This window comes from Benincasa hispida, chromosome 7, assembly GCF_027475165.1.
Source record: "Benincasa hispida cultivar pf3 chromosome 7, pf3_genome.v1.1, whole genome shotgun sequence".
Taxonomy (NCBI): Eukaryota; Viridiplantae; Streptophyta; class Magnoliopsida; order Cucurbitales; family Cucurbitaceae; genus Benincasa; species Benincasa hispida.
The window spans coordinates 23,063,920-23,136,008 of record NC_143484.1 but is presented as its reverse complement, the minus strand read 5'-3'; the positions used below and the strand labels follow the sequence as shown (position 1 = coordinate 23,136,008).

Sequence of the window (72,089 nt, the reverse complement as noted above, 5' to 3'; positions counted from 1 at the left end):
ATGAAATAACCTTGCATTTTTACTATAATAGACAACTCATTATCGTATATTTAAAATAATCAACTATTATGTCAAATAACTAATTAACTACGAGGCTTTAGGGTATATATCCCAAAAGAATTCTGGCCTGAATCCTGGGTCTGAGGCATTACACTTTTTCAAAACCCACACAAGTAAGAAAAGTTTCTCAAAAAGTAAAAAAATTGTTCCCCTTGTAAGCGAAGGCAAGAATCGGGAAAGAGATTCGAAGGACAAAACAAGATATATTTGATATATGTTTGAATTTATAGAAATAAACTAAGTTATATTTCATAAATGTGTGATGTATCGTCTTAAATATCATAAAATATATGATTTATATTTACATTTTTCACAATATTTATAAACAAGCCAAAAAGTAAACTATGGTAAATGCGATGTGTATTTATATTTTTCAATACATTACCAGTATATTCGACATATACTTGAGATCTCAATAAAGTGGTGATGAGTATGAAAGAAAATAAATGAAATATCCTAAAACTAAGAAAACATTAATTTGAAATATCTTATATTAAATGAATATCAATCGAAATTAATAAATAATAAAAATGAAGTAAAAAAATCGAAGATGATGTTAATAAATAAAGAATTAAATATTTCAAAAACTTGAAAATTAATGGTAATAAGGTTAAATTAGTCAAAAATTAAAGCTAAAAACTCTTAACAAAATAATCCAAGATCAAGGACACAGAGAATTTTCCATATAAAAAATCTTTAAATTAAACTTCTGAATTGCTCATATTGTCAATGAAGTGATCATACAATACATTTGGAACAACACATCTTAAAATGGTACTCCATAATATCCAATAAAGGAAAAATTAAAGAGAGACTGAAAAGTAGGACTTAGGTTACATTTTCGTTTATTTATTATTAAATAAGTGTCTTTTATATGAAGAATTTAGTTTCTATATTCATGTAACTTGAATGCGAAAATCCCTTGAACGTCTATTTAATTGGTAATTGAATTGGCAAGATCCAGTACAAGAAAAGTTACTGGTGCAAGCAATTTTTGCCGGTAAAAAATGATTTATAGCAACGTATTGAAAAAGCTGTCGCAATAAATCTTTATTACCAACATATTTTAAAACCACGTCACAATGCCACTGGATATTAAAAAATTTTAGCAACATACCGACTTGTCAGTGAATGTATAAAAAAGATTTATTTTTATAAAATACTTTTAGGGGCTGTTTGGATTGAGGTTTTCACAATGTCCAGGAATTAATGATGTCTGGAAATTATATGTCTGATAATAAAAAAATTGAGATTGTACCTATCAAGCATTTGTTGAAATGTCTTGAATCTGTTTGTTGGCACTTCGAACAACCAAGTACGCTTAAATTATTACACGATTTAAGTCTGGAAATTATATGTCTGATAATAAAAAACTGAAATCTCGCTTCTCTATCTCTATGTTCCTTTTTTTTTTGTGTTCTTTAATTGTCGATTTCGTAATAATACGATCGCTGAGCTCCCCTATACGATCGCTAGGTAATAAAATGCTATACGATCCCCTACCCAATGTTATACGATCGCCTACCAAATGTTATACGATTGCTTATCAAATGCTACACGATCGCTGAGCTCAATTACACGATCGCTGAGCTCTGCTACACGATCGCTTAATTCTACCCAATGCTAGAATTCTTTTCTATCAAAAGAATTCTAGTTTGTTCTAATGTATTGGATTATATTAAGTGTTGAAAAATATGTGACTAATTTTAAATAGTGTTTTTCTTTTTTTAGGGACTAAAAACAAAATATTCTAGGTATGAAGCAAGTTATAAAAAGACTAAAGAATCAAAGGCTCAGTTTGCTTGCTTGAGCTCAAGTTGGGTGTGATCAAGCCGATGAATTTATTAGAAAAAAGCTAGGTGTGGTGAAACTGACGATGGGACTTCATGAAATATTTAAGCTCAAATGGACAATTATTTAGGGTCAACAAGTAATTTTAAGGTTTTAGAATCTTGTACTTATTATAGTTTCCAATTTTGTTTATATTTGTAAGTTGAATATAGCTTGTGGAGGAACAAATAATTAGTTATTATTATGCTTGTTGAAAGTTGTGTATACAAATTTCTTATTACTTTTATTATATCCATATAAATATTTGTTAGTTAACCTTTTTCAATGTCGATCAGTACCCTTATAATTTTGGTTTTTGGCTAACATTATAGCCTAGTTTTGTACTAGTGATAACAGGTTTATATATTAAATTAAATATTATTTTTTAATTAATGAAATACTTTTACCGACACTTATATATGTTGCAAAAGATACTTCAATCACCATTGATTCACTTTTAGCAACAATCTTATATTTTACTAAAACTTAACTTTTATTGACGAATTTTGAACGCCACTGTATAATACAATTAGCGACAAAACATATGTTGCTAAAAGTAAACTTTTAGTAACGCGTTAGTGTAAGTAAAAGTCATATTTTAGCAGTGTGCAGTGAGTATGTCACTAAAACTTTTGACTATGCGGCTACTACGACATTCACAGCGATGCCCACTATCCGTTGCTAATATTCTTAGTGGCATTTTCTTGCTTTTAGTAACGCGTTTTACTTGTAACTGAAAGCTATTTTTCTTGTAGTGATCGATAATAGATCATTCGACATCCTAGAATATCTTAATTAATCTCTGTGTTTGAATTCTTCTGATTGATCACTAGATTTATTTTCATGTCTTAAGATTAATATATATTCATCATATTTTGCTCCTTAAATAAAATTGGAACGATTTCTGCAATAGCTAAAAGAATTGATCACCCGATTTTCAGAGAGGACAATACTCACTCTTAAACAATTTTAAATTCTACTTTAATTTGACGTGTGCACTTGCACGTATCATGACCATCAAACACGAGGACAAGCTCATTAGGCTTTTGACAAGTGTCAATTGCAAGACTTATTTTTGGTGATAACTCCCGAAAGGAGCTATCCTTATGTATCTAATCTCCTTCGTTTACGAAAGTTGATTAGCTTAAATGTTTATATTTGTAGGATCTCTAAAATATCATGCATTTTGGAATCTTATGTGCTCTTCAAGGTTAATTTTGGAGCAATATTTAAGAGTCATATCAAGCATCCAAGCTTCGAGGGACAAGAAATGAAGAAAATCCCCCAATGAAGGCCAGGTGTCGCAACGCCAAAGGCAGAGAGCAACCTCATTAGGGAGGTGTTGTGGTGCCATATTGCCTATCAAGCATCAACACACACGTAAGGGTGCGCGCTTGCGCCTGTGGGAGTAGGCACATCCAGAATAAGTCACATATTAATCCAAAAGTTTGAGTTGATGGGTCTGAAGGAAAATTTAATATTTTATATCATGTAATAAACAAATTTATATAATATTAAATTTGTTAATACTAAATAACTTAACATTAAATTCAATAAACAAATTGAACTATTGACATCTGAAATGGTAATCGATACTTTATCCATAAAAAGCTACGTTTCAGAGTAATGCAAAAATTGACAAAAGCTTATAATACTTGAAGATAGTTAAACACATGTTACACAACTATATAATCAAACTTTTTTTTCTTTCAATGCTTATCAATATAAGACGCACTACATTCGTTGGAAGTATGTCTAGCTTAAAGTACATACCTTTGACACAATAACTTATAGGGGTTGTTTGAGGACCCAATATGAGATGGTAAAATATGGATTGCTATATCATCTCAGTGTTTGGGGACCCATTATCCTATCTCACCGATTTGAATTGTTTGTGGACTCATTTTCCTTCGTTGTTTCGTATCTCACCGTTTCATTTTCCTCCGTATATCGTATGTCACGTTTCATTTTCCTTCCACTTCATACTTGTACATACTCGATCATACTTGATCATTCATACTCGATCATACTCGATCATAGAAGAATTGAACTTGATGCTTTTTATTCCTCGATAAAGATATATTTATACATCATAATGTAAAAAGACCATAAAAAGGATAACATAAACATCAATAACAGAATGGTATAATTAATATCTAACTAATCAGTTTTATATCTAATACCAACCATGTTTAAATTTTCTAAACATGCAACCTTTTGGTGAGACTGTTGTGTTTCTTGTTTCGTTTTTAATATTGTGTCTTGTTCTCTGTCTTTCTCTTCAAACTTTCAATTTCATTTTTAATCCTGCCATATTTTGATTTTTAGCCATGTTTGATTTTCCAGCCATGTTTAATTTCAATTTTTGTTTTCAATTTCATGCCTTGTTTTGATTTTCCATCCATATTTAATTTCAATTTTTTCCAAACATGCAACTTATTGTTTCGTTTTTAATATTATTCTGTGTTATTCTAATCGTAATACCCCGATGAATCTTAAATTTTGTTAGTCCTATTTATTAATTTCTTTTGCACGTTTTCAATATTATACATTATTTGTTACTTCATTTATTAAACTGTCCACCAATTTTAGTAATGATTGTTTTGATTGTTTGCTAATTTTATCAATTATTGTTCTAATTGTTTGATGATTTTATTCCACTTGCGTATTTTCACTTCCCATTCAACCACTTCATTATTGACTCAATCAATTAATTAATTGGATTTGAGTTTATTTACCAATGATAGATGCAAATTTTTCTAAGCAAGTTGTAAAATGGTCATATATAAGCCAATCAAATTATGTAAAGTCTTTTGAGATGAATTTAATGAATTTTATATCCGGACTATTTTTTTTTATCAGTGGAATGAATTTAAGGAATTTCATATCCAGTCTAAATTAACACTATTTTGTAAAACCATTTGGCTTTCTTTAATGAAAAGTTTGGAATGAATAATATAAAATTGAACAGTATATCATATCTTGAAATTGGAAATAATAGAAAAAAATGAAATCAATGTTTTATTCCAAATAGGATGGATACAATAATTAGATTATAAGATTTACAAAAAATATATAGTATTGATACATGCAAATTATTATAGAGTACGTACAAAAACTAAATCAGATAGAACTGACATATGAACTTTGCACACAAAAAACACAGACATATGAACTCAAACATAACAATTTTGCACATCCATACATAGACATCAGAATTAGTTTTTGTATATAGTATTGAACTCAAACATCACAATTTTGCACATCCATACATAGACATTGGAAATAATAGAAAAAAATGAAATCAATGTTTTATTCCAAATAGGATGGATACAATAATTAGATTATAAGGTTGAACTCAAAAAATATATAGTATTGATACATGCAAATTATTATAGAGTACGTACAAAAACTAAATCAGATAGAACTGACATATGAACTTTGCACACAAAAAACACAGACATATGAACTCAAACATATCATCTCAGCGCCCCAAACAACTCCATAGGATTTTTCATATATTGATTGAAAAATTTTGACAACCTGAATTCTCCTCAACCATATATATCGATCGAAAAAATAAACATTACACTCTTATTTACTAATCATAATTTTATTAATAATGGATTCATATTCGAAGTATACTTTAGGAAACATGATTATTACTTGGAATAACCACACAAAGGGAACAGATGCCGTACAAGCATTTATTCAAACATATATAGTTGTCACATAGTATATATTAAGATTCAATAAACTTGATAATCAGGAAGACCCTTCTAGAGAATTGGAGAAATCTTGATTTGAAGGTTCTTAATTGCCTCCCATGAGGTATGCATCAATGTCTTTGGACATGGCAGCAACAAACTCTAACATAGAATATGAATGTGGAATGTTTTCATGAAGCTTCTCATAAATCAAAGTCCAATGAACCACACTTCCTTTGCCCTTTGGAGTAGCTTGCATTATAAACTTGAAATTTTTATAATCCTTCATAAGGTCTCCTTCAATCATTTTGAGAACTATCAAATTCTTCTCCTCATCCACAGCTTCAATTACCTGCTTCGCTACTTTAGCTTTTCCTTCTGTAGTTTACCAATACATTCATAAGTTACAAGTTTAGTACAACTTTCAAATTTTTATCAAATAAGTCCTTAAATTCAAAATATTTCTAATAGCAAAGTCTCTAAACTTCCACGTTTGACTTTTTTAACGTATGAGGCTTTTTTGAGATGCAAATATAAAAGTTTAGGAACCGAATTTGTAATTTAGCACGTGTTTATTAAGATGGATTGGAAAAAAAAAAAAGTTAAATGGAAAATACAAACCATGAAAGTAGTTCCAATAGATAACAGAACCAACTTTTCCCCATTCACCCTCATGCAGCTCACAACCTTGTACTTTGTCTCCAGAAGCATTGGAGACATGGTGTGGTTTTGTATGGAACATTTCATGAAATTTAGAAGCAGGGGCTTTGATTTCAAAATCAGCCTCTAACTTTCCATAGAGACCAGACATTTTTTATGGTTTTAAATTTATGTTGTTCTTCTAAAACTGAAAAAGAATGTTTTGCAAAAGCATACAATCATTGGTCCTTTATATATGTATGTGACATCATAGCAAGAGAATAATCCATGTATATGTTATTCAATGTATGTATGTGACATCATAGCAAGAGAATAATCCATGTATATGTTATTCAATATATGTATGTGACATCATAGCAAAGAATGTTTTCCATAGAGATTTGTTTTTACTTTCAGATGAGTCATTGTATGTATGTGACATCATAGAAAGAGAATAATCCATGTATATGTTATTCAATTAAACTCTAAGAATTTAAATGCTATTTTTAAGAAGGATAAAGATCCTGGAAAAAAAAAGTTGTGAGAAGACGATTACCGTTTTTAAAAATACGAAAAATAAATAGCTAAATGGTTTAAATTTTGATTGGGGGAAATTTTTTTTTTTTTCCAATTTTGACGGAATTTCGAAATTTCGAGAATATTCCCATTTAGCCATTTTAAGATTTTGAGAAAATTTTGATTTTTTTTCAATTAACTATGACTGTGTTCAAAATTTTCAATTTTATGGTTATAATTACCCATAATTTTATAGCTTCACATGCTAATATAATTTTCGACAAACAATTATGTCTTTTTTATGTATTATTTTCTTTTAATTTCCATCTATTTTTTAATTTTTAGCTTTACTTTCGACCAAAAAAAACTTTCATTTCTAAAGAAATTATATTTGAAAAAATCACAAAAAATAACATATATTTATTTTTAACCTCATTCAAACTTTTTTCATTAAATTTTCACATCATTTCACCTAAAAATTGAATTGATGTGATTTTTTTATTTAATTAACCATCCAAAATATTCATCATTTTCACATCATTTCACCTCAAAAATTCCTAAACTTTATATTACTTCTTGTAATTATTTAACATTTTTTTTTTTAATTTCTACTCTTGCATCAACATTTATACAGAAATTTACAACAGACATGTAAATGCTGTCTTATTTTATAGAAATTATGATTAAAAATGGTAACTTATAATCTAATTAAGTCACAACCAAAGTTTTATTAACTAATTATAACAATTTTCATCCACAAGTGTTTCCAAAACTTCCATCAATATTTCCAAAGAATCAGGACCTCGATATTTCCATTGACATCAATATTTGGGACCTTCATTATAAAATAAGAGCATTATTTAAAAAAAATTCTTTTTTGGTCTAGCTTTTATTTAGTCTCTATATAAATCTAAAATGTACACTTTTAGTTCTTAAATTTTGAGTTTGATTTCGGTTTTAGTCCCTATGTTTCAAAATATTAGTAATTTGATCTTCGAGATTTCAGTTTTATTTCAATTTGATATCTTGGTGCTAGGGACAATGAACTTCCAGATATCTCTACGACAGTATGATATTGTCCCTTCTAGAGATAACTCTCGTGGCTTTGTTTTTTGTTCACCCAAAAGGCCTTATATAATTGGAGATAGTTGTTCTCCCTTATAAACCAATGATCATCATGTGGGACTTTTAAAGCATTTCAAGATACTCTTTTTAACCTCGATTTTTCTTTAAATACTCACTTTCAATTTTTAGTTCTACTACATATTAATCAATTTTAAAGCATTGAAAGAACAATAATAAATTAAGGTTTATAAACTTTTTATCACTATTAAAAATTAATTTTAAAACATCATTTGATACTTATATTAAATTAATTAATATACATTAACAAAAAAGACTACTGAAGTGAGTATTTGATAAAAATAAATTGAGGTTAAAAGTATAGAAATAGATACCTATATATGAACCCTAATAGAAACAAAAATCAAACCTCAAGGGTAAAATTGTAATATTTTGAAACCTATGACCTAAATTGAAATCAAACTCAAAATTTAAGGATTAAAAGTGTAACATATTAAAACTTCGAAACCAAATAAAAAATAAATCCAAAATCTAAGGACTAAATAGACAATATTTAAAACTATAGGGACCAAAATAAATGTCAATATTCAAATTATTGATTATTTTTTCTATTATAATGAGGAGAAATTCCCTCTCAATGCTGCAATGTTTTGTTGAAGGAGATTAACATGCTATATGTTTTCATCATATTATTGTCATTTTCTCTCTCTCTCTCTCTCTTTTTTTTTTTTTTTTGCTACTTCAATAATAGTGAGATGAAATAACAAACTATTGATTTTATATGATAATTGTTATTGCCTCAATTATTTTATTTTATTATTACATTTTTAATTATTTTTTATTTTTGAGAAGTTGGTCATAACAATAAATATTAAAAAATAATATTGAGATTAGTTGTAAATATTCATGATGATTTTATACTTGTGATTTATTGATGACCTAGCTAGGTCCATGGCTACTATGTTTTTTAAATGAAAATTTTGTCCTTCCTATTCTTTTCATTTTATTTTAAATAAAGTTAAAGAAAAAAGTGATGCAACAATAGATTTGAACACATCTTAAATGGTAAACTCAAACTATATATAAAATACAAAAGATCGAGAGAGATTGAAAAATAAGACGGATAAGTTAGATTTTCTTTTAAATATTATAAAAGAAATGTCTTTTATTTAGAAAAAAAAAAAACCACGTTTTACCTTACATTAGAAACCATAAAAGAAAAATAGGTAAAAAAATCATGGTCCCTATTCTTTGGATTTCTAATAAACTTTCCCCATACATTTATTTCATATTTGAACTATATTCGCTTTGGAGGTTTATTATGAAGAAAAATAAAAATGCATACATAATTAGGTTAGATCATTTTTCAATAAAGGAAAAATTATTTATTAATAAACAAAATCCTTTCGTATGAAATAATGGAAAATTATTTGAAATAGTAAAACCGTTTTAAATATTTACAAAATATAGCAAAATTTTAGGGCTATCAATGATAGACGCTGATAGACACTGATAGACTTTTATCAGCATTGATAGTCCTAAAATTTTGTTATATCTTGTAAATATTTTGGTTACTTTTTCTATATTTAAAAACAGCCCTAAAATAATTGTGAATAATTTATATCGAATTGTTCACACAAGAATTTTTTTGCATAAATGTATTTTGTGGAGTTGAGCTTAGGTTTATGAATTTGCTATTTGATTATTGCTTGATTGTTATTTGTTTGCAAATGACATTGTTTGATATGAGATGACCTTACATTTTTTGTCAATTACTAAGTAATTTCTAATATCATTTCATTACTTTACATTTATTTATCAATTACTACGTAGTTTTCTATTACAATCTGATTACCTTCAATTTTTTTTGTCAATTACTAATGAACCTCTTTGTTGCAATCTGATTATCATTTGATTATCATACATTTTTTTGTCTATTACTAAGTAGTTTCTAATTATCTTCTATTGGATACAAATTATTTTTTTTATTGTCATTTGATTTCTATTTGATACTAAATACTTTGTGATTACTTTCTTATACTTATTGCTAATTTATTTTTTATTTTTACTTCAATGAAACAACAAAAATAGGAAGAAGTTATTGATTGGGAAAAAGTTAAACAAAAATAGGGAAAAAGTTCAACAAACCAAAAAACAACAAAAACAGGGAAAAAGTTGTTCAACAAACCAAAAAACAACAAAACTAGGGAAAAAGTTCAACAAACCAGAAAACAAAAAACAAAAGAAAAGAAAACAAGAAGGAACAAGAAAAGCATTGAATTAAGTAGCATATTATCATATTGATTGGTTGTTGATTCACTCATATTTTAGTTCATGTATTTAGTGATTGATGTGTGATACATTCATCACTTCAAAAATAAGTTATTGATTACATGTTGATTATTCTTAGATTGTCTGTTGATTCATTGATGTTTTATTTTATGTATTTAGTGATTGATGTCACATAAACTCATTTCTTAAATCTACTACTATATCGATATACTTTAACAAGACATTTAACAGAAATCATATAGCAATCAAATGACAGTCATAAAGTATTTAGTATCACAAAAGCAATCAAATGACAATAAGATAGAAATCACTAACTACTTTGTATCAAATAGCAATCGGATGACAATCAGATAACAATCACAAAATAAGCTACACTCATCAATCTTCAACCAAAATATGAATTAAAGAAAATCTTAAGACAAACCCCTACTGATGAATGAATCTACACTCCTCAATCTCTTCAAGTCCCGACTCGCAATCTAGAACTTATGAAATTGAACAAAATAAACTAAATCGCAAAACAAAATCAAAGATCCTTCAAAATCGAAGAACCTTAGAAGAGAATCAAAGAAATTGAACACAACATTGAAATAAATGCTATATATAAGGTCATATTTTTTTAACTATGAAATGCAACTTGGAGAGGAGACTGAGAATGCCTAAAATACAGAGGATTCATAATTTCATTGATTATCTATTCAATTTCACAAAATAACAAACAATCAATAAAAGACTCATCAAGAAAGCAGAAGATATAAAAAGTAGTAGAACAAAGATTGTTGAGAGATGGACTAGTGAAGGGAAAAGACGTTGGTGATGAAGGAATGCAGGAGGTAAGGACTCAGAAGGTAAAAAGTGGCAGAAAAAAGCTAGTTTCTCATCCATTTTCACCGATGAAAATCATTGAAATCTCAAACTAATTTCACAAAAACCGATTTATTGCTCCTCGATCCTGATTAAATTTTCTCAATCCAAAACTAGGGTTCTTTCTTCACTCCGATTTGATCCATTGGTATCCTTCCCATCCATCAAGAATCGAAAAATTCTGTTGAAATTGATCCAAATCTATGATTAATTAAACAAAACTTCATGTTTTAACATGAAAAAATAAGAGAAAAATGTAACGACCCGGTTCCTTAGGACTTAAACTAGGTCGTTACTATAGATATACATGCATACAATTCAAATTGATATCCTTTCGTGATTTAAAACAAATAGTTAGCATAAAATAAGTACTTTATTAAAACTAAATAACTGAAATCCATTTAACAGGGTACCCTTAAACCATAATATAACTAGAAATTTTTTTAAAAGCAAAAACACTCAAAACTTCAAGTTTAAACCAAGATTAAAAATTTTAAAAACATAAAATGATGAAAACTCTACCACGGATTCCGCATGTCACTCACCGGCATGTTCTTACCCTTACCTTAAAAATAAACGTAAGAAAAAATGTGTATACAATACTTAGTAAGTAACCCCACTACTGGGGTCAGGTTAAGCATTGTCCTCTAGATGTCACTCTCTATTGGGACGTGCATAAACATTTACTTTCCATTGGATGACTAACTAGTGGTTAATTGAATCCACTCTACTATAGATTAGATGTACCACAATCCTCAGTTGAATCCCGAAGGATACACAAACCTCTGGTGAAGTCCCGAAAGAGATCACCACCTCTGGTGAACCCCAAAGGAAACACGAACCTCTGGTGAATCTCGAAGGAAACAAAAACCTCTTGTGAAATCATGAAGGAGATCACCACCTCTAGTGAATCCCAAAGAAAATAGAAAACTTTTGTGAATTCCAAAGGAAACAAAAACCTTTGGTGAAGTCCCGAAGGAGATCACCACGTCTGGTGTGTATCTAATTGTGGGTAGGGGCAACTATCACTATCATAAACGTAATGTGCATCATAAAATATAATCCCACAAATATGCAAATACATATCATCATACTCAATGTTCATCTAGGAAATCATATAAACACAATAATTTAGTTCATGCTTGCACCCAGATCATGCTTCAAATATAATCAAGATCAACTTATTTATCCTCATGCATCTCTATGCAAACAGTTTCAGAATCCTCATAATTATTCTTAAATTTGTCACCTGACACCAGTGTGGTCCCAATAATAAGATTACTTACTTCAAAATTTGGTCACAAAAAAATAGTCTACGAAAATAATATTCTTAAAACTTTTGTAAGACTTGAATCAACCCTATAACATAAACCATAATTTAACTTAATAACCATGGCCTAGAATAATGAATCCAAAATTTAATTAATCCTTTGCGGTCTAAACCTAATTAATCAAATTGGTCCAAATATTCCCAAATTTAAATTATCGAAAATGTGCCTTGGTCCAAAATTATTTCCAAAACCCAATTTTGTTGGCCAACCAACCTTTAACAATTTTCGACATAAAATTGGTTTCTTCCTCGATGAGCAATGTCCCAAAAACTTTCAAATATTGAATCTATAGTTCAAACATAATGGATAAATAAAAATCCAAGCCAAAGCTTAATGGATACTCAAGAACTATAACAAACACCCGCAAAAAATACCAAGATTCTCACCCAAAACAAGATTCCGGCAAGACAATAGCAGTTCACCGACAGTTGGACGGTGGCCGTGAAGAAGAAAATGACGTGGTGGCTTCAGATGGCAACAGACATGGCGAGGCAGCGTTTAGAACCAATTCCATATGCACAATCTTTTTTTGATTTAAAAACACAAATCCTTTAAAAATTAAACTCTCAAATCCTTTTGGGAAAATAAATTTAATTATCTTTTCCAAACAAAAAAAATTTAAATATCCAAATTTTAATTCAATTTTTCAAACTAAATTAAAATTAAAATAAATAGTCATAAATTCGAAATTTTCCTTTAACCAAATTTAAATTCCAAAATTCTTCTATGAGAAAATATTAAAATTGAATTATCCTTTCTCAATAGGTAAAATAAGGGAATGAGTTTTGTCTAGTGGTGTGTGTATATTTTTTATAATTAAATTTGAATAGTATAAAGGTTGAGAACCTTAATGTTTTGAAATGCTATGTCTTCTTCAAATAGTATGTATCTTTTTCAGTGGAACTTTCTTATTTTTCTTGTTCATCGTTGTATTTGTATTATTTTATATCTTGACCAAATTTCCTATCATTAGAAGGTTGGCTCTGTTATGATTTTGTCAGGAACTTGGAATCTTGTTATATTTCTTTGGGTTAAAAAACGTACAAGAATGGATTTTTTTATTTTTTTTGGAACTTTTACCCATTGAGTATATGAAATTTGGTAGAAATTGAAGTAAGTAGATTAGCGATGTATCAATGCATGTTTAGAAGATTAAAGCAGGCTTCACTACTAAAATGCTTTGTGCTTTGTAGGTATTGATACATTTCAAATAATGGAGACAATGGATCTTGCTACATTTATTGAACCTTTGAAATTGAGCCAATGTAAGTTATTGAGTTCCTGAGACTTACTTAGACAAGAACTTTTGCTATTCTATTTTGCAATTCATTTTTGGACTAACTAACTGAAAACCACACATCTCAAGTTGTTTGATTTTTTATAATGTTTTTGGGGGAGTGGGCGGTTGCTTTCATTATCTATTCATTGCCATTTGACATCCAACTCTCTCTGTTTTCAATTGCAGAAAGGAAATAATTTGAGTAGTTGTTCTATCTATTAAGACCTTAAGATCCTTTTTCATCTATGATCAAAGTACTTGAATGGTTCAAATTTTCTAATATTATAATGTATTAGTCTCATTTTTGTTTAGCATATTATTAGTTTTTGTTTTCTTGACTACTTTGTTGATCTTCCTACCAAGGCTCTCTTAGTGGCTCATATTGCTTGAGTTGTTAAAGATGTGTTCATTGACATGTACATCAAAATAGGTTGAACAAGTGTGGGGTTATTAGGCATCATTTGATGGCAGAATTTCTAGACTGATCCCTTCCTAGATAGGTTATTGTTTAATACTTCTTAATTTTATGAAATGTGATACTGAAGTTTCACATTCAAAATTTACCTCTAACGGAAGCTTAAAAAATTGGTTGGAGATGATGATTGCAAAATCATATCTTTACCTCTTTGATTATCTTAGGAAAGCTAAAAAAAGTTTACATGTATACTTTTGTTTTGTAATTATATTTGTAGGCATGGAATAAATTCTAAAGCAACCTCAAGCAAGATGGTCACATTTACACCAACCGAACGATATTCACTTATTCCCCTAACTCATTTATGCATGTAGACGCCAAGTTATTTATTTTACCCATAAAATTAAAATCAAGCATTACTACATCTTTTGGTTTTAGTAATCCAAATAGAAAGAGCCCAAATGTATAAGTAGTGTTTAAATAAGAGTACTAGATAGACTCTTGCTCATTAAGATATTTAGGTTGGAATGTGTTTGTAAATTCTCTACAATTTTTGAATAATTGGATTCATATGTTTAGTTCATGTACAACTTATGAAAGGTTGACTTGTTATCCTACATTTCATGGCTTGTGTTTTGTGGAAAGATTATTATGAACATTTTAACATCTCTCGCTGACTTGGCCTAGGCCTAAGTGAAAGTGAAGTGGTGGGCCTACCCATCCCAACCAGGGGTATGTTAGGATTTGCGAAGAGCAGCACCTTACGATGTTCATGACCAATTGGATCCTAATGTACCAGTAGATACCAAAGGAGATCGCTATGATCATTACTGTATCTTTATCGAAGAGATGCGACAAAGTGTCAACTTATTATTATAATGCAGAATATATAGAATAGTAATTCCAGTTAGAAACTCCTAATAATTATATAGTGGCACTTTGATTAAAAAAACAAAAAATAAAAATAAAAGTGGACCTAATCCGTTGAATTACACTTTTTTTGGAGTTTTAGGTGTTCAAAAAGATGTGTTAGGTTTATAAGTCTAAGATGTTCAACTATGTAATTTGTTATTTTGATTTGGTGAGTGGATTTCTAAATGGCTTGTACTATTAATTCAATAGATTTTTTTTAATGTCGTCTATTTAATGTGTCTATGTTTTTTTGTTTAATTAATGTCCATCAAAAGGTACAAATAACCATTCAAAAGAAATGTCCATTGAGACATCAAAAATCATAGGAATTACAAGTGAATAAAGAATGCTTGCAAAATATTTTATTGACTTGTAAAAATAAACATGAAAGATACATTACTTTATTTTGTATCATTTGTGTACTTTATTCTAGGAAATGATTACATTGTTTTCTTTTCTTTTTCTGTAATGTTAATAGATATATAAAATTTCAATTATGAATGAAAGTCATGGTATTAATGTGTTATAAAAGTCATGGTATTTTATAGTCATGAGCAAAACTATAAATAAATTTATATATTGAAAAAGAAATGCTATCAAAAGATTATTATAGTAATTATAGCTATTAGAAAAGACTAAATAACCTTACTACATAAGATTAAAGCTATAAATACTATATTATACCATTAGAAAAATGCTATTATAAGTTAAAGATAGCATATTATTTTAGCTATATAAACATGCTACAGTTTTAATAAAAGACACTATTAAATGTTTTTATAGTAAAGTAAATAAGCTATACCTTCATACTTTATTATAACATCCAATATAGCTGTACAAAAACGTTATAAAATGTCCTAGACTTTTAATAATATGGACTATCAGGACTTTCGAAAAAGGCTATAAAAGGCCTTTTATAGTCTTTTTCTTTAGCTATCATATCTATTATTTTTGTAGTGGTTGGCAATCGATGGTGGTTGGAGTTGGCCGTCGGAGTTGGTGGCTGGAATTGACAATAAGGACATCAATGGTGATGGTGATCGAGTGCACTGATAGTAGACATGAGTATAAAAGGTCGGCAACATAAAATTGGTCCTCAATTGAGTTCATAACTCAACCTCACAACAACTTATACTGTCACCCCAAACTCCCCAAGTTTTCTCTGAAACTTTAGTTCTAGAACACCAAAATGGAGAAGCACTCAACTATTTATAGAGTTTCTATGTGGCTTTTGTTGACCGACGTTTGAATGGTCGTTTGAATGGTCCTTTGGCCTAATGAATTGGATATAGATTTGGTTAATATTTATGACAAATTATTGATGAAAAATTATAAGGAATGGCGAAAATTGGGGGCGTATTTAGGAAGATGATCAGTTCTTTTTTTCATAAAAAATGTAAGTTATGTCCCAGCAAAGATTGCATATTTCTCAAGTTTACTCCCATATATATGGGGGGGCTTGCAGATCTAGGAAAGGAAAACCCCAACAGAAATTGAAAATTTTCAGAAATATTCTTAAGTGAAACCACAAAAACATTCCAGCATTCAACCCAGATAAATTTTAATATGCATGATAGTTGAGTGATGTTTGAATAGTTTGCTGATAAACCTGGAATTTTTAATATCCTTGTTGATTGATGCTCTATAGCATGACGATGTACATTTTAACATACTTATTAACTGTTGTTTGTTAATTAGTCGATGTACTTGAAATTTTAATATGTATTGTTGATGTACTCACAACTTTTCTACTAACTAGTTAGATAATTATGTTAATGATATACTACTGATACATTAATAATATACTTAATATGGCTTATTGTATTGTATAGCAAAATGGGCTATACAAATTAGGCAGGTGTCTTTGTCTTTTTATGTTTGTAGAAATGGTAAAAAATAAAAAATCATCACAGTCCATTAACTTGAATGTTGATTGTTGTTAGATATACTATTGATACACTAATATCTTACCTCAAGTATTTATTGATTGATATTTGATACACCTATGACTTATATGTGATATACTATCCATATATTTGGAATATCATGCTTATAAAATGAAACATATATTTCTTACTTCAAAATAAGTTAGTGATTAAATGTTGATTGATGTTAGATATATTACTGATATATTTTTGTCTTACTTCAAGTATCTACAAATTGGTCTCTAATACACACATGCTTTGTATCTAACATACTAGTAATATACTTGAAATCATGTTTATAAAATGAAATACACATGGTTTACTTCAAACTTAATTACTTATTTAATGTTGATTATTATTAGATCTGCTAATAGACTCATGTATTACTTCAAATATTTATGGATTGATGTTTGATACACTTATGTCTTGTATCTAATATATTGTTGATACATTTGGAATGTTTAATATTCTTGTTTGATTTGTACTTATATACTATTGATATACTTGAAAGTTATTTGATATTTAATTGTATATATATTGATATGTGATATATTATTGATTTTTTTTTTTTAAATTGTTTGATATGTAGTGATATGTTTCAAAAGTGTTGATATATGATATGTAAATAGAATTTGAAAAAAAAAATGAATAAATGAATGAGGATAAAATTGCAAAATATGAACCTAATGATGATCGAGAGAGAGGAAAAAAAAATGGATGATGATTGAAAGAATAAAGAAATTGAAAGGTTGAAAATGAGATGTGATGGATGTAAGATAAGATGAGATTTAATGAAGTATTTAGAGGCAAAAAATGGTGCTCGTGAAAAAAAAAAATAAAAATAGGAAAGTTGTCAGTATTAACAAAAAGAAAAGAATAACATTGAAAATATTAAGAAGCACGAATCTACCTTTTATTGCTATATTCGTAAGGTTAAACATCTAGTATTGTTAGCATGGCTTAGTTGCCATGAAATCGTATTTAACATATTTATTTATTTGTAGTTATTTATGATTATGACTCTAGGATTTAAAGTAGTGCATTATATAAACTCTTTAATAATATTATCTCTCTGTCCATAAACGTAGTTAACATACCGTTAATAAATTATATATATATATATTGATTCTTTTTACATTTTTTTTTATATTCTTTAATTGCGGATCAAGTGACAACTACTAAAATTTCAATAACACATTCCTTTTTGCTACCCCCATTACAATTCTTCTCATATATTTCTTCTATATACATTTCTTTTGAAAGGCGTGCATCAACCCTTTTTCTTAATTTTTTCCATTTTTTTTCTTTTGCTGAATTTGAGAAAAAAAAATCCATTTGGATATTATTTGTTGAATGGGTTCGAAACTGAAAATCATATAATTGTAATTAATTCAAACATTTATTTGGTTGTTTCATTATTAAGATCATCTATATATATATATATGAAAGATATTGTAATTTTAAAGTGTGGGTGGGAGAATTGAACCTCAAACACGAGGTTGATAATATGAACTCTATGCCAATTGAGCTACGCTCTTGTTGGCAAAGGATAAACCGTTGAGGAAAAAACAAGATCTTATACTTTTGCCAACAAGAGCGTAGCTCAACTAGCATAGTGCTTGTACTATCGACTTCGAGGTTTGAGGTTCTCCCACCCCACACTTTAATTACAATACCTTTAAAAAAAAAAAGATCATATACTTTTAACTAATAACATATCTTTTGTCAATTTTGTAGGTTTTTTTTGGCTAGCAGTCTTCACCCTTATATATTCACTACAAGAAATTTGGTTTTTTCCGACAAAAAAGAAAACGTCCAAAAACCATTAGCATGATCGTCAGGATAGCCTCATCGGAAAAAGCTTCTGCCGATGAAAAAAACCTTGTCATTGGGAAACAAAGATTTTGCGACGAAACAAGGATGAAAGTTTTTTTTCGATGCTAAACGAAACCGTAGACATAAAGTATTTCTCATGATGCTTGGAAAGGTTCATAACCAACGGGAAAAGGTCTTTTTGTCGACAATTCTTTTTAGCGTCGGCAGAAGTTGACTTCTCCTGACGCCAAATAGATGTTTTTACCATCACGAAAGATCACTTTTTCTAACGGTACCTTATTTTAGGGTCGCGAAAGTAGATTTTCTACCAACAGTCACCTATTCTAGCGTCAGGAAAAAAGTTAAGAAATTCATAGATTTACCGACGGCTACATATTTTTTGGCATCACGAATATATATTTTACCTTATTTATTAAATACTAAATGTTTTGTTTTACAAATATTAAACATGTTTGAATTTTACAAATCTCAAATAATCTAACAAATGATCAAATTAATTAGTTCTATAAAACATTAAATAATATTCACAAAACATGTCTAAGTATTATAAATTTCGTAGAATAAATAACCACTAGTAATATTCATATATATTATATAATATCCACAAATTATTAACCCCCGAAACAACATTACATAATATCCACAAAATATAAAACCACAAAGTACCTATACAATACAAATCTAGAACCCAACTTACCTCGCCCCGAGATGCATATTCAACATAAATCTCGTGGTACCTATAAAATATAAATTTAAATAGTTTCAATGCTCAATATACTATATACCAATCTCAAAATTAATATAAAACTTAAAATGCAACTTAAGAACATTAACAAATTGAAATAACCAACTCAACTTAAGAACATTGATAAATTGAAATAACGAACATTTATTTACACATTTTATTCTCAAACTCAATATACCATATATCGATCTCAAACTCAATATAGAACTTCAGACTTGACTTAAACATAAACATAACTATACATTAACAACTTAAACTTAAACATAATATGCCATATATCAATCTCAAACTGGTCTCTTTTATTGTTAAGATTTGAAGAGATAATTAATTAGTTCATGCATAAAAATCACTATAGAACAAACTAATTGAAACTATGATAAATAAAAATCGATACAACAAAATAAGCATATTGTTTTATTGCCGATGAAAATGGCCTACTTCACAACCTTTGGATTTTAAACTCAATCCATTTAGAAATCCCCCTTTCAAATCATACGCAAAGAAAGTTGGGGCTTCTATCTAATGACAACAAAAGCAGCACACAATCGTATCACAATCCAAAAACTACGGTCTTTATTTTCCATAATCTACATAATTAATCAAATCTTAAGCTTATTTCTTCTCAGGAAGGCAAATGCTACATTATAAGACAACAAGAAAAAGTTGAAAAATATTAAAAGCTCGCCAGGGAGAAATTAATCTCCAAGTTCTTTAACAAAACTCTACATGTACCCCTACACCAACTTTAAATCCAACATAATAATATTAACAAATTCAAATAAACTCTATGCAATCTTCCCACCTCTCCTCCCAAATCCACACTTATATATGTTGCAAAAGATACTTGCAATCACCATTGATCCACTTTTAGCAACAATCTTATATGTTGCTAAAACTTAACTTTTAGAGATGAATTTTGAACGTCACTGTATAATACAACTAGCGACAAAACATATGTTGCTAAAAGTAAACTTTTAGTAATATGTTAGCATCAATAAAAATCAGATTTTAGCGGCGTGCAGTGAGTATGTCACTAAAACTTTTGACTATGCGGCTACTGTGACATTCACAGTGATGCCCCTCTACACGTTGCTAATATTTTTAGTGACATTTTTTTGCTTTTAGTAACGCGTTTTACTTGTCATTGAAAACTATTTTTCTTGTAGTGATCGATAATAGATCATTCGACACCCTAGAATATCTTAATTAATCTCTTTGTTTGAATTCTTCTGATTGATCACTAGATTTATTTTCTTATCTTAAGATTAATATATATTCATCACGTTTCACTCCTTAACTAAAATTGGAACGATTTCTACAATAACTAAAAGAATTGATCACCCGATTTTCATAGAAGACAATACTCAGACTGAAATAATTTTAAACTTTACTTTAATTTGACGTCTGCACTTGCACGTATCATGACCATCAAACACAAGGACAAGTTCATTAGGCTTTTGACAGTGTCAATTGCGAGGCTTCTTTTTGGTGATAACTCCATAAAGGAGCTATCCTTATACCTCTAATCTCCTACGTTTACGAAAGTTAATTAGCTTAAATGTTTATATTTGTAGGATCTCTAACATATCATGCATTTTGGAATCTTATGTGCCCTTCAAGGTTAATTTTGGAGCAATATTTAGGAGTCATACCAGCATCCAAGCTTCAAGGGGGCAAAAAATGAAGAAAATCTCCCCAATGAAGGCAGCTGTCGCAACACAAAAGGCAGAAAGCAACATCATCAGGGAGGTGTTGTGGTGCCATAATGCCCTCAAGCATCAACACACAAGTAAAGGTGCGTGCTTGCGCCTGAGGGAGTAGGCACGTCCAGAATAACTCACATATTGATCCAAAAATTTGAGTTGATGGATCTAAAGGAAAATTTAATATTTTATATCATTTAATAAACAAATTGATATAATATTAAATTTGTTAATGCTAAATAATTTAACATTAAATTCAATAAAAAAATTAAACTATTGACATCTGAAATAGTAATCAATACTTTATCCACAAAAAGCTATGTTTGAGAGTAATACACAAATTGACAAAAGCTTATAATACATGAAGATAGTTAAACACATGTTACACAACTATATAACCAAACTTTTTTTCTTTCAATGCTTATCAATATAAGATGCACTACATCTGTTGGAAGTATGTCTAGATTAAAGTATGTACCCTTTGACACAATAACTTATAGGGGTTGTTTGGGGGTCCAATATGAGATGATATAACATAGGTTGGTATATCATCTCAGTGTTTGGGGACCCATTATCCTAACCGATTTGAATTGTTTGTGAACCCATTTTCCTTATGTGTTTTGTATCTCAACGTTTCATTTTCCTCTGCATTTCGTATGTCACGTTTCATTTTTCTTCTATTTCATACTTGAACATACTCAATCATACTCGATCATACTCGATCATATTGTTCATACTCGATCATAGAAGAATTGAACTCGATGCTTTTTATTCCTCGATGAAAATATATTTATATATCATAACGTAAAAAGACCATAAAAAGGCATAACAGAAACATCAATAACATATAACTAATATCTAACTAATCAGTTTTATATCTAATACCAACCATGTTTAAATTTTCTAAACATGCAACCTATTGATGATACTGTTCTGTTTCTTGTTTCGTTTTTAATATTGTGTCTTGTTATGTGTCTTTCTCTTCAAATTTTCAATTTCCTTTTTAATCCTGCCATGTTTTGATTTTTCAACCATATTTGATTTTCCAGCCATGTTTAATTTCAAATTTTGTTTTCAATTCCATGCCTTGTTTTGATTTTCCATCCATGTTTAATTTCAAATTTCCAAACATGCAACCTATTGTTTCGTTTTTAATATTGTTCTGTGTTATTCTAATCCTAATGCCTCAGTGAATCTTAAATTGTGTTAGTCCTATTTATTAATTTTTTTTGCACGCTTTCAATATTATGCATTATTTGTTACTTCATTTATTAAACTGTCCACCAACTTTATTAATTACTATTCTGGTTGTTTGCTAATTTTATCAATGACTGTTCTAATTGTTTGATGATTTTATTCCACTTGCATATTTTCACTTTCCATTCAACCACTTCATTAATGACTCAACCAATTAATTAATTGGATTTGAGTTTATTTACCAATGATGGATGCAAATTTTTCTAAGTAAGGTCATGTATAAGCCAATCAAGTTATGTAAAATCTTTTGAGATGAATTTAATGAATTTCATATCAAGTCATTTTTTTTTATCAGTAGAATGAATTTAAGGAATTTCATATCCGGTCTAGATTAACACTATTTTGTAAAACTATTTGCCTTTCTTTAATGAAAAGTTTGGAATAAATAATATAATATTGAACTGTATACCATATCTTGAGATTGGAAATAATAGAAAAAATGCAATGAATGTTTTATTCCAAATAGGATAGATACAATAATTAGATTATAAGATTTACAAAAAATATATAGTATTGATATATGCAAATTATTATAGAGTAGGTACAAAAACTAAATCAGATAGACTGATATATGAACTTTACACACCTAAACACAGATATATGAACTCAGACATAACAACTTTACACACCCAAACACAGATATCAGAACTCCTCAGACATCAGAACTCCAAATATCCTATATCATCTCAGCGCCCCAAACAACCCCATAGGATTTTTCATATATTGATTGAAAAATTTTGACAACCTGAATTCTCCTCAACCATATATATCGATCGAAAAAATAAACATTACACTCTTATTTACTAATCATAATTTTATTAATAATGGATTCATATTCGAAGTATACTTTAGGAAACATGATTATTACTTGGAATAACCACACAAAGGGAACAGATGCCGTACAAGCATTTATTCAAACATATATAGTTGTCACATAGTATATATTAAGATTCAATAAACTTGATAATCAGGAAGACCCTTCTAGAGAATTGGAGAAATCTTGATTTGAAGGTTCTTAATTGCCTCCCATGAGGTATGCATCAATGTCTTTGGACATGGCAGCAACAAACTCTAACATAGAATATGAATGTGGAATGTTTTCATGAAGCTTCTCATAAATCAAAGTCCAATGAACCACACTTCCTTTGCCCTTTGGAGTAGCTTGCATTATAAACTTGAAATTTTTATAATCCTTCATAAGGTCTCCTTCAATCATTTTGAGAACTATCAAATTCTTCTCCTCATCCACAGCTTCAATTACCTGCTTCGCTACTTTAGCTTTTCCTTCTGTAGTTTACCAATACATTCATAAGTTACAAGTTTAGTACAACTTTCAAATTTTTATCAAATAAGTCCTTAAATTCAAAATATTTCTAATAGCAAAGTCTCTAAACTTCCACGTTTGACTTTTTTAACGTATGAGGCTTTTTTGAGATGCAAATATAAAAGTTTAGGAACCGAATTTGTAATTTAGCACGTGTTTATTAAGATGGATTGGAAAAAAAAAAAAGTTAAATGGAAAATACAAACCATGAAAGTAGTTCCAATAGATAACAGAACCAACTTTTCCCCATTCACCCTCATGCAGCTCACAACCTTGTACTTTGTCTCCAGAAGCATTGGAGACATGGTGTGGTTTTGTATGGAACATTTCATGAAATTTAGAAGCAGGGGCTTTGATTTCAAAATCAGCCTCTAACTTTCCATAGAGACCAGACATTTTTTATGGTTTTAAATTTATGTTGTTCTTCTAAAACTGAAAAAGAATGTTTTGCAAAAGCATACAATCTTTGGTCCTTTATATATGTATGTGACATCATAGCAAGAGAATAATCCATGTATATGTTATTCAATATATGTATGTGACATCATAGCAAAGAATGTTTTCCATAGAGATTTGTTTTTACTTTCAGATGAGTCATTGTATGTATGTGACATCATAGAAAGAGAATAATCCATGTATATGTTATTCAATTAAACTCTAAGAATTTAAATGCTTTTTTTAAGAAGGATAAAGATCCTGGAGAAAAAAAGTTGTGAGAAGACGATTACCGTTTTTAAAAATACGAAAAATAAATAGCTAAATGGTTATGGTAATGGTTTAAAATTTCGAGCCCGGCCTCAACATTTTGATTGGGAGAATTTTTGTTTTTTTCCAATTTCGAGAACATTCTCATTCACCCATTTTGACGAAATTTTGAGATAATTTTTGAAAAAGTTTTGATTTTTTTTTTAATTAACTACGACTGTGTTCAAAATTTTCAATTTTATGGTTATGATTGCCCATAATTTTATAGTTCACATGCTAATATAATATTCGACAAACGATTATGTCTTTTTTATGATTTATTTTTTTTTTATTTCCATCTGTTTTTAAATTTTTAGCTTTATTTTTTACCAAAAAAAAAAAATTTCATTTCTAAAGAAATTATATTTGAAAAAATCACAAAAAATAACATATATTTATTTTTAACTCATTTAAACTTTTTTCATTAAATTTTCACATCATTTCACCTCAAAATTGAATTGATGTGATTTTTTTCTTTAATTAACCATCCAAAATATTTATCATTTTCACATCATTTCACCTCAAAAATTCCTGAACTTTATATTATTTCTTGTAATTATTTTCCATTTTTTTTTTAATTTCTACTCTTGGATCAACATTTATACGGAAATTTACAACAAACATCTAAATACTGTCTTACTTTATAGAAATTATGATTAAAAATGGAAAATTATAATCTAATTAAGTCACAACCAAAGTTTTATTAACTAATTATAACAATTTTCATCCATAAGTGTTTCCAAAACTTCCATCAATATTTCCAAAAAATCAGGACCTCGATATTTCCATTGACATCAATATTTGGGACCTTAGTTATAGTATAAAATAAGAGCATTATTTAAAAAAAAAAAAAAAAATCTTTTTTTGGTCTAGCTTTTATTTAGTCTCTATATAAATCTAAAATGTACACTTTTAATTCTTAAATTTTGAGTTTGATTTCAGTTTTAGTCCCTATGTTTCAAAATATTACTAATTTTATCTTCGAAATTTCAATTTTATTTCAATTTGATATATTGGTGCTAGGGACAATGAACTTTCAGATATCTCTACGACAGTATGATATTGTCCCTTCTAGAGATAACTCTCGTGGCTTTGTTTTTGGTTTCACCCAAAAGGCCTTATATAATTGGAGATAGTTGTTCTCCCTTATAAACCAATGATAGGGGTTTGTCTTTTTAACCTCGATTTTTCTTTAAATACTCACTTTCAGTCTTTAGTTCTACTGCTTTTTAATTAATTTTAAAGAATTGAAAGAACAATAATAAATTAAGGTTTATAAACTTTTTATCACTATTAAAAATTAATTTTAAAACATCATTTGATACTTATATTAAATTAATTAATATACATTAACAAAAAAGACTACTGAAGTGAGTATTTGATAAAAATAAATTGAGGTTAAAAGTATAGAAATAGATACCTATATATGAACCCTAATAGAAACAAAAATCAAACCTCAAGGGTAAAATTGTAATATTTTGAAACCTATGACCTAAATTGAAATCAAACTCAAAATTTAAGGATTAAAAGTGTAACATATTAAAACTTCGAAACCAAATAAAAAATAAATCCAAAATCTAAGGACTAAATAGACAATATTTAAAACTATAGGGACCAAAATAAATGTCAATATTCAAATTATTGATTATTTTTTCTATTATAATGAGGAGAAATTCCCTCTCAATGCTGCAATGTTTTGTTGAAGGAGATTAACATGCTATATGTTTTCATCATATTATTGTCATTTTCTCTCTCTCTCTCTCTCTTTTTTTTTTTTTTTGCTACTTCAATAATAGTGAGATGAAATAACAAACTATTGATTTTATATGATAATTGTTATTGCCTCAATTATTTTATTTTATTATTACATTTTTAATTATTTTTTATTTTTGAGAAGTTGGTCATAACAATAAATATTAAAAAATAATATTGAGATTAGTTGTAAATATTCATGATGATTTTATACTTGTGATTTATTGATGACCTAGCTAGGTCCATGGCTACTATGTTTTTTAAATGAAAATTTTGTCCTTCCTATTCTTTTCATTTTATTTTAAATAAAGTTAAAGAAAAAAGTGATGCAACAATAGATTTGAACACATCTTAAATGGTAAACTCAAACTATATATAAAATACAAAAGATCGAGAGAGATTGAAAAATAAGACGGATAAGTTAGATTTTCTTTTAAATATTATAAAAGAAATGTCTTTTATTTAGAAAAAAAAAAAACCACGTTTTACCTTACATTAGAAACCATAAAAGAAAAATAGGTAAAAAAATCATGGTCCCTATTCTTTGGATTTCTAATAAACTTTCCCCATACATTTATTTCATATTTGAACTATATTCGCTTTGGAGGTTTATTATGAAGAAAAATAAAAATGCATACATAATTAGGTTAGATCATTTTTCAATAAAGTAAAAATTATTTATCAATAAACAAAATCCTTTCATATGAAATAATGGAAAATTATTTCAAATGGTAAAATTGTTTTAAATATTTACAATATATAACAAAATTTTAGAACTATCAATAATAGACGCTAATAGACACTGATAGACTTCTATCAGTGATATTGATAGACACTGATAGAAGTCTATCAGTGTCTATCAGCGTCTATCATTGATAGTTCTAAAATTTTGCTATATCTTGTAAATATTTTGGTTAATTTTCTATATTTAAAAATAGCCCTAAAATAATTGTGAATAATTTATATCTAATTGTTCACACAAGATTTTTTTTTGCATAAATGTATTTTGTTGAGTTGAGCTTAGGTTTATGAATTTGCTATTTGATTGTTGCTTGATTGTTATTTGTTTGCAAATTACATTGATTGATATGAGATGACCTTACATTTTTTGTCAATTACTAAGTAATTTCTAATATCATTTCATTACTTTACATTTATTTATCAATTACTACGTAGTTTTCTATTACAATCTGATTACCTTCAATTTTTTTGTCAATTACTAATGAATCTTTTTGTTGCAATCTGATTATCATTTGATTATCATACATTTTTTTGTCTATTACTAAGTAGTTTATAATTATCTTCTATTAGATACAAATTATTTTTTTATTGTCATTTGATTTCTATTTGATACTAAATACTTTGCGATTACTTTCTTATACTTATTGCTAATTTTTTTTTTTTATTATTTTTACTTCAATGAAACAACAAAAATAGGAAGAAGTTATTGATTGGGAAAAAGTTAAACCAAAATAGGGAAAAAGTTCAACAAACCAAAAAACAACAAAAACAGGGAAAAAGTTCAACAAACCAAAAAACAACAAAACTAGGGAAAAAGTTCAACAAACCAGAAAACCAAAAACAAAAGAAAAGAAAACAAGAAGGAACAAGAAAAGCATTGAATTAAGTAGCATATTATCATATTGATTGGTTGTTGATTCACTCATATTTTAGTTCATGTATTTAGTGATTGATGTGTGATACATTCATCATTTCAAAAATAAGCTATTGATTATATGTGGATTATTCTTAGATTGTCTGTTGATTCATTGATGTTTTATTTTATGTATTTAGTGATTGATGTCACATAAACTCATTTCTTAAATCTACTACTATGTCGATATACTTTAACAAGACATTTAATAGAAATCATATAGCAATCAAATGACAGTCATAAAGTATTTAGTATCACAAAAGCAATCAAATGACAATAAGATAGAAATCACAAACTACTTTATATCAAATAGCAATCAGATGATAATCAGATAACAATCACAAAATAAGCTACACTCATCAATCTTCAACCAAAATATGAATTAGAGAAAACCTTAAGACAAACCCCTACTGATGAATGAATCTACACTCCTTAATCTCTTCAAGTCCCGACAAAATCCCCTTAATTTCATCCCTCGCAATCTAGAACTTATGAAATTGAAAAAAATAAACTAAATCGCCAAACAAAATCAAAGATCCTTCAAAATCGAAGAACCTTAGAAGAGAATCAAAGAAATTGAACACAACATTGAAATAAATGCTATATATAAGGTCATATTTTTTTTAACTATGAAATGCAACTTGGAGAGGGGACCGAGAATGCCTAAAATACAGAGGATTCAAAATTTTGTTGATTATCTATTCAATTTCACAAAATAACAAACAATAAATCAAAGACTCCTCAAGAACGCATTTTCACCGATGAAAATCATTCAAATCTTACACTAATTTCACAAAAACCGATTTATTTCTCCTCGATCCTGATTAAATTTTCTCAATCCAAAACTAGGGTTCTTTTTTCAATCCGATTTGATCCATTGGTATCCTTCCTATCCATCAAGAATCGAAATTTCTGTTGCAATTGATCCAAATCTATAATTAATTGAACAAAACTTGATGATTTAACATAAAAAATCAAGAGGAAAATGTAACGACCCGGTTCCTTACGACTTAAACTAGGTCGTTACTATAGATATGCATGCATACAATTCAAATTGACATCTTTTTATGATTTAAAACCAAATAGTTAGCATAAAATAAGTTTACTAAAACTAAATAACTGAAATCCATTTAACAGGGTACCCTTAAACCATAATATAACTAGAAATTTTTTTAAAAGCAAAAACACTCAAAACTTCAAGTTCAAACCAAGATTAAAAATTTTAAAAACATAAAATGCTGAAAACTCTACCACAGATTCCGCTTGTCACTCATCGGCATGTTCTTACCCTTACCTTAAAAATAAACATAAGAAAGAATGTGTATACAATTCATAGTAAGTAACTCCACTACTGGGGTTAGGCTAAGCATCTATGTCCTCTAGATGTCACTCTCTAGTGGGACGTGAATAAACATCTACTTTCCATTGGATGACTAACTAGTGGTTAATTGAACCCACTCTATCGTAGATTAGATGTACCACAGACCTCAACAAACCTCTGGTGAAGTCCCAAAGGAGATCACCACCTATAGTGAATCTCGAAGGAAACAAAAACCACTGGTGAAATCATGAAGGAGATCACCACCTCTGGTGTATCCCGAAGAATACAGAAAACTCTGGTGAATCCTAAAGGAAACAAAAATCTTTGGTGAAGTTCTAAGAAGATCACCACGTCTGGTGGGTATCTAATTGTGGGTAGGGACAACTATCACTATCATAAACGTAATGTGCATCATAAAATATAGTCCCACAAATATGCCAATATATATCATCATACTCAATGTTCATCTAGGAAATCATATAAACAGAATAATTTAGTTCATGCTTGCACCCAGATCATGCTTCAAACATAATCAAGATTAACATATTTATCCTCATGCATCTCTATACAAACAGTCTCAGAATCCTCATAATTATTCTTAAATTTGTCACCCGGTACCAGTGTGGTCCCAATAGTAAGATTACTTACCTCAAAATCTGGTCACAGAAAAAATAGTCTACGAAAATAATATAAACTTTTGTAAGACTTGAATCAACCCTATAACATAAACCACAATTTAATTTAACAACCATGGCCTAGAATAATGAATCCAAAATTTAATTAATCCTTTGCGATCTAAATCCAATTAACCAAATTGGTCCAAATATTTCCAAATTTAACTTATCGAAAACGTGCCTTCGTCCAAAATTATTTCCAAAACCCAATTTTGTTGGCCAACCAATCTGTAACAATTTCGACATAAAATTGGTTTCTTCCTCGATGAGCAAGGTTCCAAAAACTTTCAAATATTGAATCTATAGTCCATACATAATGGATAAATTAAAACCCAAGCCAAAGCTTAATGGATACTCAAGAACCATAACAAATACCTGCAAAAAATACCAAGAATCTCACCCAAAACAAGATTCCGGCAAGACAATAGCAGCTTACCGGCGGTTGGACGGCGGGCATGAAGAAGAAAATGACGTGGTGTCTTTGGATGGCAACAGACGGGACGAGGCGGCGTTTGGAAGAAGTCGCGGCGATGCCTGCTAATCCTCCAGTTCCATATCCACAATCTTTTTTTGGATTCAAAAACACAAATCCTTTAAAAATTAAGCTCTCAAATCCTTTTGGGAAAATAAAATTAATTATCTTTTCCAAACAAAAAAAAAATCTAAATATCCAAATGTTAATTCAACTTTCAAAATTAAATTAAAATTGAAATAAATAGTCATAAATCCGAAATTTTCCTTTAATCAAATTTAAATTCAAAATCCTTCTACGAAAATATTAAAATTGAATTATCCTTTCTCAATAATCCAATTCAACCTTAAAAAATCCAAACTAATTATCAACTATTACAAATAACCAAAATTAAATTATATAAAAGATTTGGGATGTTACAAAAAAAATCGAAGAAACTGCTAATTTTGTTCGTTTATGGCCTGACTTACCTTTTTTTCTAATGGTGAAGAAAAGATAACTTTGCCTCTTAGATCCATGAAAAATAATTAAAGACTGTACTTTTCTATCATAGTGTTCAACTTTGTAGATCAATATAATTGGGAAAGTGAAGGTGAAAGCGAAGATGGAGGAAGTGAGGTCAAAGGAAGGCTGTTAGAGTCGGGATATGAGGAAAAAACTCTTGTGAGGACTTTTGGAGAAAAAAACGCTAAAATTTGTATAAGGATAATTTTGAAATAAATAATATACGAAATTTCATATCTCAAATATTTTTCATATTTGCAAAATCACAAATATGGAAACCAAACATCCAAAATACTATCTTTAAATTGTCATCCATTGCAATTTTCCTTGATTCTCTCTTTAATGTCTACATTTCACTTGGAGCAAGATGTGTGAATGCATTACTGAAGTTGAAGTCTTAGAATAATGTTTTTTATCTTCAAAGAATTCAAGTATTCGAGGATCGTTAAATCTTTAGAGCATAATGAGTCTTCTAATGGTAGGTGTGTTCTCTGTAAGGGGCTATTTGAAACATTGAGTTGAGTCCATACGTTTATATGTCTGTGCAATTCATTTGTCTGTGCATGAGGTGTTTGAGGTATTAAGTTGAGTTTATATTGTAGGGGTTTTTAGTGTAGTTTTTCTAACATAAATAATCTTTTTTTATGGTGATTATTTTTGTTAGCAAACTTTTGTATTAAATTATTTTATTTTTTTTAATTAACTATGGATCTCCCTTTGTTTTATTGTTTTTTTAAAGTACACATGTATTGTTGGGACTTTTGGAAGATGAGGTTCAGGGTTTACTTTCGGATCATGCATTTCAATTTTATTTTTTTAATTTAAGCAATCATTTTACAAAATTTCTACATGTAATGTTTCTTGGACAAAATTATATTTAATTTGTTGGAATAAAATAAATTGGATTTGTATTGTAAGTGAAATATCCTCAAAATGTAATTGTAGTATAATGGTCCTATTACTAGTAACAAACACCACATTTTCCGACCAAGTTATATGATACAAAAAGAATTATACATGATATGGGGCCAACAAATGACCAAGTTCACTTACACAAAATAATCACATAAATATCCATCTAATTTTTCTATCTGATAGATATGTTTTGCACTTTATTCTACCTCCAAAACTCTAGTTCATGCTTATCTTTTTGTCTTCATACAAGCTTCTATTTCGATTAACCTGTAAAAAAAAATGTTTTTGAAAAAGTCATTTAAACACTTTTGATAAATATTATTTGAAATAAAAATACTCATGTGCTTGGCAACTCTTTCTGAAAAGTGTTTTTATATACAAGTTTGTTTGGTTTATTATATGAAAAAAGTGATTTTATTAATATCAAATTACTATAAATAAACAACTATAAAATACTATGAACTAATAAAAAAAAAACCGGGATTTCACTATTTTTATGGAACTTATGTAATTTTGTATCAACAAATGTGTTCTTATTGACTTCTCTTGTGCATCTACTTAAATATAAATATTTGTTGACATTTTATAACCATAAATATATGTATTTTGAAATGAATAGTTATCTTTAAGCTCTAAATTAAAGTTTTATTGACAACCTTATATCACGAGCGTCAAAAAAAAAACTCATGAATCAATAAAGCTTAAATTTGTAGTAGTGATAATTTAATATAATGATCATCAGAATTGGTGGAGGTCGTGTTCATAATAATAAATATCTCATTTAATAGTATATTAGGATAGCCTTTTATATTTAGGGCTATAAATATCAGGAGAAAAAATCGAGAGATTTGGCGCTTTGTCAATTACTCAAAATTTCCCCAAAATTTTCACTCTCTCCATTTTCACGCAGACCAGTCATCTCCCTTCCTTAAAAGTAGCCCATCGTCATTTTCACGCACTAATTTTTCACTTGGCCCATCTTCTCTATAAATTACCTCTCTTTCATTTCGAGACCATCGTCGCAGTCACAGTCCTTTGCGTAAACACCCATCGGCATACCTATCCCTCTCTCGTTGAAAGTACCCAATAACTCATTGCCATATTCTTCATGCAGAAACCTTCTCCCATCTTCTCCTTCTCTCTAATTTGGGAGTTCGCATCTCTTTTTCATCTCCAAAGCATTCTAAGAGATATAGCTTCATCCAGTTTCTAAAGCTTCGCTCTGACCCAACAGCGTCGATGCTTCAAAAGCTTGTAAAAAAATCGCCATTCTAAAAGATACATCTTTCATCTCCTTTTTCTTCAATTTTCCTCCATTTTTTTGTTTCACCAGTTTCTTGAACTTCATTCAAACCCTAGCTTTAGCAATTTTGTGTTCCCTGTTTCTGATTTTTGTTTAATTTCTTATTGATTTTTATGGATTTGGAATTAAAAATCTCAGTATTTGAAAACCAATGATAAATTGACCCACCATTATCAAGGTTTTGGAAGGGGTGAGTTCTTCTTCTTATTCTTCTTCTTATTCTCATCATAGCAAATTTTGTTTACTTTTGATGCCCTCATGAGTATTATCTTCTTCTGCTTCTCTTTATATTATTCAATTCTATTTTTCTCTTAAATATAAATTATAATTATAGAATGAATGACTAAGTTATAATTATAGAATATCATTAAGGAATGGAGTGGGTAGGATAGCAACCTATTAATAAGCTTGAGTTGATTGGTTGATTGATGATAAATTCAAGACGTGTGTGTTGGGCCAGAAATATTGGGTATGCAAATGAAAGGAAATATCCTGGACACAATCAATGTATCAATTTATTATCCTTCTATTATCAGCTTCCATTTTATCTTTTGTGTATAAATTTCCAAACTTCATTAGTTCTAGTGGTGTTTTTTTTTTTTTTTTTTTTTTAATTAAATTTGAATAGTATAAAGGTTGAGAAACTTAATGTTTTGAAATGCTATGTCTTCTTCAAATAGTATGTGTCTTCTACATTGGAACTTTCTTATTTTTCTTGTTCATCATTGTATTTGCATTATTTTATATCTTTCCCAAATTTCCTATCATTAGAAGGTTGGCTCTGTTATGATTTTGTCAGAAACATGGAATCTTGGTATGTTTTTTGGGTTAAGAAACTTACAAGAATGGATTTTTTCTTTTGGAACTTTTACTCATTGAGTATATGAAATTTGGTAGAAATTGAAGCAAGTAGATCAGCGATGTATCAATGCATGTTTAGAAGATTAAAGCAGGCTTTACTACTAAAATACTTTGTGCTTTGTAGGTATTGATACATTTCAAATAATGGAGACAATGGATCTTGCTACATTTATTGAACCTTTGAAATTGAGCCAATGTAAGTTATTGAGTTCCTGAAACTTACTTAGACAAGAACTTTTGCTATTCTATTTTGCAATTCATTTTAAGATTAACTAACTGAAAACCAGACATCTCAAGTTGTTTGATTTTTTATAATGTTTTTGGGGGAGTGGGGGGTTACTTTCATTATCTATTCATTGCCATTTGACATCCAACTCTTTCTGTTTTTAATTGCAGATAGGAAATAATTTGAGTAGTTGTTCTATCTATTAAGATCTTAAGATCTTTTTCATCTATGATCAAAGTACTTGAATGGTTCAAATTTTCTAATATTATAATATATTAGTCTCATTTTTGTTTAGCACATTATTAGTTTTTGTTTTCTTGACTACTTTGTTGATCTTCCTACCAAGGCTCTCTTAGTGGCTCATATTGCTTGAGTTGTTAAAGATGTGTTCATTGACATGTACATCAAAATAGGTTGAACAAGTGTGGGGTTATTAGGCATCATTTGATGACAGAATCTCCTAATAATTATATAGTGTCACTTTGATTAAAAAAAAAAAAAAAAAAGAAAAAGAAGAAGAAGAAGAAGAAGAAGCAAAAGTGGGTTAGCACCCGTTCAATTACATTTTTTTTTTTTTTGGAGTTTTAGGTGTTAAAAAAGATGTGTTTGGTTTATAAGTCTAAGATGTTCAACTATGTAATTTGTTGTTTTGGTTTGGTGTAGTGGATTTCTAAATGGCTTGTGCTATTAATTCAATAGTTTTTTTTTTATGTCTGTTTATTTAATATGTGTCTATGGTTTTTTTGTTTAATTAGTGTCCATCAAAAGGTACAAATCAACCCTTAAAAGAAATGTCCATTGGGAGATAAAAAAATCTTAGAAATTACAAATGATCAAAGAAGGCTTGCAAAATATTTTATTGACTTGTAAAAATAAACATGAAAGATACATGACTTTATTTTGTATCATTTGTGTACTTTATTCTAGGAAATTATTACATTGTTTTCTTTTCTTTTTTTGTAATGTTAATAGATTTATAAAATTTCAATTATGAATGAATGTTATAGTATTTAATGTGTTATAAAAGTCATGGTATTTTATAGTCACGAGCAAATGTCACACCCCGCCCCTAGACCACCTTTTCAGCCTAGGAGAGGGATGCGACTGCAGCAGTTATCAACCCTTGAGCTGACACTTACTGCCTAATGATTCTTGCGGAATAACTCTGATACCATATTATAACTTATACACAGTGGAATGATTAAGTCAAGGAGATAACTATAACAGATTAAGTAGGCCCATCTTTTATTACGACAATGATATAATGTTTATACAACTTAAGGACTTAACAACAAAGTTTACAACGACAACCGTAAAAACCCTCTGGAAGTGTAATTGGGGCACATGACAGACCTTGACCTTAGTAGCACCCTAGAATTCCTCATCTTCCACTACCTGGGGGAGATTAAGAAAACATTTTGAAGAGTGTGAGCTACTAAGCCCAGTGAGTGGTTCTTTTTAAGATGAAAATCATTTTGAAAATCATCATTTTTGGGAAATCAATCACATAATAATAATCACAGTGTACCCATACATGATCATGGATTTATTCATGCAATGATTAACCTTTATTCCAAAATGCTACACGTGGCATGCATAACATATCATCAATCAATACAATCACCTATGGAAACCTTCCTATGACCCCAATTCCCACCAATGTGCATATCGACCATTTTATTTATCCCGCTAGTCATGCTTAGGTACTTGATCATATTTCTCGTCGGTCATCACCGACTATTATTTCCTGCCAACCGAAGCCGACCATTATTTCCCACCAAGAACCTTTTGTTAAGCATGCTAACCACATCCCGGGCATAATCGTAGTTTCCATAGTCACACAAAAACAATATCATGGCAATCATCCTATCACCAAAAGTATGTATTTTGTATCTACAGATGCATATATTCCAATATCAGAGTATAAAGCTAAGTGAATACTCATAATATGCATTTACTATCAAAGCCACCTAACACTCACGACATATGTTAACTATCAAAACTATAACACTCACGATATATCGAACCTATAACGCTATAACACTCACACTACGTGTTAATTATCAAAGCTATAACACTCACACTATGTGTTAATTATCAAAGCTATAACACTCACACTATGTGTTAATGATCAAAGCTATAACACTCACCTTAATTGTTTAGGAGCCCTTTTAATAGTTCTCTTCTATACCTCGGGCTCCCTTTTTACCCCTAGAATCCAGATCCAATTTACAGCTTAGATTACTCATAGTTCTAAACCTTATTTTGAGATACTTCCTTCTATAAAACTATTCTAAAATGTCTCAAGAAGCTTACCATAAAATCTTAGCTTATAACTTTTCATGGTTTAGCCGAAATCATCCAAACATCAAGACTGGCCCGGCTTACCCGATAGCTCGATCCCTCTGTCTTTTTCTCATTCTCCAGCCAAATTCCTTAGAGCTTCTTCTCCAGCAGCCTCACCATGAACACTAGACTCTCTTATCTTCAGATGGCTTTGAAATACATCAAACACTCGAGTAGATTGGGAGATCTCCTCGTCTCAAGTTGATGCATTCTCCTCCACCCTCACTGTCCAATGCACTCTATTCTCCTCCTCTTTTTATGAATTTTATGATTTGTGATTTGAAAATGAAATCCCAACGGCTCTATTTATAGGCGTCCAAACCTCCTATGGTGTTGAACCACCTACTTGGCTGCATGGCCAAATAGTTAATCCTCCCTTTATCAACGTAGGCTGACTTCACCTTGGTTCAATGTGTTCTTCCCAAACGCATCCAACACAATTTCTTAGAGTTTAAGAATTCCTCTTAATTGGACACCTAAATTTTAATTGACGTTTGCTCTTACGTCTTCAAGCTTTGTTTGTATTCAATTTAGGGTTTTCAATGCATAATCTATAAGATCGTGGCCAAGTTCAACACATAAATTCCCGGTCGTTCGATGCACAGGCGGTTTTCTTCGATCGCGTGGGCGTGACGTTCAAATAAGGCATTCAGGCTGCTCTTGCTCTCTCCCCCTTTTTCGCTGGTCTCGCTCTTTCCACTCTTCTCTCTCCCACTTTCTCACTCACAATCTCGCTCTCTCCAACTATCTCGCTCAAACTCTCGTTTTCTCCACTCTCGCTAAGGATCTCGCTCTCTCCAGCCTTCTCGCTAGCTTGGATCTCGGAAGTGTCGCTCTCTCCCATTCTCTCGCTCAGCCAGTCTCGCTCTTTCCCATTCTTTCGCTTAACCAGTCTTGCTCTCTCCCATTCTCTCGCTCAAATCTCGCTCTCTCCATTCTCTCCAACTTCCTCCAATCTCGTTAGCTACTGTGAATATGGTTTATCTCCGTGCAACTTCCACACGAATTTTCCCAAATAATTTTCTATATTTTCCTCAGTTCTTCCATCCTTTCTTTACTATTCAGGATTTAAGTCTTCAAGGTTTTCTCTTCTTTTTATCTTTTTAGGGTCTTCTCTACTCGTACTCCAGAATCAAGTATGGTTATCGTAACTATTATACCTAACCGTTATAGTTTACATTCATTCTTACTAATTGTTGATTCACAGAAGGTGACAATTATTACAGTTATTATGACAATTGTAAAATTATTAGATTATTTACATAACATAGGATTTAACTTTCTCCTAATTAACCCTTTAATCACTTACTTAAATAGGAAAATGGAGATCCAGGTTTCACAGCAAAGCTATAACAAAATCTATATAGTGAAAAAATACTGCTATCAAAAGATTATTATAGTAATTATAGCTATTAGAAAAGCTATCAAAAGATTATTATAGTAATTATAGCTATTAGAAAAGACTAAATAACCTTACTATAGCATAAGATTAAAGCTATAAATACTATATTATACCATTAGAAAGGTGCTATTATAAGTTAAAGATAGCATATTATTTTAGCTATATAAACATGCTATAATTTTAATAAAAGACACTATTAAATATTTTTATGGCAAAGTAAATAAGCTATACATTCATACTTTATTAAAGCATTCAATATTGCTCTACAAAAATGCTATAAAAAGTCCCAGACTTTTAATAACATGGGTTGTCAGAACTTTCGAAAAAGGCTATAAAAGGTCTTTTATAGTCTTTCTCATTAGCTATCATATCTATTATTTTTGTAGTGATTGGCTATCGATGGTGGTCGGAGTCGGCAGTCGAAGTTGGTGGCTGGAATTGACAATAGGGACATCAATGGTGATGATGATCGAGTGCACTGGTAGAAGACATGAGTATAAAATATTGGCGACAATTGGTCCTCAAATACACAGTTGAGTTCATATCTCAACCTCATGACAACTCATACTCTCACCCAAATATCCTAAGTTTTGTCTGAAACTTTAGTTCCAAAATACCAAAATGGAGAAGCACTCAACTATTTATAGAGTTTCTATGTGGTTGTTGTTGACTGGCATTTGAATGGTCCTTGGGCATAATGAATTGGATATAGGTTTGGTTAATATTTATGCCAAATTATTGAAAAAAAATTATAAGAGATGGCTAAAATTGGGGCGTATTTAGGAAGATGATCAGTTCTTTTTTTCATAAAAAAATTTAAGTTGTGTCCCAGCAAAGATTGCAAATTTCTCAAGTTTACTCCGATATATATGGGGGGCTTGCAGATATAGGAAAGAAAAAGCCCAATAGAAATTCAAAATTTTCAAAAATATTCTTAAGTGAAACCACAAAAATATGACAGCATGCAACCCAGATAAACTTTAATATGCATGATTGAGTGATGTTTGAATAGTTTGCTAATATACCTGGAATTTCTAATATCCTTGTTGATTGATGCTCGATAGCATGACGATGTACTTGAAATTTTAACATACTTGTCAACTGTTGTTTGTTAATTAGTTGATGTACTTGAAATTTTAATATGTATTGTTGATGTACTCAACTTTTCTACCACCTAGTTTGTTGGGCTTGCTCCTGCAAAATAAAAAAACAATAAGCCCAAATGATGAAATGAAGAGAGGCCCTTTACTGCTGATCCTAACCGAGAGCCCTGTTCTTTGCCCCAAATCTTTTGGTTGGTAGAGAACTTGGTTGAGAAGAGCCCACGATTTTCCAGCTGATGCCTTACACGTGGTCGATCCCACTGCTCTTTGTCTGATGGAAAAATGAAAAAGAACTTCTGTTTCTAATGGGTGATTACTGCAAAACAATTTTTCTTTCTCTCTCTAGCTTTCTGATTCTCTCGTTCTTAGCCTTCTGAGTTCTTTTACTTTCTTCTAACCCTAATGGTTTTTTTGTTTGATCTGTGCGACTACTTTGAGTATACGATGGAGGAGACTTGCAATCGGGTAGACGATGGAAGAAGAAAAAGGTAAACGATCATGCAATCATGTAGACGATTGCTAAAAGAAAAGGTAGACGATTGGTCGATCTTTTAGACGATATGAAGAAAATGGTAAACGATCGAGCTATCTTGAGCTATCTTGTAGATGATGAGAAGAGAAGAAGAAAAAATGCTCAGCGATGTACGTGATTCGGCTATTGAAGCCTACGTCCACGAGAAGGAGAGAGTTTTATTAAAAAGCTAAGTCACAAACTCTTTCTTTATAGATCTTTCAAGTTTTCTTGAAGCTATGTAGTTGTTGTATCTAAAAATTTGTAAATGGTGAGTATTTATACTATTTTCTGATACAAGTAGTTACAATAACTAACTGTAAAGATTATATAAATGTGAAACAACTTCTTGAATGTTGATGTATGAGCTTAGATTCTTCAAATCTCTACCTTAAGCTCAACATGCAACCCCTTCTCCTTCTGGATTTAACATGTCTTCACCCTTTTCAGGAAGCAGAAATTCGATCTGACCAAGACAATTAGCAAACTTGAGTTTACTCATAGGTTTGGTAAGCATGTCGGCTGCATTCTCGGTGGTATGAACTTTTAGCACCTCGACTTCTCCTTTATCTATTCTGTCTCTTAACAAGTGATACTTGATGTCTATATGTTTGATCCTTGAATGATACTAAGGATTTTTGGAAAGGTGAATGACACTTTGGTTATAACAGTAGATTTTAACTACTGTTTGATTAATACCAAAGTCCTTCATCAATCCTTTTAACCACAGTGCTTCCTTTATTGCTTATGAAAGTGCCATGTACTCTGCTTATGTGGTTGACAATGCTGTGATTGACTGTAAATTAGCTTTCCAAAACAACAAGTTAGGACCAAAAAAGAGTAGATAACCTATTAGAGATCTTCTTTTGTCTTGATCACCTGCAAAATCTGAATCAACATATCCATATAGCTCTAAATTTGATTCATTAGTACTTTGATATGTTAATTTCGGCTGTTTAGACCAAATAAGATATCTTAAAATCCATTTTCTTACTTCCCAGTGTCTTTTTCCAGGGTTAGACATGTATCTACTGACTAAACTAGTGTTGCATGATAAGTCTAGTCTAGTAGATATCATTAAGTACATTAGACTCCCTACTGCTTAATTGTATAGAATTGATTGCATATGAGTCAAATGTTCTATGTCTATCTCTTTTGGTGAGTTCTCCAAGGAAAGTTTAAAATGAGTAGCAATAGGAATGGTGACTGGTTTTGCATTAGTCATATTGAATCTGTTTATTACCTTTTCACAGTAGCTTAGTTGACTTATGGTTAGGGTTGAGGATCTTTTGTCCCTCTGAATTTCTATCCCAAGGATCTTTCTAAACTGACCCAAGTCTTTCATGTCAAATTCTCTCTTTAGGATATTTTTTACATGAGTTAAGTCCTTCTTAGACTTTCCTGCTAGTAACATATCATCAACATAGAGTAATAGGTAGACTTTGTCCTTACAGGTAGTAGAGTTAATATAAGAACAAATATCATAGGAACTTCTTTGAAAACCTATACTCTCTATATAGTCATTAAACCTTCTATACTGCATCTAGGGGATTGTTTTAGACCATATATTGACTTGTTTGAGAAAATATAGGTCGTCCTTACCTTTTTTCCCAAACCCTTTAGGTTGAACCATATAGATAACCTCATCTAAGTTTCCATGTAGGAAGGCAGTTTTAACATCTAGTTGATCTAGTTCTAGGTCATACTGAGCAACTATAGATAAAAGAAGCCTAATAGAGGTTTGTTTCACTACTGGTGAAAAGATTTCAGTGTAGTCTATTCCTTCTCTCTGAGTAAATCCTTTAACCACTAACCTTGCCTTGTACCTAGGCTTTTCCTCTTTAGTAGAACCTTCCTTTAGTTTATATATCCATTTAGAAGCTATAGGTTTAGAAAATTTAGGAAGAGAAGCTAGGGTCCAGGTATTATTGACAGTGAGTGACTCCATCTCTTCACACATAACTTGAATCCAAGACCTAGCATTAGGGCAGTTCACTGCCTCTTCAAAAGTAGTTGGTTCTTGGTCATTAGGAGCTATTGTGGCATTTAGAACTAGGTTCATATAGTTATTTTCAGTATACATAGATAGAGGAACTATCACTCTTCTTTGTTTATCCCTAGCCAAGGAATACTGACTTAGGTCAGGTACAGCTTCAGTATTCCCTGTGGTCTCATTTGAGGCATCCTCGTCTTGTTCTAAATCTATAGGAGGGTTTTGGTCAGTGGGAGAGACCTTAGGTGACTCCACCTCAATCCTAGTCGTATTAGGGCTGTTAGGAACTTCATAGGATGTTCTTTCCTTTTGCATAAACATTTCTTTTTCTCTGAAAGTGACATCTCTACTTATAATAAATCTCTTTTCAATAGGGTTCCACATTTTAAATCCTTTTACTCCCTCAGAAAACCCTATAAGCATACACTTTACTGCCAGAGATTTTAATTTTCCTTGATTTTGATGAATATAACCAATACATCCAAATACCCTTAGGTTATCTAGGTTAGGTGGATGTGTGGTCCATTTTTGTTCAGGAGTCAAAAAATTTAGGGAAGAATGTGGACACCTATTTAAGGTGTATACTGTGTAGCTTGCAGCCTCTGCCCAGTAATTTTCACTTAGAATTGCATCTGATAGGAGACATCTAACTCTTTCCATGACTATCCTATTTAGTCTTTCAGCAACTCCATTTTGTTGAAGAGTGAATCTAACTGTTCTATGCCTAGTAATTCCTATTTCTTTACAAAATTTATTGAACTCTTCACTACAAAATTTCAGTCCATTATCAGTTCTAAGGTATTTAATTTCTTTAGAAGTTTGTTTCTCTATCATGAGTTTTCATTCTTTAAACCTATCAAACACTTGATCTTTAGTTTTAAGGAAGCAGATCCAACTTTTCCTAGAGAAATCATCAATAAAAGAAGTAAATACTTTGAGCCACTTAGGCTAGGTGTAGGAGTTGGATCCCATAGGTCAGAGTGTATGTAGTCTAGGATAGCTTTTGTGGTATATTGTGCTTTAGTAAAACTTTGCCTTGTGGCTTTCCCTAAAACATAGTGTTCACAAAAGGTTAGATCTTTTGAAAGACTTTTAGGGAGAATTCCTTGATTACATAGGACTTTTAGGCCTTTAGCACTTATGTGAGATAACCTTTTTGTGCCATAGATCAGCCCCTGTGATCTCATTTGTGGTGGCTACATAAGCTCCTGTCATCATCTCAACTCCTTTAACCACAAATAAGTCATTTATTTTTTCCCCAACTAGTATTACTTTAGAGTCCTTTAGCACTTCAAGAGTTCCTCCTTTACCCCTGTATTCACACTCTATAGCATCCAACGTACCTAAAGAGATTAGATTTCTCTTAAGTAGTGGAACATATCTCACATTCTTAAGAAGTTTGATGGTTCCATCTTTAAGTTTCATGGAAACAGAGCCAATGCCTTCAATTTTACAGGCTTGGTTGTTTCTTATATAAACCATTTCTCCTTCTATTTCAAAGGTGTTAAACCAAGGTTTCATTGAGGTCGTATGGTAAGTGCATCCGAAGACTAAAACCCAATCATGTTTTCCTAGAGGGTTTACATGATTAGATTTGTCTAAAGTTGAGGTTAAGTCATCTGAGTAGGTGAATGAATGCTCTACAAAAGATGCCTCGGGCTGTTTGCCTTTTGAATCCTTCTCTTTCTCTTGGTTCTTTCTCTTTAGAATAAAATAGTCTTTTATTAGATGTCCTTTCTTCTTACAGTACTTACATTTTATTTTCTGTTTTGATTTATTTTCTTCTGGGTTATGAGGTTTTCTGTCTTTAGAGTGATTTTGTTTGAAGTTTCCTTTTACAAACAGACCTTCACCACTAGGTTTATCCTTTTTATTAACTTGTAGCTCAAGCTCTCTAGTTCTAAGTCTGAGATTATGGTGTCTGTGCTTATACTATCCCTTCCATACTTTAGAGCATTATTAATTTCTTTATACGGTTCAGGCAAAGAGTTTAGAAGAATATAGGCCTCGTTTTCATCACCAAGTTTTTCTCCTAGTGTTTTAAATTCATTAACTATCTTTTTGAACTCATTTAAGTTGTCAGCTAGTATTTTAGATGAATCCATTTTAAATGTGAAGAAATTCTTCCTAAGATACAGTTTGCTAAGAAGGTCTTTAGTCGCATACAACTCTCTTAGCATAGCCCATATTCTAAATGCAGTTTCTTGATCTAAAACTTGTCTAAGAACACTATCACTTAGATTAAGAACTAACGTACCGTAGGCTGCCAGCTCCCAGTCCTCCTTTTCTTGGGCTGTCACTGTGGCAGGGAGAGTTGATGGATCAAGGATGGCTTTATGGGCTTTCTGCTGGCCGAGTATCACCTTGATCTTGGCCTTCCACAGTCTGTAGTCTTCTTTGCCATCGAATTTCTCCACCTCGAACCTTGTTACTGACATTTTGGATGAAAACTTGTGTCTTGATTCTCCAAGAACTGAGATCTTGAATGTCTGTTGCTCTAATATCACTTTGTTGGGCCTGCTCCTACAAAATAAAGAAACAATAAGCCCAAATGATGAAATAAAGTGAGGCCCTTTATTGCTGATCCAAACCCAAAGCCCTGTTCTTTGCCCCAAATCTTTTGGTTGGTAGAGGACTTGGTTGAGAAGAGCCCACGATTTTCCAGCTGATGCCTTACACGTGGTCGATCCCACTACTCTTTGTCTGATGAAAGAATGAAAAAGAACTTCTTTTTCTGATGGGTGATTAATGCAAATCAAATTTTCTTTCTCTTTCTAGCTTTCTTATTCTCTCGTTCTTCGCCTTCTGAGTTCTTTTACTTTCTTCTAACCCTAATGGTTTTCTTTTTTGATCTGTGCGACTGCTTTGAGTATACGATGGAGCAGACTTACAATCGGGTAGACGATGGCAGAAGAAAAAGGTAAACGATCATTCAATCGTGTAGATGATTGCTGAAAGAAAAGATAGACGATCGGTCGATCTTCTAGACGATATGAAGAAAATGGTAAACGATCGAGCTATCTTGAGCTATCTTGTAGACGATGAGAAGAGAAGAAGAAAAAATACTTAGCGATGTACGTGGTTCGGCTATTGAAGCCTACGTCCATGGGAATGAGAGAGTTTTATTAAGAAGCTAAGTCACAGACTCTTTCTTTACAGATCTTTCAAGTTTTCTTGAAGCTATGTAATTGTTGTATCTAAAAATTTGTAAATGGTGAGTATTTATACTATTTTCTGGTACAAGTAGTTACAATAACTAACTGTAAAGATTAAAGAAATGTGAAACAGCTTCTTGAATGTTGATGTATGAGCTTATATTCTTCATAGTTAGATAATCGTTTTAATGATATACTCTTGATATATTAATAATATACTTGAAATGGAATATTGTATTGTATAGCAAAATGAACTATACAAATTAGGCCCGTGTCTTCATCTTTTTATGTTTGCAAAAAAATGATAAAAAATAAAAAATCACCACGGTTCATTAACTTGAATGTTGATTGTTGTTAGATATATTACTGATACACTTTTAATATTGATTATTATTAGATATACTATCTATACACTAATATCTTACCTCAAGTATTTATTGAGTGATGTTTGATACACCCATACCTTATATGTGATATACTATCGATATATTTGGAATATGATGCTTATAAAATGAAACACATGTCTTACTTCAAAATAAATTAGTGATTAAATATTGATTGATGTTAGATATATTACTGATACATTTTTGTCTCACTTCAAGTTTCTACAGATTGGTGTCTAATACACACATGCTTTGTATCTAACATACTGTTGATATATTTGGAACCATGCTTATAAGATGAAATACCACACATGGTTTACTGCAAACTAAATTACTTTTTTAATGTTGATTATTGTTAGATCTACAACTAATAGACTCATGTGTTACTTCAAATATTTATTGATTGATGTTTGATACACTCATTTCTTATATCTAATATATCGTTGATACACTAGGAATTTTAATATTCTTTTTTGATATGTATTTATATACTACTAATATACTAGAAAGTTATTTGATATTTTATTGTATATTATTGATATAATTGAACATTGATTTATATGTGATATATTATTGATTTTTTTTTTCAAAATTGGTTGCTATGTAGTGATATGTTTCAAAAAAGATGATATATGACATGTAGTGATATGTTTCAAAAAAAAAAAATATATATAATGATGGATGTCTAATATATTATTAATATATAAAAATTAAAAAAGAATCGGATAAAATCAAATAGAATTTGAAAAAAAAAATTGAATAAATGCATGAGGTTAAAATTGCAAAATATGAACATAATGATGATGGAGAAAGAGGGGAAAAAAAAAACGGATGATGATCGAAAGAATAAAGAAATTGAAAGGTTGAAAATGAGATGTAAGATATGATGAGATTAAACATGTAGTACTCTTGGAATGTAAGAAAGAAAGAACATGAATCTACCTTGAATGTCTTGAATTTATTTGTTGCCTTGAATTCTTATTTAATATATTGATTTATTTATAGTTATTTACGATGATGATCTTAGGATTTAAAGTGGTGTACTATATAAACTCTCTAATCCTTAGAAGTGTCTTTTTGTTTTTTTGTTTTTTTTCAAAAAACATTATCTTTAATAATAATGTTCTCCCTTTATCTGTGGACCCTTTGCTTAGAAGTGGATTCGAACCACTGACACAAGGATTTTCAGTCCCTTGCTCTAACCAGCTGAGCTACCTGAACCACTTTCCTAAAGTCTGTTTTCTTCAAAGAATACGCCCCACCTTACCACTTGACTAGTAAGGGAAAAGCCCTTTACTCAAATAAATAGTTAGGGCTTTCTTTTTTCGCTTGTTCGTCAAGCTTTCGAGCAGCTCTTTCAACTGCCGCCTAATCTCCCAACATGCTCAAAAACCGAGAGCCGCCCAGGGACTGGACAACCGGAGGGAGCTTGCTTCTCGAAAGAGGATAGGCCGGTCAAACAAAAACAAGGCGCAACGGCGTAAAATCATAATTATTGATACGGGCCTTTTCCACATAATCCACATAAAAAGGGAATCTTTTGTTACCAATTCCACAGGTAAAAGGTTTGGTATGTAAGTAAAAAGGCCTGATTTTCCTGGAATCCTACCAAGATTTTCTAATAAACCAAGGGAAGTTATTTATATATATAGTCTGAAAAGATGGATTCAAAAGAGACCCGGATCAATTACTTGAAATTACGGAAATGGTGACTCCAATAACGACCGGTTTGCGGTGTTCGGTCCGTCCTTATCTTTAATAATAATGTTCTCCCTCTATCTGTGGATACAACTAACACACCATTAGTAAACCACATATATCTGTATGTTAATTTTTTTACATTTTTTTTTTGTATTCTTTGATTGTGGATTACATAACAAGTACTAAAATTTCAATTACACTCATTCTTTTTTGCTAACCCCATTACAATTCTTTCCATATATTTCTTCTATATACATTTCTTTTGAAATGCGTGCATCAACCCTTTTCTTTTCTTCTTCTTCTTTCTTTTTTTTTTTTTTGGCCAAATTTTTTTTAAAAAATCCATTTGGATATTCAGTTGGATAATATTTGTTGAATGGTTCGAAACTGAAAATGATATATTTGTGATTAATTCAAGCATTTATTTGGTTGTTTCATTAGTAAGTAAGATCATATACTTTTAACTAATAACATATCTTTTGTCAATTTTGTAGGTTTCTTTTGGCTATCAGTCCTCACCATTATGGGTTGACTACATGAAATTTGGTTTTTTCGGAAAAAAAAACAAAAAAAACAATCCGGAGAAGTCCAAAAACTGTCGACATGATCTTCGTGATAGCCTCGTCGAAAAAACCTTATGCCGACGAAAAAAAACTTGTCGTCGAGAAACAAAGATTGCGCGACAAAACAAGGATAATAGATTTTTGTTGATGCTAAACGAAATTGTCGGCGTAAAGTATTTTTCTTGATGCTTGGAATGGTTTTTGAGCTTCGTGAAAAGGTCTTTCCACCGACGATTCTTTTTAGCGTCAGCAGAAGTTGACTTCTCTCTATGCCAAATAGATGTTTTTACGAAAGATTACTTTTCCTAACAGTACCCTATTTTAGGGTTGTGTAAGTAAGTTTTCTAGCAACGATTACCTATTCTAGCGTTGGGAAGAAGTTAAGAAATTCATAGATTTACCGATGGCTACATATTTTTGGCGTCAGAAATATATTTTTTACCTTATTTATTAAATACTAAATGTTTCCTTTTAGAAATATCAAACATGTTTGAATTTTATAAATCTCAAATAATCTAAAAAATGATCAAACTAATCAGTTCTATAAAATATTAAATAATATTCACAAAATATGTTTGAGGCTTACAAATTTTGTCAAAGAAACAACCACTAGTAAACATAATATCCACAAATTATTAACCCCCAAAACAACATTACATAATATCTACAAAACATAAAACCACAAAGTACCTGTACAATATAAATCTACAACATAATTTATCTCGTCTAGAGATGCATTTTCAACATAAATCTCGAGGTACCTATAAAATACAAATTTAAATAGTTTCAATGCTCACCATATCATATACTAATCTCAAAATTAATATAAAACATAAAACTCAACTTAAGAACATTAACAAATTGAAATAATCAACCTATATTTACACATTTTAATCTCAAACTCCATATACCATATATCAATCTCAAACTCAATATAGAACTTCAAACTCAACTTAATCTTAAAGAACTTAAACTTAATCATAATCTACCATATATCAATCTCAAATTGGATAATAGTTTCTCTTTTCTTGTTAAGATTTGTAGGGATAATTAATTTGTTCATGCATAAAAATTATTATAGAACAAATTAATTCATACTGTGATAAATAAAAACTGATACAACTAAATAAGCATATTATTTTATTGCGGATGACAATGGCCTATTTCATAATCTTTGGATTTTAAATCGAATCCATTCAGAAATCTCTCCTTCAAATCATGAGAAAAGAAAGTTGGGGCTTCTACTTAATGACAACAAAAGCAGCACACAAACGTATCACAATCCAAAAACTATACGGTCTTTATTTTTCATAATCCACATAATTAATCGAAGCTTAAGCTAAATTCCTCCGAGGAAGGAAAATGCTACATTATAAGACAATAAGAAAAAGTTGAAAAATATTAAAAGCTCAGTATAGAGAAATTAATCTCTAAGTTCTTTAACAAAACTCTACATTTACCTCAACACCAACTTCAAATCCAACATAATAACATTAAGAAACTCAAATAAACTCTATGCAATCTTCCGACGTCTCCTCCCAAATCCACAAACTCAATTTGACATACATCCATCTCAAACTCAATATAAAACTGAAAACTCATCATAAGAATTTTAACAAATTCAAATGAGCTCAAACCAGTATAACATTTTGCTAAATTTAAAAATGTTTTCAACAATTTTATCATTAAAAACAGTTATCCTATTTAACAAAATATAGAGTGAGAGATTCCAACGTAAATAATACTCTAGATACCTAACAGTACTCAAGAAGGGAGAGATATTTCATAAAGGGGATGGCGAATAGTCAAAGGATAGATATTCTAAGGATAATGTTAGTGGAAATTGGTTTTTCAGTATTTCAATTTTCTTTACAATAGATAGAAATACTCACCTTTACAATCCATAGACAAAATGTAAGGGAGAAGCTCCAATCCGAGTTTACAAACCAAAAGAATGTAAAAACCTAAGCTCAGGATGCTGGAGGAGTAGAGGAAGACGAAAGGTTTAGAGTCTAACTTCGGCCCCATCCAATCCACCATAAAAAAACATTAAAAGAAGAAAAGGTATTTATAAAATTCAAGGTAGCGTTGGAAGCTCTACCCTTTTGCCGCAAAGCAGGCGCATAGTAGTGCTCACGTGATGCATTTGCGCACGCGTGAGTGCTTCGCTTTTCCATCAACGTCCCAAATCCTATGGCGCTCTCACCTTGGTGATATTACTGCCTTCTAGTCCAGTGCGCGACATGGTGTCATTGTGGCAGCCTCAGGAGTAAAATGGTCATTTCGCATCCTTGAAACTCTGTGTGCACGATTTCACTTCCGATAGCTCCAAATCAACCCCAAACGGCATGCAAAGCTCCAAAATTCATGATATGCTCAAATTCTACAAATATAATCATTTAATCACATTAAGCATAACAAGCAAAGTGGATTAATGACATAAAATTAGCTCTTTTTGAGAGCTATCATACACCTTTTTCTTCCACTAAGTATTTTAAAGTTGGGGGTTCAAAACTTAGGTAAATTAGACTAATACATTTATATAAGTGAATATTGTCTTCCCTATATTCGATAGTAGTACTATAATGTTTTGATTCATTAAACATTTCAATAAATTAATACATTATTGCGTGCTCATATTGACTAATTCAACCCCCAGGTCGATTCCCAGGTAGAGTTATTCTTTTATGGTCAACTTAAATACTCTAATCCTAGACAGAACCTTCCTAAACAGGGTTTCCTTATAAGTAATATTTTTATTATTAATATTTTATTTTCTCATTTTATCCAAATTAAAATAAAATAAAGATTTATTTTAGACCTAATCTCATTAGAATAAAATTAAATATTAACTATTAAATTTTAAACTATTTTAAACAAATTAATTAATCTTATCCTAATTTCATTAAACTAGCATGCAATTTATCCTAAGTTTAATTTTTCATTCATTAAACATACAATATAATATTTATATTTATATTAATGAATTAAAACTTATATGCATTTCATGGTATTATTACTAACTAAATATAACCATTATATTCTTATTAATAAAAATGTATTTTATGCATATCTAATTCATTAACCATACATAGTATAACTCTTATATTAATACTAATGAAAAATATAAATATGTTATCATATAATATAACATTTATATCTAAATATGATACATGACATGCTTAACCTATGATGGGATTTTAAACTATATGACATACTTTATGCACATATAAATAATATAATTTAAACATACATCAAACATGCACATTAAAACTATATTATAGCAGTAATAGACTAAATATTGGTACCTAATGAAATTAAATTAATAAAATTAATATTATATAAATTTAATTAAAAATACATTAATTTAAAAAAAAAACAAAATAACTCCCCATGAATGATAGTTTCCACATGCGTGCGTCAGGCCTCCATCCGCGCCCTGCGGCACTGGTCTCTTCTTATGGAAGTGCAGCCCAGTGTTTTGGCACTGTGCTAGGTGCTTTGCCTTTCCAGGGCAGACAAACGATGACAAACGACAGTCAGAAGCTTTTAGTGACCCACAAAATATGACAAACGACAGTGTTCTACACGAACACCTCTCGGGTCTGCACTTTGAATTTCGTTTTCTACCTCTATTTCTAGCCTTTTCCACAACAAACACTTTGCTGCAAACGACCCAAACTTGCAGACCTGATTTACATAACAAATGTCCAAAACACCAGGTCCTTACATTATATTAATCAAATCAACCAAATAAAGCTGTAAATCTAAACGCCAATATTTGTAAACATTTATTTTACAAACTCACATACATCAAATGCAGTAAGTTACCAACCATTCTACTTTGATTTAAATTAGAAACAAAAAAGAGCATTGCTTTGGCAATGATACCAATTGAAGGGATCAAAACCCATAGCGGAAGTGAGTGATTGTTTTACTTTTGATTTAGTTTTGGAAAAAAAACATTACATAGAACAAAAAACTAGACACCACATTCACAGTGGTGTAAATATAGGCTAAGCATCTTAAGCATATTTTATAGGTAGAAGAAAAACTTACCCTTGTAAAACTTTTTCTTCTCCTAATCCACAACTCTTTTGCATGAAATATCACAATGATGAATTTCATCTCTCAAATCCTTACCAGTGATGCCTCCATCGGATATTTCCTATTATTCTCTGACAAGAAATTGGTTGGTGGGAAAAGATTAAGAGATATCAAGAGAGAGGGACTTCTAGAACACTTTTGTAGAGATCCTTCATTTGAGAGAATAATCATCTCTCTCATCATCTATTGTGAAAATGGGAGTTATTACTCAATAACTACCTACTTCCCAGGTAACTAAAAGATTAAAATGAAATTAATTTAATCAAATTAAATAATTAACTAAACATATTAATTAATTGATTTTTTATTAAATTGTATATTTGAAACATATTCAAATGCACATCTCTCTCCTAACCTATAATTTTAATATGAATCTAATTCACATTAATTTTTAATCTATAGTTTTGATATGAATCTCGTTTATATTATCTTAACCTGAATCTAATTCACATTAGTTATTATCTGAGTCTTATTCAAATACAACAAATCTCCTTTTTACTATAATTTTTTTTGAAAAATGTATTATATAGTTTAATTTTGAATCTCATTGAAAATTAACTTTATATTATAATATATCTATATGTATTATATTAATTGTATCACCTACAATTAATATTATTCCCTTAATTAATTTAAACAATTCAAATTCTTTCAAAATTAATGATCTTACTTACGAGGTAGCAAGATGACCTAATGGACTTACAAATTATAAGCTATAATGATCCGAGGTTAATTAATTAAACTCATTAGATTAACCAACATTCATTAACTATGGGTCACTCCATTAAAGACCCATAGTAGCACTTTTAGCGCTATATAATATATTGCGTCCATAAATTTTACCATTACAAGTAAGTCGACCTTTCACGAGTTGTTCGTAATTACAGTTGGGTGAAATTACTAGTTTACCTTTGTAATTACCTCTTATTCTTTAAGTATTACTAATACCTCTAATGAATTATCTATTTATGGTCATACCATAAACCATGTCCCTCTCGAGTCATTGCGAGGGTGGGTACCTTAGACCCAGAATCAACATTTAATGGAACAACTCATCTACTTTATCTAAAGGCTGGAAGGAGCAAGTTCTATCTTGTGTAGCTATGTTTCCAGCTCCCCTTCAGCCCCGGATTGATAGGCTTATTTAGTCAGCGGCTCGAGTCACTCCCACCCATACGAATCGAAGGACAAGCTCTTATAGGCAGGAGTTCATAACTTACTCAGAATTGAGATCAAGTTACATATGGCCTGGTCTTACACAAACTTATTGTGTAGGATATCTCCACTCACATATCTCTACACGAACGATTTAGATCACATCGATTGCAACTCTTATAAAGTGGGTTGTATTGATTATGTTACCAGGATAAGGCACCCAACCTTATCCATATACAGTAGACCCTTTAGGTTATTACTTGAATATTATCCACCTATATGTCAACTATATACTGTTCAAGTCTTATGAAATAACCTTGGATTTTTACTGTAATATATAACTTATTATTGCATATTTAAAATTATCAACTATTATGTCAAATAACTAATTAATTAGGAGGCTTTAGGTCATATTTCCCAACAGAATTCTGTTCTGGATCTTGGGTCTAAGGCATTACACTTTTTATATTTCTTAAATATCAAAAACTGCGTGAACAAGACAATTTGTGTATATTTATAAACACAATTTGTACAATGGTTGAATTTCTAAAAATAAACTAAGTTAAATTTCTTAAATGCGTGAATAAGGCAATTTGTACAATGTATCGTCTTAAATATCAAAAAATATATGTGATTTATATTTACATTTTTCAGTATATTTATAAACAAGTCAAAAAGTAAACTATGGTAAATTTGATGTGTATATACATTTTTCAATACATTACCAGTATATTCGACATATAGTTAAGATCTCAATGAAGTTGTAATGAATATGAAAGAAAATAAATGAAATCTCCTAGAACGAAGGAAACATTAATTTGAAATATTTTATATTAAATGAATATCAACCGAAATTAATAAATAACAAAAATGAAGTAAAAAATCGAAATTGATATTAATAAAGAAAGAATTAAATATTTAAAAATTTGAAAATTAATGGTAATAAGGTTAAATTAGAAGAAAATTAAAGCTAAAAACTCTTAACAAAATAATTCAAAATCTAGGACACATAGAATTTTCCATATAAAAAATCTGTAATTTAAGCTTTTGAATTGCTCATATTGTCAATGAAGTGATCATACAATACATCTTAAAATGGTACTCCATAATGTCCAATAAAGAAAAAGTTAAAAGACAGATTGAAAAGTAGGAATTTTTGTCAAAAGGCTAGAGAATCAGAGGCTCATGATGCTTGCTTGAATTCAAGTTGGATGTGATCAGGTCAGCGACTTTATTAGAAAAAAGATAAATGTGGTGAAATTGATGATGGAACTTCATGAAATATTTGTCAACAAGTAATTATAAGGGTTTAGAGTCTTGTAATTATTATAGTTACCAATTTTGTTTATCTTTATAAGTTGAATATAGCTTGTGGAGGAACGAATAATTAGTTATTGTTATGTTTGTTTAAAGTTGTGTATAAAATAGCTGATTACTTTTATTATATCCATATAAATATTTGTTAATCAACTTCTTCAATGTCAATCAACACCCTTATATTGTCAGTTTTCGGCTTACATTATAGCTTAGTTTTGTACTAGTGAAATAGGTTTACAAAAATAAATATTATTTTTTAATTAATTAAGTACTTTTATCGAGACTTTTATATGTTGCAAAAGATACTTACAACAATCTTATATGTTGCTCAAACTTAACTTTTAGAGACGAATTTTGAACGTCACTGTATAATATAAATAGCGACATACATATGTTGCTAAAGGTACAGTTTTAGTAACGCGGTTAGCATTAGTAAAAGTTACATTTTAGTGGCGCACAATGAGTATGTCACTAAAAATTTTGACTACACGGCTATCGTGACATTCATAGTGAAGCGCCTCTACGTGTTGCTAATATTCTTATTAGCATTTTTATGCTTTTAGCAACACGTTTTATTCGTCACTGAAAACTATTTTTCTTGTAGTGATCGACAATAGATTATTCAACACCCTAGAATATCTTAATTAATCTCTTTGTTTGAATTCTTCTGATTGATCACTAGATTTATTTTCTCATTTTAATATTAATGTATATTCTTCCCGTTTTGCTTCCTTTTTCTTATCAATAGCTAAAAGAATTGATCACCCCATTTTTAGAGAGGACAATACTCACATTTTTAGAGAGGACAATATTCAGTCTCAAACCATTTTAAACTTTACTTTAATTTCACGTGTGCACTTGCACATATCAGAACCATGGAACAAAATGACAAGCTCATTTGGCTTTTGACAAGTGTCAATTGTGAGACTTATCTTTTGTGATAACTCCTAAAAGGAGCTATCCTTATGCCTCTAATCTCCTTCGTTTGAGAGTAATGCACAAATTGCCAAAAGCTTATAATACTTGAAGATAGTTAAAAACATATTACACAACTATATAATCAAAAAAAAAATTTCTTTGAATGCTTATCAATATAAGATGCACTACTTCCATTGGAACTATGTATAGCTTAAAGTACATACCACCCTTTGACACAATAACATATAAGGTTTTACATATATTGATTGAAAATTTTCGCCAGAATACTCAGCCATATATATGTATCAATCGAAAAAATAAAAATTTCAATTTCACACTCTTTTTTACGAATCATAAGTTTATTAATAATCGATTCATATTCGAAGTATGCTTTAGGAAACATGATTATTATTTGGAATAACCACACAAAGAGAACAGATGCCATACAAGCATTTATTGAAACATATATAGTTGTCACATAGTATATATTAAGATTCAATAAACTTGATAATCAGGACAAAAGTTCTTAAGGGGGAAAGATTGTAACAACCCAAATTTGTGCGCATACACTATAGGAAATTAAATGTCAAATATTAAACAAGACGAAATTTTATTTAAAGGGGTGGTAAATGTAATACCCTAACTCTAATTTAGAAGGCAAGAAAAACAAATAAAATATATAATTAAGAATGAAAAATATATAAATTTAATAGGAAAATCTGGTGGAAATTTAGAATTGAAAAAAAATAAAAAAAAATTATTAATTATCCAAAAATAATGAATAAGAGGGCAGAATCAAGGAGGATTAATTAGAAGTTGGATGCTAGCTAATTAAGGAGACAAAGGGTAGTAGATAACTTTTTGTTTGGGCACGGCTCATTGGAAGAATTGGAGGTGAATTAATTGACCATATACTCTTAAAATTTGAAAGAGTTAAAAGGGGAAGTGGAATCCACAAGCAGTGAAGACAACCCACGCGTGAAAACTAGCGAGATTGGAGAGAAAATTGGAGAGAGCGAGAGTGGAGAGAAAATTGTAGAGAGCGAGAGTGGGGAAAGCGAGATTCTCAGCGAGAACGAGAGTGAGAGTCACGAGAGCCAAACCAACGAGAAAGCTGGAGAGAGCGAGATTTTGAGAACAGAAAGAGCGAGATTTGGACAGAAGCATGGATTATTCGTTGAATTTGGCCACGATCTTATAGATTATACATGGAGAACCCTAAAATTGAATACAAACAAAGGTTGAAGACGTAAAGGCAAACGTTAGCCAAAATTAGGTGTCTTATTAAGAGAAATTCTTAAACCTAAATAATTTTAAAGAAGCCATTTATAGGATGAGTTGTCACACAGAGAAGAGCTGGAAACGACTATAAATTGAAGGCTTTAGGCTGGAAGTTAAACTCATTCTCAAACAAAACTCAATAGTAAAAATCGTGTGAAAAGGGTGAAGTAATTCTATTAGTTTGAAGGAGGAAACGCGAGGGAAGTGCTGCCCAAATTTCCTTCTGATTTAAGAGGGAAAGTTCTACTGATTAAACCATAAGGAATAATAAGGAATAACTAGGATCACAGTCAAGGTAAGTAGTTATCTCACCAGTGTTTCATGGTAGTGTATCTTTAATATGTTGCATAATTATGTTATTGTTATGTTGCATTACACGTTTAAAATGCGTTTATCGACAAGGGATCCCATGCATTATGTTTGTTCATAAGATTAAATTTTAATTACATAAAGGTTATGCTTCTAGGGCTAGTAGGGCATGTATGGTTGCACCCCTCTAGACCCAATTCTATGTCAAGGTTATTCTAGGGCTAGCAGGGCATGTATGGTTGCACCCCTCTAGACCCAATTCTATGTCAAGTTTATGCTAGGGACTAACAGGGTATGTATGGTTGCACCCCTCTAGTCCAATCTTACGTTTATGTTAATGGTTGATGTTGCAAAGTCTCTAAACTTCCACGTTTGATTTTTTTAACGTATGAGACTCTTTTGAGATGTAAATATAAAAGTTTAGGAACCGAGTTTGTAATTTAGCACTTGTTTATTAAGATAGAAAAAGAAAAAAAAAAGTTAAATGGAAAATAAAAACCATGAAAGTAGTTCCAATAGATAACAGAACCAACTTTTCCCCATTCACCCTCATGCAGCTCACAACCTTGTACTTTGTCTCTAGAAGCATCGGAGACATGGTGTGGTTTTGTATGGAACATTTCATGAAATTTAGAAGCAGGGGCTTTGATTTCAAAATCAGCCTCTAACTTTCCATAGAGACCAGACATTTTTTATGGTTTTAAATTTATGTTGTTCTTCTAAAACTGAAAAAGAATGTTTTGCAAAAGCATACAATCATTGGTCCTTTATATATGTATGTGACATCATAGCAAGAGAATAATCCATGTATATGTTATTCAATGTATGTATGTGACATCATAGCAAGAGAATAATCCATGTATATGTTATTCAATATATGTATGTGACATCATAGCAAAGAATGTTTTCCATAGAGATTTGTTTTTACTTTCAGATGAGTCATTGTATATATGTCACATCATAGTAAGAGAATAATCCATGTATATGTTATTCAATTAAACTCTTAAGAATTTAAATGCTTTCTTTAAGAAGGATGAAGATCCTGGAAATAAAAAAGTTGTGAGAAAACGATTACCGTTTTAAAAAATAGAAAAAAAATAAATAGGTAAGTGGTTATGGTTATGATTATGGTTATGGTATTGATTTAAAATTTCGAGGCCAACCGTGAAATTTTTATTGGGGTAATTTTGTTTTTCCCCAATTTAAACAAAATTTCTAAATTTCTAAAAAATTTTGAGAATATTCCAATGTCCTCTATCTTGACGAAATTTTGAGATTTTGAGAAAATTTCGAGGAAATTTTGATTTTTTAATTAACCACGGTTCTATTAAAAATTTTCAATTTTATGCTCATGATTACCCATAATTCTATAGCTTCACATGCTAATGTCATTTTCGACAACGGATTAAATCTTTTTTATTTATTACTTTTTTTATTTTCCCACTTTTCTTAATTTTTAGCTTTATTTTTTGCTAAAAACTTTTCTTTCCAAAAAAATTATATTTGAAAAAATAACAAAAAATAACATACATTTATTTATTAAAATTTTTTCATTAAATTTTCACATCATTTCACCTCAAATATTCCTAATTTTTATATTACTCTTTGTAAATTATTTTTCAATTTTTTTAATTTTTTACTCTAGCATCAATATTTATAACGACATTTACAACAAACAACTAAATGTTGTCTTACTTTATAGGAATTGTGATTAAAAATGTTAAATAATAATCTAATTAAGCCACAATCAAAGTTTTATTAACTAATTGTAGCAATTTTCATCCATTTTCATCCATAATTTTTTCCAAAACTTTCATCGATATTTCCAAAAAATCGGACCTCAATATCGATATTTAGAACCTTGGTTATAGTATAAAATAAGAACATTATTTATAAGAAATTCCTTTTCTGGTCCCTAGTTTTGGGTCTAGCTTCTATTTCTTCTCTATATAAATCTAAAATGTTACACTTTTAGTTCTTAAATTTTTTGTTTGATTTCAATTTTGGTTCTTAGGTTTCAAAATATTACTAATTTGATCCTTAAAATTTAGTTTTATTTCAATTTGATATCTTGGTGTTAGAAACAATGAACTTTCACATATCTTCACAATGGTATGATATTGTCCAGTCCAAACTTAACTCTCATGATTTTGCTTTTGGTTTCACCGAAAAGGCCTCATATCAATATTGGAGATAGTTGTTCTCCATTATAAACCCATGATCATCATATGTGACTTTTAAAGCATTTCAAGATACTCTTTTTAACCTCGATTTTTCTTTAAATTCCCACTTTTAATCTTCAGTTCTAACGCATATTAATTAATTTTAAAGCATTGAAAGAACTACAATTAATTAAAATTTATAAACTTTTTATCACTACTAAAAATTAATTTTAAAACATCATACTTATACTAAATGAATTAATATACATTAATGCCAAAGATTACTGAAGTGAGTATTCGATAAAAATAAATTGAGGTTAAAAGTGTAAATATAGAAACTTATATATGAACCTAATTGAAACAAAACTCAAATTTCAAGGGTAGAGTTGTAGCATTTTCAAACCTATGACCTAAATTGAAATCAAACTCAAAATGTGAGAATTAAAAGTGTAACATATTAAAACTCTGAGACCAAATATAAACCAAATCTAAAATTTAAGGACTAAATAAACAATATCTTAAAACTTTAGGGACCAAAGTTATTGTCAATATTCAAATTATTGTTTATTTTTCTATTATAAATTAGAGAAATTTCCTCTCAATGCTGCAATGTTTTGTTGAAAAAGATTAACATGCTATGTTTTGTTCATATTATTGTCATTTGCTCTTTTTTTTTTACACTTCAATAATTGGGGATGAAATAACAAACTATTGATTTTATATGATATGATAATTCGTCTCTTATTCACTAAATTATGTTATTTTATTATTACATTTTATTTATTTATTATTTTTGATAAGTTGGTCATAACTATAAATATATTATTATTTAAAAAATAATCTCGAGATTAGTTGTAAATATTCATGATGAATTTATACTTGTGATTTATTGATGACCTAGCAAGGTCCACGGCTACTATGATTTTTAAATGAAAATTTCGACCTTCCTATTCTTTTCATTTTATTTTTAAACAAAGATAAAGAAAAAAGTGATACAACAATAGATTTGAACACATCTTAAATGGTAAACCCTAATTATAAATAAAAGGGAAATTGCGACAAATATATTTTAAGAAAACAAAGTCACGACTTCAATTTTTTTGTAATTGCAAGTGTAACAATCACATAAAAATCACATAACAATCATATAACAATCACATAGAAATCAGAAAGCAATCAAATTTTCATGGAAAGTTTTTTAAATGTTTGTAGAAAAGCAAAACTTAGGACACACGTGCCCAATTTTTAATTTTTTTTTATTAAAGTTGCAATTGCCCCTAAATAAAATACCTAAGATCGAGAGAGATTGAAAAATAAGACGGATAATTTAGATTTGCTTTTAAATATTATAAAATAAGTGTCTTTTATTTAGGAAAAAGAAACCACTTTTTACCTTATATTAGAAATCATAAGAGAAAAATAGGTAAAAATATCAATGTCCCTATTCTTTGGATTTCAAATAAACTTAGCCGATACATTTATTTGATAGTTGAACTATATAGGTTAGATCATTTTTTAATAAAGTCAAAATTATTTATCAATAAACAGACATCTCTTTCGTATAAAATAATTGTGAATAATTTATATCTAATTGTTCACCCAAGATCTTTTTACATAAATGTATTTTGTGGAGTTGAACATAGGTTTATGTCGATTTGTGCGAGTGTTGTTCAATCTCTAACAATTAATTATTTGATTCTTAGACACTTGTAATCGTGGCAAAATATGAAATGAAAATAAAGTCCATAGTCCAACAATTTAAAGTTTACAAAAATGTCAAACCCAATGCAATTAAAATATGCAGATGACAAAAATGCCCTCATAGTTAGTGTGATTATATTTGATTGTCATCTGAGTATTCACTGGATCGTCATCTTATTACTGTATAATTGTCAATAATACCTGATTGTTGTTTGATGTTAATTATTATTTTATTGCTAATGATATTTATTTGCTATTTGATTGTTGCGTGATCGTTATTTGTTTGCGAATGACATTGATTGATATGAGATGACCTTACATTTTTTTGTCGATTACTAAGTAATTTCTGATATCATTTCATTACTTTACATTTAGTTGTCAACTACAAAGTAATTTTTTATTACCATCTGATTACCTTCCATTTTTTTTGTCAATTATTAAGGAATCTTTATGTTGCAATCTGATTATCATTTGATTATCTTACAATTTTTTTGTCCATTACTAAATAATTTCTAATTATCTTCTATTTGATATAAATTAGTTTCTTATTGTCCTTTCATTTCTATTTGATACTAAATACCTTGTGATTACTTTCTTATACTTATTACTAATTTATTTTTAATGTTTACTTCGATGAAACAACAAAAATATGAATAATAATGAAGAAGAATTTGAAAAGCATAAAGCTGAGAAATTTTAAGAAAGGAGAAAGTTCAACAAACCAAAAAAGAAAAAAAGAAAAGAAAAGAAAACAACAATGAACAAGGAAAGCATTGAATTAGGTAGCATATTACATATTGATTGGCTATTGATTCACTCATATTTTAGTTCATGTTAGTGATCGATGATTACTTCAAAAATAAGTTACTGATGGCATGTTGATTATTATTAGGTTGACTTGTTGATTCATTTATGTTTTACTTTATGCATTTAGTGACTGATGTCAAATAAACTTATTTCTTAAATGTAATACAATGTCGATATACTTTAACAAGGCATTTAACAGAAATCATATAGCAATCAAATGATAGTCATAATGTATTTAGTATCACAAAAGCAATCAAATGACAGTCATAAAGTATTTAGTATCACAAAAGCAATCAAATGACAACAAGATAGAAATCACAAACTACTTTGTATCAAATAGCAATCAGATGACAATCAGATAACAATCACAAAATAAGTTATATTCATCAATCTTCAACCAAAATATGAACTAAAGAAAATCTTACGGCAAACCCCTACTAATGAATGAATCTATACTCCTCAATCTTTTCAAGTCCCAACAAAATCACTTCAATTCCATCCCTCATAATCTAGAACTTATGAAATTGAACCAGATCAACTAAATCGCCAAAGAAAATCAAAGATTTCGAAGAACCTTAAAAGAGAATCAAAGAAATTGAACACAACATTGAAATAAATGCTATATATAAGGTCATATTTTTTTAACTATGAAATGAAACTTGGAGAGGGGACTAAGAATGCCTAAAATACAAAGGATTCATAATTTCATTGATTATCTATTCAATTTCACAAAATAACAAACAATCAATAAAAGACTCATCAAGAAAGCAGAAGATATAAAAAGTAGTAGAACAAAGATTGTTGAGAGATGGACTAGTGAAGGGAAAAGACGTTGGTGATGAAGGAATGCAGGAGATAAGGACTCAGAAGGTAAAAAGTGGCAGAAAAAAGCTAGTTTCTCATCCATTTTCACCGATGAAAATCATTCAAATCTCAAACTAATTTCACAAAAACCGATTTATTTCTCCTCGATCCTGATTAAATTTTCTCAATCCAAAACTAGGGTTCTTTCTTCACTCCGATTTGATCCATTGGCATCCTTCCCATCCATCAAGAATCGAAAAATTCTGTTGAAATTGATCCCTATGATTTACTAAACAAAACTTGATGATTTAACATAAAAAATCAAGAGGAAAATGTAACGACCCGGTTCCTTAGGATTTAAACTAGGTCGTTACTATAGATATGCATGAATACAAATCAAATTGACATCTTTTCAAGATTTAATAAAACCAAATGTTTAGCATAAAATAATTACTTTATTAAAACTAAATAACCGAAATCTATTTAACAGGGTACCCTTAAACCATAATACAACTAGAAATTTTTTGAAAAGCAACAACACTCAAAACATCAAGTTCAAACCAAGACTAAAAATTTTAAAAACATGAGTGGAAGCATAAAACTGGTTCCAGTGGCTCGACCACGGATTCCGCTTGTCACTCATCAGCGTGTTCTTACCCTTACCTGAAAAAATAAACGTAAGAAAGAATATTTATAAAATACTTAGTAAGTAACCCCACTATCGGGGTCAGGTTAAGCATTTATGTCCTCTAGATACCACTCTCTAGTGGGACGTACATAAACATCTACTTTCCATTAGATGGCTAATTAGTGGTTAATTGAACCTGTAATTGCATTTACATTCTTGGTGGGTGTTAAGCATGTCTACATTCTGTTTAAGTGTTAAATATTTCTGTGGATATGAATTAATGGAGTTTCTGAGATGATTGCCTCTGGTTATTATTTTCTTTTACATTTTAAAATTTAATTGTAAGGTCCCCTGTATTTTTGGGCATATTGACTTGCTATCGAATCTGTAATTCAAAGTGTTTGAGTTTGTTTGAGTGGCTCGTGATGAAGTTTCAAGGCATGGAGATGCATATTACTTCGGGAAAGAAGAATACCAAAGGTTGGTCAGATCATGTAAACGATGGGGTAAGTGATTGTTGAGTATGGGATACTCATTGCAAGGAAGACGCACACGCACTAAACGATTGTGTAGGTCAGCATGCTTCATCGCATAGTCACTGACTACATAATCGCTCAGTAAATGTTACTCAGCGTTTGTTCTTCGATCGTCTAGATGATCATGCTTCATAGAATTGTAGTTATCTACATGATCGTTTAGACTTGCATTTCAACATGGTGCGTTGTAGGATCGAGTGGCCTTCATGCTTCATCGCATAGTCAAAGGTACTTGATCGTTGCTACACGATCGTGGTTACTCGCCAACTTTTACTAAACGATCAGAAAGAAGACTTTGCCCAAGCGGTTCAAGACCTTGTTTGCTTGTTGAACTGGTTTTCTCAATGGTTTAATGTAATAGATAGATTTAAATTTTTTATTTTTTTAGGCTAATCATCCCGGTCTATTAATTTTTAGTGAATGTACATGAGATATATGTTTTTATTATATGTCATACAGTATGCCATATAGTTTGAAATCCCACCATAGGTTATGCATTGGTCATTGATCATCTCTATATTGTAAGAGTTATGTTATAGTAGTTTGCATGATTAAATTACTTAAGAGCACACTCATGCATCATGTAATATAAGAGTTATATTTATGCATGCATTAAGCATATTCAAGCATCATCTTTATATTATAACTATTATAGTATAAGGGTGTATGGAAGCATGTATGCTTAGTTCATTACCAAGTATATAAGAGTTATATATAGTAATGAATGGACATTGCATGAAGAATGAAACATAGGTTAAATTTATAAGAGTTATAAATACATAGTCTAGCTTAACAATGTGGATGATTTTGGTTGTTTCTTTCATAAGAGTTATAATGGAAATTAGAACAAAATCAATAAGCAAGACATGCATGCAAACTTAGGCTTGAATTAGGTTTTAAAAGTGTTTTAAAATTTGATGGAGGTAGCCCTAAGATCACGGTTCTAATGAGATTAAAAACCTCAGGTTTAATCATTTAATCAGTTTAATAGGATTGAATTGACTAATAAAAGATTAAATATGTACCAAATCTATCTATAACGGACTTTTGGTCTAAGGTGGGTTCTGTCTAGGCTAGGGTACGTAGCTGACGAAAATGGAATACCCTTACTTGAGAACCTACTTTGAAAGGTGAATTAGATAGATTTGATGCATGCATGCAATTTTGATGATAGTCCGTTAAAGAGGTTAATGGGACTTGATTCAAACTTGTTTAATTATCAAAGACAAAAGTTGTTTTTTAGCAAATTAAACTCACACTTAGATAAAATCAGTAGCCGGGTTGTCTAAGTTAATGAATCTCTAGGTAGAACATTCAGTAGGAGGTACTTGGGGTATATGATACTTCACATAAATCTCTTCACGTTTCTCTCTAATGTTCACACTGTGAGATCTATCCTCGACCTCGAAGCACCCTGGGAGTGTCCCCCTAAAGAATGGTGTTTGGGTTAGGTAAATACCAAGGTAAATGGAGAGAATGTTCATAGTATGTGGGAGCGGGACGTGTGACAACATATCCCACTATCTCTCTCATTAGGTTGGATAACATTTTTGTGCATCGCCTCGAGGCACCCTGTGAGTGTCCCCTTAGAGGATGAAAGTTTTGCACGACTCTTTATCTGATCTTCTGTATAAGATAAGGTCCCTTTAGTCTTTTTTCCTAATCTACTTTTTTCCTACGGTGGGCACATTAAGGCGGGACTCTAGGGCCTAAAATGAAGGGTTATACTTATGCAGAATTGTTAAAGGTTAACAATTCTTGACCGAAAAATGGTGACTGTTAGAGTCAGTTACAAGAGTTGTTTCTGTCTAATGGTTGAGAATGTTTCATCCAAGTGAAAGGGCACTTGATCACCCTACCGGTGACTTTTGTCCTGCCTCGCTGGGGCATCATTGCAAAATAGATGTCTTTTCAGTCATGGTACATAGGAACTATGTTGCTAAAACTAAAATTGATGTTAAAAAATGGTAATGCATAGACTTATTGAGTTTGTTTATGTTTTTCGACAACGTTAAAATGGCTACAGCCACATTAGTTCTATTAAGCGTCGATAAATTGACTGGTGAGAATTATGCTAGTTGGAAAAACACGATAAATATAATACTGATCATCGATGACCTTAGGTTCGTCCTTACGGAGAAGTGTCCTCCTATTCCGACTCAGAACGCCACTCGAAATGTTCGAGAGGCTTATGAGAAATGGACACGGGTGAACAAGAAGGCCCGAGCTTATATCTTTGCCAGTCTGAACGACGTTTTGGCTAAGAAGCATGAGCCTATAGTCTTGGCGCATGAGATCATGGAGTCCTTGCGTGGAATGTTCGGACAACTGTCTGGACAGCTCCAACATGAAGCTCTGAAATGTATCTTCAACTTCAAAATGGAGAAGGGTACATCTGTTCGAGAACACATTCTGAATATGATGGTCCATTTTAATGTGGCGGAGATGAATGGGTCATACATCGATGAGGCAGGAAGGTTAGCATCATTCTGCACTCGTTGCTATATAGCTTTCTACACTTTGTCAGCAATGTTGTGCTGAACAAAGTTGACTATATCCTTATAACTCTCCTTAACGAGTTGTAGACATTCCAATCCTTGTTGAAAAGTAAGGAGAAGAAGGTTGGTAAGGTAAATTTTGTTTCATCTTCAAAGAAGTTCCATCGGGGTTCGACCTTAAGGACTAAGTTTGTACTTCTACTTCTAACACTTCAAAGTGGAAGAAGAAGAAGGGTGGTATAGGGAAAGGGAAGACACCTGCTAACCCATAACCTACCGCACATTGGGGAAGGCGACCAGCACTGATTGAAAAAGAAAAATGTTTCGATTGTAACCAGGACGGGCACTAGAAGCGAAATTGTCCTTGCTGGTTAAGGAAGAAGAAAGCTAAGGCCAAGGAAAAACAAGGTAAATATGATTTACTAGTTTTTGAAACTTGTTTAGTGGAGAATGATGATTCTTCCAAGATTATTAACTCTGGGGCCACTAATCATGTTTGTTCTCTTTTCAAGGGATTAGATCCTGACAGCAGCTCGAGGCTGGTGGAGATGATATTGCGAGTAGGCACTGGGCATGTCATCTCAGTTGTGGTAGTGGGAGGACTCCAGTTGACTTTACAAAATAAATTTTTCATTTTGAATTATGTCCATTTTGTTTCCGAGTTAAAGCGGAACTTAATTTCTGTAAAGTGTCTGATTGAATGTAAATATACTCTTAACTTTTCGGTGAATAAAATGTTTATTTTGAAAGATGGTGTTGAGATTTGTTCAACAAAACTGGAAAACAATTTGTATCTGCTAAGGCTATTAGTAACAAATTCCCTTCATAACATAGAGATGTTTAAAACTATCGTAACTCAAAATAAACGACTTAAGGTTTCTGCTACGGAAAATGCCCAACTTTGGCACTTTCAATTAGGGCACATCAATCTTATAGGATTGAGAAGTTAATGAAGAATGGACTTCTAAGTGAGTTAGAGGAAAATTCTTTACTTGTGTGCGAGTCATGCCTTGAAGGTAAGATGACTAAAAGACCTTTTACTAGAAAACAATGAGCTGATACCGCAAAAAACCATCACCGGGTGGCGTATTTGCATGGATTACCGCAAGCTGAATGCGGCAACAAAGAAAGATCATTTCCCTCTACAGTTCATTGACATAATGCTAGACCGTCTAGCTGGAAATGACTTTTACTGCTTTCTGGATGGCTATGCCACGTATGACAAGATTATGATTGCTTCAGAAGATCAGGACAAGACCACATTTACCTGCCCATATGGGACCTTTGCTTTTCGCCACATGCCATCTGGCCTCTGTAATGCGCCAAGCACGTTCCAAAGGTGCATGATGGCCATCTTTTCAGATGATCTTGAGGACTCTGTTGAAATCTTCATAGATGACTTCTCTGTCTATGGGCACACCTATGAAGTCTGTTTAGCCAACCTGGAGAAGATACTGAAAAGATGCGAAAAGACGAATCTCGTCCTTAACTGGGAAAAATGCCATTTTATGGTTAAGCAGGGCATCGTGTTGGGACACAAGGTTTCTCGGGGTGGGTTGGAGGTGGATAAAGCAAAAATAGAAGCAATTGAAAAACCTCCACCTGCAACAACGTGAAGGTTGTACGAAGTTTCTTGGGGCATGCCGGATTCTACAGACGCTTTGTCAAAAACCTTTCGAAAATAGCACGACTATTGAGTGCGTTATTGGAGGCTGATAGAAAATTTGATTTTGACAACAATTGCCTCAACGCATTCAGAATTTTATAGAATGAACTGATTACCACATCCGTGTTAATTGCACCTGATTTTTGAATTAATGTGTTATACAAGCGGTATGCGATGGGAGTAGCTTTGGCACAGAAGAGAAAAACGATCTTACATCCCATCGCATATGCGAGTAAGCTGTTAAATCCTGCTCATACCAATTATACCACCACAGAGAAAGAGCTACTTGCGGTATTTTTGCGTTGGAAAAATTTTGAGCATATCTGCTGGGAACAAAGGTACTCATCCATATTGATCATTCGGCGATAAAATACTTAACGACAAAGAAGGACACAAAGCCGAGGTTGATCAGATGGGTTCTCCTCCTTCAAGAATTTGACATAGAAATAATTTATCACAAGGGGACGGAGAACTAAGTTACGGATCACTTGTCCAGATTGAAAAATCCTGAGGTTGACCGCAGTGAGTCAGAAGTAAATGCGGTGTTCCCAGATGAGCAGCTGTTCCACATTGAAGAACTGCCATGGTACGCTGACATAGTCAACTATTTGGTTTGCAAGCAATTTCCAGAGGATTATACCTACCACCAACAGAGGAAGCTCAAGCATGAATGCAGATATTATTACTGGGACGAGCCGAATCTGTACAAAAAGGGGGTAGACCAGATTCTGCGACTATGCGTACCAAATGCTGCTCAACAACGAATATTATCACAATGTCACGACTCACCTTATGGTGGGCACTTTGAAGGACAGCGCACTGTAGCCAAGGTTTTATAGAGTGGATTCTTTTGGCCAACATTATTCAAGGATGCGGCTGACTACACGATGAAATGTGATCGGTGCTAACGCACAGGTAACATTTCATGGAAACATGCAATGCCTATGAACATTATCTTGGAGCTTGAATTGTTCGACGTATGGGGGATCGACTTCATGGGACCATTCCCTCCATCAAATGGCAAAAATTATATTTTAGTAGCCGTCGATTATGTATCCAAGTGAGTAGAGGCAGTGGCATGCATTGCAAGTGATGCGGCGGTAGTCTCTCACTTCTTGAAGAAAAACATCTTCACTCGTTTTGGCACCCCACGTGCCATAATAAGTGATAAAGGCTCTCACTTTGTCAATTATACTGTCAAGGAACTGCTGCGCAAATATAACATTCTCTACAAAGTGGCCACCGCATACCATCCACAGACGAATGTTCAGGCCGAAGTGTCGAATCGAGAGATCAAGCTGATACTTTAGAAGGTAGTAAGGCCTTTGCAAAAGGATTGGGCAACAAAGCTCGATGATGCGTTGTGGGCATACCGGACTGCATTTAAAACACCCATAGATATGTCCCCATATGCGTTGGTATTCGGTAAGGCGTGTCATTTGCCTCTGGAGCTAGAATACAAAGCATTGTGAGCGGTAAAGAAGCTAAATTTTGACTTGAAGAAAGCAGGATAAGCGAGAAAAATCCAATTGGTCGAGCTGGAGGAATGGAGGATCAACGCATATGAGAACGCAAAGATTTACAAGGAGCGCATAAAGCACTGGCATGAAAAACGCATATGCGGCAAGAACCTCTAAGTCGGATAGAGGGTCTTACTATTCAACTCACGACTACGGCTTTTCCCTGGGAAATTGAAATCACGTTGGTTCAAACCATTCATAGTTAGAGAAGTATTTCCACATGGTGCGGTCGAATTGTCGAATGAAGATGGAACCAAAATATTCAAAGTTAACGGGCAGCGAGTAAAAGTATATCAAGGAGAAGACTGGCATCGCCAAGTCGACTCTGTGGATCTAAGAGACCCTGAATAAGAAAGAAGTAGGTAGTCCCTGCGCTATCAGACGATTGAAGTTCTTCAGGGACGCAAGTTTTGGGAATAGTGAAATCTTCCACTTTTCTCTACTAAGAATTTTCAATTCACTACATCTTTTCAGTTCTTTATCTATTCTTGTTCTAATAATAATAAAAAAAGGCGATCGTGCTGAACGATTGCGGTAAACAAATTTGTTTAAAATAAGTTGACCCTCTCAATGTTTTCTATGCAAACGATCGAGACAAACGATTGTGGAGCCGCTACACGACGAAGCAACTTATCTTATTCTGTCATCGCAATCCAAAGAAGATAGATCGTTGCAAAGAAGGATGCATCAATACACAATGTGGGCGACAATGCAAATTTAGGGGTAGTATTCTTCCTTCACTTTATTTCAAATTTTGCACTATCGCATCGCATTTTAGTTTTTAAAAGTTTTATTATCGCATCCTCTTTGATTACTGCAATCATTTAACATGGATAAATTTAGTAAGTCACTGCATGTTGTCTCTTTGCCAATTATGATTTCAATGATGAAACACATGCTTTTATTTTTTTCATATATACTAGAATCAACTTAATCTTAGAAAAGCACCTCATGAAATATTTCTAGAAGTTAGAGGTCTGTTAGCTTTCTTTCAAACTCTCTTTATATAGCTTTCTAAGAACATCACATGTCTTCTTTCAATCTTTTGGCAATGGGGACATTGCTGCATTTTAAATTTGGGGGTGAGGTATTTATTTTCAACCTTTCTAATTTTAGCATTCAAAAAAAAATATTTTGAGAATAACAACTTCACTGTCAACGTAATGGGGAAACCCATGTTGATAAGAGTTAAGTTGTGAAAGGCACTTACCCGTAGTTGGATGTCCGCATGACACACGTGGAGGCAAGCCAAACGAAATTAAGTTGTCAGGATCAACGCAAGAATAAATGACCGCAACCCCACTGTCAAGTAGGTATGAGTTTAGTCTGAGAAAGAGCGCATTGTTCGTAGTTGGATGTCCGCATGACATATGTGTGGGCAAGCCAAAATGAAGGCAAGGCATTTGGATCAGCGCAAGGTCAGAAGAAAATAATAATAATAATAATAATAATGTAAAAAACATGCAAGGATAAAAATCATTTGACACCCCAATGGAAAAGTTTTCTTTTTTAAACAAATCATGCAATGTCCCAGAAGTTAGTAAAGTCCTTTTGAAGGTTAAACTTGCGGTTCCAAGGTCTTAGAAATATTTTAGGAAGAGACTTGAATAAGACTTAGGAAAATTTTAATGTATAAGATTTGAAAGAAGTATCCTTGAGAAATCTAGGAAAAGAGATTTTCTGTCAACTTTCATGAGGACAAGCATTGTTTAAATTTGGGGGTGTGATAACGGGTAAAAATGCATGTTATTACAATGCTAAGTTCTTAAACAATGAAGGTTTGCGTTGATAAAATATGTTAAATTGCGTCCAAAATCATTAAGCTTACAACATTGCAGTCGTATGCGTCCATCGTATAGAAACAGTTGATTTTTGTATTTTTATGTAGAATATGCGTTGACGCAAGGCGAAATGAGTGATCACAAGATATCAACAGACGAGCATAGCATTACCACAAGGCTTTGCGATGATTTATGTTCACAAACATCTGCTCAAGAAGGATTGCCGCATAGAGCCGATGCAACTTGGTGGGTGCATCTGGTGAAAGGCATAATTAATCACAATGGGACAAAAAGCTGATGACGGTTGAATCCGAATTAAGTTGACAACCGCTAACGATAAAAACTACATCCAGCTTTTTAGTGACAAATATTCGGCGCATCAGTCAGAGAATTAAAGCCATCCCATCCGTGCAATCATAAGAGAGAAGCCGCCTTTCACCCCAGAAGCTCTATAAATATCAATGGCATCCTTCAAAAAAGGGGTTCACCAGTTCACAAGTTCGAACACTTAGAGAATTTTCCTATAGTTTAGCCTTGTCCATAGTTTTCCTTTTTATTTTTAAGGCGAAGGAAGAAAAGAGCCGAGACGCTGGAAGATTACTCAGGGAAACTCGAGAGAGAACCTTGAGGCATAAAAGTAGAGAGCGGGCTGACTCTCATGAAAACGAGAATATCTTTTGAACACGAGTAAAAAGACGGTGTAAAAAGCATGGGAAGCAAGAAATTGCTACCAGGCTCTTTATTCTTTTCTTGCATTGTTATTTTGTACTTCAACTTTATATTTATACAATGGAAGTTCTTATTCTACATCTGTTCACTCTCTTAGCACGCATGAGTAGCTAAACTAAACGAATGGGTTGAGAAGAACTAAGCTAACATGACCTAGGATCTTCAACACATGCGGTTGTCTTGTTTTATGTTGTGCTCAACACCCCTTTAAAGTTGCTCGAGAGAGAGTCTAAAGAAAGAAACTAATGAATCGAGAGAGCTAGGTTAGAATCTAGACTCGAGAGATCGAGATTAGATCAACATAAACAAGAGATAGGGACTTAGAGATAAGCTCTGTTTGTCAACACTGCATCGCATGCACCTTAGAGATAGGTATGATATTATGTGGTCGCATTATTTATGTGGATGTCATTTTATCATCGCATAAATAAAATAGAGGCTTATGTGTAGGCCCTGTAGACTTATCGCATATATCGCATGCATTCTAGCATTAGAAGCCGTAGCATTCGCACCGAGAGGTGGTTTACTATTGTATGTGTGTTGCATGATCCCATAGCATGAACACATCCTAGGAAGTGTTAGCCAAAACCCTTCTCAACCCGTTCACCGCATACTCATCGCATCTTGTGTTTTATCAACTCTTTTCGAACACCGCCGCATTTGTTTATTTCCATTACCGCAAACAAGAATCACAACAACTTATTTATTTATTTGGTTACTGCAAAGTTTTCTAAAAATTACCACCGCAACTTATTTTTCCAAGTCCCTGAGTTCGATCTTGGACTTACCATGAAACTCAGTGGGGTTTACACTTGGATTCCACTGAGAAAACTTGAGTGCTTAACGCAACTCCATCAATGCATTTCATC

At 31.1% G+C, this 72,089-nt stretch overlaps 2 protein-coding genes and 1 long non-coding RNA gene across 3 annotated transcripts; 1 reads left to right on the top strand and 2 right to left on the bottom strand.

Annotated features, from left to right (window-relative positions):
- Nucleotides 1-5,459: 5,459 nt before the first annotated feature.
- On the bottom strand, nt 5,460-6,448 carry LOC150035044 (MLP-like protein 31). The gene is made up of 2 exons (XM_090315729.1): nt 6,219-6,448; nt 5,460-5,975 (listed from the first exon to the last, which is right to left on the bottom strand). Exons 1-2 carry the CDS (start codon nt 6,406-6,408, stop codon nt 5,704-5,706), a joined length of 462 nt encoding a protein of 153 aa, XP_090171855.1. The 5' UTR covers nt 6,409-6,448; the 3' UTR covers nt 5,460-5,703.
- Nucleotides 6,449-23,193: 16,745 nt separating this feature from the next.
- On the bottom strand, nt 23,194-24,154 carry LOC120081943 (MLP-like protein 31). Its single transcript, XM_039037131.2, has 2 exons — nt 23,925-24,154; nt 23,194-23,681 (listed from the first exon to the last, which is right to left on the bottom strand). The coding sequence occupies exons 1-2, from the start codon at nt 24,112-24,114 to the stop codon at nt 23,410-23,412; spliced, it is 462 nt and encodes a 153-aa protein (XP_038893059.1). The 5' UTR covers nt 24,115-24,154; the 3' UTR covers nt 23,194-23,409.
- An 8,546-nt stretch (nt 24,155-32,700) lies between these two features.
- LOC150035043 (uncharacterized) lies at nt 32,701-44,821 on the top strand. The gene is made up of 4 exons (XR_016530574.1): nt 32,701-33,247; nt 34,043-34,114; nt 38,279-40,042; nt 44,385-44,821. It is a non-coding gene; the product is annotated as an uncharacterized LOC150035043 (long non-coding RNA).
- Nucleotides 44,822-72,089: the final 27,268 nt, after the last annotated feature.

Excerpts from the sequence above, each read along its gene's own strand:
- LOC150035044 (XM_090315729.1), bottom strand. The coding sequence starts at position 6,408 with ATGTCTGGTCTCTATGGAAAGTTAGAGGCTGATTTTGAAATCAAAGCC. Across the intron at positions 5,976-6,218 it reads CTATTGGAACTACTTTCATG|AAGGAAAAGCTAAAGTAGCG; the intron begins GTTTGTATTTTC and ends GGTAAACTACAG.
- LOC120081943 (XM_039037131.2), bottom strand. The coding sequence starts at position 24,114 with ATGTCTGGTCTCTATGGAAAGTTAGAGGCTGATTTTGAAATCAAAGCC. Across the intron at positions 23,682-23,924 it reads CTATTGGAACTACTTTCATG|AAGGAAAAGCTAAAGTAGCG; the intron begins GTTTGTATTTTC and ends GGTAAACTACAG.